Source organism: Lactuca sativa, chromosome 8 (genome assembly GCF_002870075.4).
Source record: "Lactuca sativa cultivar Salinas chromosome 8, Lsat_Salinas_v11, whole genome shotgun sequence".
NCBI lineage: Eukaryota > Viridiplantae > Streptophyta > Magnoliopsida > Asterales > Asteraceae > Lactuca > Lactuca sativa.
Window position 1 is genome coordinate 249,517,210 of NC_056630.2, and position 72,089 is coordinate 249,589,298.

Genomic DNA, 72,089 nt, shown 5'->3' on the forward strand with positions numbered 1-72,089 from the left:
ACCCACCGCACTCTTGACTAGTGGAGGGTCGTTAGCCGAACGGGTAGGATAGGACGAAACCTTCCATTATAAGTATAATGAAGTACAAAAGTAACTAAATGTTTTTCAAATTCCCAATCTTAGTTACTTAGGCAAAAGTGAATTGATGCAATTCCATGAAATTACACTTTGTGCCATTGCAAAGACGTTAGTGGAGCGTGTGTGGTTAACTGGCACACTAAATGGGTCTAAGCAAAGGTAGCAAAGGGTGACTCAATGTTTGTCATAGTTCGGTGGAGCGTGTGTGGTTTACCGGCACATCGAATAGGTGACTATAACATGTGAGGGCACCATGTAGTTTGCATTGTTATTCACACCCGCTTTGTGATCCTCGGCATCCCAGTCACAAACAAGAGGGGCATATCGAGATATAAACATGCCATTGAAAGTTCAATGTATCTCAAAGGATCTAGGAGTTTTCATAGATTTAAAACTTAAATTTCTTTTTCGTTTTTCATGGTGGAAATTAGTGAATCGTCATTCACTTACCTTCAAATATTCTGCAACTAGATTACGGCATCCCTTTTCTAGGTTGTAGCTTATTGTGTTGGGTCCTAGCCTTGGAATTTCATTTGGGTGATCTACCAAGGACTCAATCTATCAACTAACTTGAATTCGTTTTTCTCCCGTTTTGTAGATTTCAAAGTTCGACAACTATGGTCTTCTCAAATCCCGTGGAACAAGCATTCCACATGAAGATGATATTCCACGATTCGATCAAGGAACAAGAGATCATACTTCACTTCCTCCTCCTCCTCCAATTATTCTCCCTAACCCACAAGTACGAAGGCTTGAAAAGTTCAAGATCACTCAAGCCCTTTTGGCAAGTAAACACAAAGAAGGAAAGTCGGTGTGTGCACACGTCCTAGGGATGAAGTCACACATTGATAGATTAAGAATGTTGGGATCCGTTGTTTGTGAGGAAATGGTTGTTGGTTGGGTTCTTCAGTCACTTCCTAACTCATATAGTGAGTTCGAAAGAGAGTACTATATGATGAACTACGACGTGACCCTTATAGATCTCACCTATATGCTTATTGCTGTTGAATCAGAAATGATTTGGCGCAATAGAAAAGCAAAGTTGATTGGTGAATCTGCCTTCGAGACCTCTATGGATATAGACAATGGCAACGAAAGACATGCTATGATCAAAAAGTTTGATCACAAGAGAAAGGCAATGTCTGAAGTAGTTCCATGTCATGTTCCAAAAGAGTCAATTTGTTTTTATTGCCAAGAGAAAGGGCATTGGAGACGAAGCTGCCCTATTTACCTAAGAGATCTAAGAGATGGGAGAGTCGAAACGTATGGCTCTAATTTAGGTAAAATCCATTGACTAACTCTTTTAAGCTCCTATTCTAGATTCTCAATACATAATGTGATAAGATTACAATTAATGTTTTGTAGGATCGAAGAAAAGAAAGGAAGCTTAATGGAAGAAGTGAGCAGAATCTAACCGTGAAGGAATGGATTTCGATCGCAATTCTCGAAGATTAGATTCTTGAGCTACTACTTAGAGTTAGAATTAGATTGCTAAGAAAGATGTATTAGCATAAGTTTTTCAATGAGTTGCATTGTAAGGACAAATTTTTCCGCAATAAAATAAATTTTGACTTTAAATTTTATTTATTTATCCTTGCAATGGCGAGTATGAAAAATTGATGTTAAAATGTTTCTATTATTAGCAATAATGGATTTGGTTCTTATTATGTTATGGAAAGTCGAGAATTTACCAAATAGGGAGAGTTTCTCATCGCCTAAGTTTCAATTGGACAGAAACTTGGAATCATGCAACGTGGATGCACGATGAATGAGAAATTTCGTATTTGGAAATTAGACTAATTCATTGACAAAGTGTCAAGTGAAGGACTAGGAGATCGAATACACAAAATTGCGTGTTGATCAAAGTCCACCATAAGAGTAACAATGATATTCGTCATGATTTACTAAAGGTCTAGTAAATATGATTATACTTACAAGATTAAGTATAATTCTAAATTGATTAAAGGGTTTAGATCAATAGCAGAACGAATAAGAAGAATCAAGTAGGCAGAAAGATAAAAGTTACTCCATTCTAAGATGAAGGGAGAGTACCTTTTATGCTTTATGATAGGTCTTAACGATTAAGAACCATATCTCAATTGATCCTCTAAGTGAGTCTTAGTACAATTGTATGTCTAAGAAGAGGAATCAAAGAATTGAATAAATGGTTAAATCAATAAGTTAATCATACTTCGTTCCAATAACAAGTCTTAAAGTTAAGATTGTGACATTGAGTGAAAAGTCTTAAGAAGGTTTGAAACATTCATCAAATATGGAAAGTTGTGATGTCTTGGATAAGACAAAGACCAACTAGGACCAATTTATGAAGAGTTTTGATAAAAGCTACACTAACTCTTGAATATTTGTTTGTCAAGAAATGTTTTGACAAGAGAATCGTATATGTCAAGGAGTCAGTGGGAGTCTTAATGGTCTTGAAAGGTTTCAAGAACAAATCAAATAAACCTTATCGATCATCACTAGCACACGAATTGAGGTTTATACCTATCATGTTGACATTATTTTGATTCTGTGCCAATCCAATCGAGTTAATTATGCATGTGAGTTCTATGAGTTCTCATTTTGAACACATAAAAGGCAAAGCACCTTAATCAATGAAAGGTACATTGATAGGAAAGGGTGAGCTGCTTAACTACTTGGAAGACATGGTGGGCAGCTGCGCTACCATAAGGCAAGAAATCAAGATTAAGAAAGCTCGGTCCATATGAGTTTGAATTTGTCGTAAACTTTAGTTTTAACAAATTCACATGGATAAGAACACATAAACCGCTCAAATCTAAGTGTCACAAGATTTCCTCCTTCATGAAAATGATTGTGAAGAAATGCTTTCACTAAGAGAGATTTTAAGAAGATAGTGATTGTAAAATTACATTCTCAAATTCAATCATGGTTACGGCATCCCTTTCCATAATTTGAATTGTGAGGTTTGGCAATTAGTCTTAATTGTTTAGACACACATATGAACTATCGAAGGCAAAGGTGTATAAGTTCAAGAAGCATTGATAAAGGATTATCAAAGCACTAAGTATTAGAAACACGAACTTAAGAAACTCAATAAGTATTGTTTTCTGAAAGTTAAGATGTTTAAGAATACACGTCAAAGCTAGTGGGAGCATAAGTGTTATGTTTTTATAATAATCATCAAGATAGTGGGAGCATAAAAGTTATGATTTTATGATTATTAAAGAAAGTATTGCAAGGTTAGCAATATTAATTATAGAAAACAAGAGTCATACTTTGCAAAGTCGCAATAGTTGAAGAATTGTTTTGCTATAATTAAGGGAGAGAATATTATGCTTCATTTCAAATCTAAAGGCTTAGGTTATGGAATAATAATAAAATTTAGTCAAAGGTACATAGTGTGTTCTTAAAATTTCGATTATGATTACGGCATCCCTCTTCACAATTCGAATTTTGAGAACATAGCAAATAAAACATTATGCGTCGTGTCCCATACGCTTCGGGTATAGGATCGATTGCAAATGCTTTAATGTTTGACCATTCTAAAATTTTCCAAATGTCGAGCGCATTTAGAGGGAAAAGGGACTAGAATTGGTTTTGACTAAAACAATTAAACAACTATCAAAGGACAACCCAAAGTTCGACGAGGATTGGTCACTTGTGAGTAGTTGGAAGTATAGTATTGGAAAATATGGAAATGGTTCCATATTGGATGGACCATATCGACATCATTACGAATAGATAAGATTCTATTAAGAATGAGTTGTCATATGGAACATATGGAAGTGTGTCCATATTAGGAATTGAATATTGAGAAATCTATGACTAGATTAGAAACTTCTATGCAAAAGGATATTCAAAGAATGTACTTTAAGTGAGAGACATCACGTCTATGGAATTGTCTTGTAACAATCTCCGACAGAGGACTTTGTAATATCATTGGCAATAGTCTTTGTGACTTTGGTGCAGTGACATTACGAAAGGATAGTTGCATAGAATGTTAGAATCTAGCATATTCTATAAGTAGCAAGAATTTGATATTCTTTTACTTATGAAAAACGGATTTGGAGTTGTGAAATGAGAAGGATTGGAAATGTATTCAATGAGATCTATTTCACAAAGTAAGAACCATAGGTAAACATTGTGTTCATGCTAGGAGCATGGGACAAGTGTTGGAATTCAAGTAAAAAGTTGATTACCCGAAACGACAAATAATGAGTAATCAATATGGTGATAAATAAAAGGCGTTTTAATTATACTCAATGGTTTGAGGCCATATGGGATTAGTATTATTCTTGTGTTTCACTTTGCATGTTTTGACTTCCAGAATAATTGAGTTTATTAAGAATAATCGAATTATTCAAACGGGCCACAGTCATTCATATGTTGGAAGTAGATATGAATGAAGACTGTCGTGAATTGGTGTGTGGATTGTCTAAAAGAGTATTAGACATAAGTAAATGTTTGCTGCAACGTTCATGAGTGCTTATGAATGTGATTTGAGCATTGGATCAAACCCACGCTCACTTGGATCACTCCATGGATTGTATCACGAGTGATTGGTGAGACGATAACATCTTATATTCTTGAAACCGAGATGTTTGAGTTGTATCTTGCAAATCGGTTGCACATTGATATTATGTAAACGCACTAGTAACTTGGTGTTATAAAACATATTGTTGTGTGTGATTCGGTGCGTGAGTGCAAGCGAGCATTGTATCAAAGTTTATCCGTTCCTTTTATCCAAAGTAGGATAAAAGTGATATCTTTGGGCCCCTCGATGGTTTAGTGATGACAAACGTAAATGCTCGGCCGGGCTAGGGCTAATTTGATTTGTTCAATTAGTCAGTTGTCATAAATCGGAAATCGAGATATAGTACAAAGAGAATGATTTGAAATCATATCTCATATGATATCTAGAATGGAGGAATATATGATCCCTTATCTAAGGACACGCGTATTTGATATGATCAGAGTTGACAGCGGCTTTGGAAAGCTACGATTGCAGATTGGGATCTGAAGTCATACGCAGAATAGTTATTAGACTTATCCAAGTGGGAGACTGTTGGATTAATGTCTAAGTCCATAACTATTTTGGTATGTACTTGACCCGATGGTGCATGGTCCTTTTGGGTTGCCTTCACCAAAGCAACTTGATAGGATGAATTATGGAGAGAAAGGATTAAATATGATTTATTAATATATTATGGGAATAATATATTAAAGGAGAAATCATATTGTTTAATTAATATTAGTCAAGAATTAATTAGTAATTAGTTTTGTGACTAAAAGAGATTAATTAAACTTAAGGGACTGGAATTGTAATTATAAGATAATTGCAATTAGGGCCATGGATTGCCTTTTATTATAAGGTGGACGAATTCTAATGGGGAAGCCCATATGAAGTCGTCCAAGGCTTTAAGAAAAGGGCTCCATGGGTTGCTTAGGGCTTAAGCAACCAAATTAGGGTTTCCTTGTTAGATAACCCTAATAGCCTTACTATATAAAGACCCCTTAGGCCTCAAAAACGTGGACAAGCAACCTTCTAGGGTTTCACATGTTTTTGGGCAGCCTCTAACCTCTCTCCTCTTCATCCTCTTGCTTATGGTGTTTGTGAACCATTAGAGGAGTGACACTTGTGACTCTAAGCCTTCCAAAGTCAATTCAAGGAGGAATTGGGATTGTTATTGCTACATAACAATCAAGGTAACATTATAAACTTATTCTAATATCTAATATGATTACTTGTATGCTATAATTAGGGTTTATAGTCTTGGGTTCAAAGCATGTACAATAGAGAAACCTAGATCCAAGCATTAGGGTTTGTATGAGCACATAGGATGTCTTATGACCAAAACCCATCAGTTTGGCACCCGCAGACCTGCAGGTCCGGCTGTAGCTAGCAGCAAGGTGTAGGATAGTCAATCCAGTATAGATCTATACGCAAACTCACGATCTCTGGCTACAACTCGGGCCATGACATTTAAGGCATGCTCCGATACAGTGGATCACATTTATGTAAAGGTATTCATGTATGTGTAATGTATTGTTTCTGTTCTAGTATCATTGTATATGTTCTCTTTCTAGTATAGTGGAATATGTACTCCTTTTAGTATAGTTGTATATGTTCTCCATCTAGTATAGTTGTATATGTTCTCATAGTAATATCATGTATATGTTTTAGTAGTAATAAGTATTGACTTATGAATGAACTGACTCCTTGTATGCTTCTTGAAACTAAAAGTAATAAGTAGTATAACCCTAAACTATACCTATTATAGTTTATTAGTAATTTGAGGGATGAGTGAATGTACTGAACTATGATATAAATCTTTATGTCTATACATATCCATATAATATATAAATAAGGATTCAACGACACTCGGACAAATAACCGGGTACTTTAGGACCACAACCAAACAAGGAACAGGAAGTAAAGTGGGTTATTTCTCCTAAGTCCTTCAAGCTTTATTTATATGACTATATATGCATCAGGCATGGTTTTTAACAATATAAGAGTTTAAAAACATGTAAAATAGTTTAATAACAGTTTAAAGTCACTTGCTTGGTAAAACAGTTTGAAGTAATTAAACTTCCAATAATATACTAGTTATCAATCACATGTGATTGATCTAATAACTTATCATGATTCAACTTGTATTCTCCCCCATAAAAACATTTAAAACAATTCAAAGGTTGATTAATAGGGGTATGAACTCACCGGTAGTGAGTGGTTCTGATGACAATGTTGGATTAGTTGCTAGGTGTCAAGTGGTGACTTGAGTACACACGCGAATCCTATTTAGCATATATCGGCACATATATGAATATAATTAGTGTTATAAACAACTAATTAATGAATTTGGGACCACCTTAGGTACTAGTAAACACTTAAAATGAAGTGTTTCAATCATATATGATTGTATGAAGGGTTATAAGGCTATACAAGAAAGTGTATGGCCAAAATACACACTACATGTGTGTGTGCGGCCATGTGTGCGGCCTGGTGTGCGGCCATGTGTGCGGCCAGGTGTGCTGCCAGATGGTGTGTGCTGCCAGAAACATGATGTTCTTGGTGTTCTTGGTGAAAGTTGTTACCTTTTGGATGATACTTGAGAGGATTTTGAGTCCTTGCTTTGAAGAAATGTAAGAAATGATCAAGAGACCAAGGATTTCATATATAGAGGAGGTGAGTGTGGCTGGAGGTGTGTGTGGTTGGGTGTGTGCGGCTGGCTGGCCGCACACTCTAGTGTGCCGCTGCACACACCTAACTTGGTGTGTTTGGCCCGTTTTTCCAATGCTACACTCTATCTATCCCATCCTCCGACATGTATCTCAATTATACTAAGCTTTAAGCACTCATTTAGACTCAAAAACCTCATTATAGAATAGCAAAACGAAGCAAATCTTTAATAACAAGGAAGAATGAAAGCTAAAAATTTCGGGTTGTCACATCATCCCCCTGTTGAAGGGATTTTCGTCCCGAAATTAGAGTCTAAGCAAATAAGTTATTTACAGAAAACTAAGCGAATAGATGAGGATATATCAATTTCATTTGATCCTCGCGCTCCCATGTGAATTCCGGTCCCCGCTTGGCGTTCCAGCGAACCTTCACAATCGGGATGCGGCTTTGTTTCGTCTGTTTGACTTCACGGTCCATGACCTTTACAGGTTCTTCCACGAAGTTGAGGCTCTCGTGGTTCTCGATCTCGTCGAGTGGGATTACAAGATTCTCGTGGGACAAACACTTTTTCAAGTTCGAAACGTGGAAGGTAGGATGTACATTACTAAGTTCGCTCGGTAGGTTGAGTTTGTAAGCTACTGGGCCGATTCTTGCGAGTATCTCGAAAGGCCCAATGTACCTTGGATTTAGCTTTCCACGCTTTCCGAAGCGTATTAAGCCCTTCCCGGGTGAGAACTTCAATAAAACACGGTCGCCCACCTGGAATTCCAATGGTTTTCTACGTTTATCGGCGCAGCTTTTCTGTCGGTCTCTGGAGGCTTTCAATCGTTCACGGATCTGAACGATCTCCCCCGTCATTTCCCGAATGATTTTCGGGCCTATGCTTGTACTGTCAGAAACTTGCCCCTTTGCTAACTGGGTGTCACCCACTTCAGCCCAGCACAGAGGGGATCTGCACTTTCAGCCATAGAGGGCTTCAAATGGGGCAGCCTTGATGCTCGTGTGATAACTGTTATTGTAGGAAAATTCGACAAGAGGTAAATGAGTATCCCATGCCTTTCCAAAGTCAATCACACAGGCTCTCAGCATATCTTCTAGTGTTTGAATGGTTCTCTCACTTTGCCCGTCGGTCTGAGGATGGTAGGTTGTGCTCATGTCTAGCCTTGTTCCTAGGGAATGTTGCAACGATTGCCAGAATCTTGAGGTAAACCTACTATCTCTATCGGAGATAATGGATATAGGAACACCATGCAGTCGTACGATTTCCCTAATGTATGTTCTCGTAAGCTTCTCCATCTTATCAGTTTCCTTGATAGGAAGGAAGTGTGCAGACTTGGTCAATCTATCGACGATGACCCATATGGTATCAAGTCCACCCGTTGTCTTGGGCAACTTGGTTATGAAATCCATAGTGATCCGCTCCCACTTCCATTCTGGGATCTCTGGTTGTTGCAGTAAACCAGAGGGTTTCTGGTACTCGACCTTAACCTTTGCGTAAGTAAGGCATTTACTTACGAAGGTTGCAATCTCTGCTTTCATGTTAGGCCATCAGTATAACTTCTTAAGATCCAGATACATCTTATCTGAACCTGGGTGGACGGAATATCGAGTGTTGTGCGCTTCGGTCATGACCAAGTCTCGAAAACCACCGTGTTTCGGGGTCCAGATCCGGTCCATGAAATATAGGGCTCCGCCACCCTTGGTTTCTAAGTTCTTGTCCATTCCTCTAAGGGATTCACTCACCACATGTTCAAGTTTCAAGGCTTCAAGTTGAGCCTTCTGAATTTGTGTAGACAAGTGTGAATGGATCGTCATCGTCAATGATTTGACTCTTCAACCAGAATATTATTTCTAACTTAGGGCGTCTGCTACTACGTTGGCTTTACCCGGATGATAACGAATGTCGCATTCGTAGTCATTGAGTAGCTCGACCCATCGTCGTTGGCGCATATTGAGCTCCTTCTGATCGAATATGTGTTGTAAACTCTTGTGGTCAGTGAAAATGGTGCTTTTGGTGCCATACAGGTAGTGTCTCCAGATCTTCAGGGCAAACACAACTGCTCCTAGTTCAAGATCGTGTGTGGTGTAGTTGACTTCGTGTGTCTTCAGCTGTCTCGAGGCGTAGGCGATGACCTTACCCCGTTGCATCAGAACACAATTGAGCCCTTGATTTGATGCATCACAGTACACAATGAAATCTTCTATCCCCTTGGGGAGGGATAGTATTGGTGCAGTGCACAAGGCTCGCTTGAGAGTTTGGAACGCTCTCTCCTGTTTCTCTTCCCAGTCAAAGGCCACGCCTTTCTGGGTCAATGTTGTAAGGGGTTTCACAATGCGGGAGAAGTTCTGTATGAATCTGCGGTAGTAGCCAACGAGACCTAAAAATTGACGAAATTATTGTAGGCGTCTTCGGTGCTGACCAGTTCTCAATGGCCTTAATTTTGGATGGGTCCACATGGATTCCCTCTTCACTTACCACATGTCCTAAGAATTCGACTCTTCGGATCCAAAATTCACATTACGAGAACTTCACATAGAGCTTCTCCGTTCGTAAAGTTACTAGAACTTGTCGCAGGTGATCACCATGCTCTTCCTTACTTCGGGAGTAGATCAGGATGTCGTCAATAAAGACAATGACGAACTGATCCAAGTAAGGTCGGCATACTATATTCATCAAATCCATGAAGACTGCGGGCGCATTGGTCAATCCGAATGGCATCACTATGAACTCGTAGTGTCCGTAACGAGTTCGGAAGGCTGTCTTCGGAACATCCTCCTCTAATACTCGTAACTAGTGATATCCGGATCTCAGATCAATTTTGGAAAAATAATTCGCCCCTTGCAGTTGGTCAAATAAATCGTCGATGCGAGGCAGAGGGTAACGATTTTTGACCGTCAGTTTGTTGAGTTCCCTGTAGTCGATACACATACGGAATGATCTGTCTTTCTTCTTAACGAACAAGACCGGTGCTCCCCAAGGTGAGAAACTCGGTCTTATAAAGCCTTTGCTGAGAAGTTCGTTAAGTTGACCAGATAGTTCCTGCATCTCAGCTGGTGCTAATCGGTATGGCGACTTGGCTACTAGGGTAGCTCCTGGATTTAAGTCGATTCTGAACTCGAGCTGTCGTTGTAGAGGTAATCCTGGTAGCTCTTCTGGAAAGATGTTGGGAAATTCGCTCACTACTAGAATGCCTTTTATTTCTTTCGTTTCTAGGCTTGTATCGACAACGTGAGCAAGGAATGCACGATATTCCTTACGAAGATATTTTTGTGCTTGAATACTGGAGATAATACGAAGACTTGTACCGGGTTTGTCGCCGTAGATGACTAGAATTTCGTTAGACGGGAGGTTTAGACGGACTGCTTTCACATAGCACATGATGTCGGCGCGATGAAGACTCAACCAATCCATGCCGATGATAACGTCGAAGCTTTTTATTGAAACCGGCATGAGGTCGATTGGAAATGAATGGTTATCTAGAGTTAGGTTGCATCCGAAGTATATGCTCCTGGTGCTTTTAGTTTTCCCATTATCAATTTCTACCGTGAATTGTTCTTTAAGTGCGTGCGGTTGATGTTTAAGTATGTGAGCAAATTTATGGTTCACGAAGCTTCGCTCCGCTCCACTATCGAACAGAATGCATGCATAGGAGTTATCGAGAAGGAACGTACAAGTCACCACCGTCGTGTCAGCAACCGCTTCCCCATGGCCTATTGCGAGTACTCTCCCCGCTCCACCTGCATTCTTTGCTTTGGGGCAGTCCCTCTTATAGTGGCCCACATCGCCACAACCATAGCAAGCCTGGCTTACGCCCATACCGGGGACATGGTTAATCGGCCTCGCCGGAGATTTACAGAAACGGACAGTGTGTCCTTTCTTGTTGCAATTAGAGTACTGCATTTCACGGCAGGGGCCGTTGTGGTAGAAGTTGCATTTGTTGCACTGAGGTAAACTTCCAGCATACTGCTTCACCGGAGCAGTAGCAGCAATAGGGGTTATCGCGGCATGCACAGCCACAATTTGCTACTTTTTGGCAGCTCACTGTTTCTTCTTGTCATCCCAAAACTTCCGCTTAGTGTCAGCGGGTTTGGATGGTTCCGCGGTGGCTAGGGTTGTTGTTGCTGTTGGGGATTGGACTCCATGGTCAATGAGTCGATGTGCCAGTCGCTTGGCACTGTCGAAGGTAGTAGGGTTTGATGATAGGACATTTCCCTGATACGGAGGCACCAGCCCCCAGATGTACCTCTCGATCTTCTTCCCTTCAGTGGGAACCATATTGGGGCAGAGGGCCACCGGTTCGCTGAATCTGGCGGTATATGCGACTATGTTGGAGCCCTTCATGGTTAGGCCCCACAGCTCCTGGTCCAATTTCTGAATCTCGCCCCTCGGGCAGTACTCCTCAATCATGAGGTCTTTCATAGTTTACCAGCCCATGTCGTTGGCTCCGACGAGAGTTAGAGCTTTAACGTGGCCGCTCCACCACGTCAGAGCTTTCCCTTCAAAGGTGCATGCGGCATATTTAACCTTGCTCGCCGCAGGGCATGAACAAATTTCGAAGACCGATTCCGTCTTCTCGAACCATTGCGAGAGGGAAATGACTCCGCCGGTCCCATGAAAGGACTTCGGCTTGCAGTTTGTAAAATCCTTGTAGGAGCACTCTCTCGTGCGCACAGGGATTTCAGCGTGAGTAGATTCAATAGGGGTTCCACCTCGACTGTTGTCAGTTGAGTGATATTGAGCCATGCTACTGCAGCATTCAGAGCCGCAGTATCGATGACAGGAGGAGGAGGTGGTGGTGGGGTTGGAGGATTACGTCTTGTTGACTTGTGAGGAGGCATCTTTCAGCTATAAGTTTATAAAGACAAATACAATGGTAAGAATCAATTGTAAGCAGGGTGAGAGTTACACATGGACTAAACAGCCATAGTCCAACAGTTGAATGAACGTACAAATTGAGTTTACAATAGGGAATAATAGTAGGAAAAACACAAGTGCAAAGATTTTCCCACAGAATAGATAGTTGTCAATATTACTGGTATTATTGATGTAATAAGTTCGGGGAAAATCGACCTAGCAGTAGGTCTTACATCATACCATACGAAAAAGTTTGACAGTTTCTAGATTCCTAATTAGAGTACTGAAAGTTAGGAATATTTTACAGACAAGTGCTACCTAAGGCCCATATATTAAAGGCTATTCCTTAAACAAAAGACGAAGATGTGCTAGACATCTTCTACCGGCGACGAGAATTCCTAGGGCGAATCCTCATATCTTCCAGTTAACAAACCACTTCTCGGAGGTGTCGTTCGTGAGCTCTTTGGCAAACTCGAAGTTCTGCGACTTCGGTGGTCAATTGTTGTCATAGTGCGTCATTGGTTTTCCTCGTCCCTTCGAGTGCTTCTTCCAGATGTCGAATGCGGACGGTGTTAATGCCTGAGTTGGCATCAATTTCCATGACCCGGTCGAGGGCTGCTCGACCTTGTTCAACGTTACGTGAAATTCTACGGACCATGACGGGCAGAGGTCTATCCGCAGAACCACCTTCGCTAATGTTGTAAAAGCTTCGGTCCCCAAAGTAAGGTAAGGGTTGACCCTGTTCGTCGCTCCAGCGATTCAAGTTGTTTACCCACAAGGGTGTGGGACCTAGAAAAGCTGGTCGGGGATTGTTGTTTGGGGCTTGACCTACGGGAGGTAGATTATTGACTTCGGGCTCAGAGTCAGATCCATCCGAGAAACCTTCTGCTTGATGATCATCCAATGGGATTTGGTGCTCATCATCGGACTCTGCTTCGAGCCATCCTGCGTTGCCTTCGTTTGGAAAGTATGGGTCGCCATGATGAAATCCAGCCATGATATCTATGCGAGAAAGGGGATATAAGAATCTTATGAAATTAGACGTACTACTAAGATAATTATAAGATGATCCATATCAATCATGTCAATACTTGTGTAGTGCATACCAGTTATATGAAAGTAGAGTAGGATAAGGCCTTCGAATAAGTAGCCCTAACTCCAAAACCACAACCAAACAAGGAACAAGAGGTGAAGCAAAGGTTACAGAGTCTCAGACTATAACACCTAATTTCATACAACCTTGAAGTATCCACTTAACGACTATTGACCTATTTGATAATGACCCTTTTAGTTCTCAGATAATTGATTAAAGTAACACAAAATACTCCTATAGTATTTTAAACCTATGCTATGTTCTAATGATCCTATTGTAGTAGTGTTGGTAAGTTTTTAGACTTGTTACTATATCACAACCATTCTAGGGCATATCCTAATCACTCCTCGGACCAACATAGTTGATCAGGCTATGCCATTCCCAAGACTGGCCATACATCCCCGAGCTCACTTGTGATATCTAACAATCGCAATACTTTTGTTCTTGTCAATGTGACACTGATTTTATTATGAACGCAAACTTGTATACTTAGTTAAATATTTTTGTATTTAAAGTATAGACTCTTGGTCAGAGTGTTTTAATCCCAAATGGGTTTATAGTTAGTATATCTTTTATGGGTTGATATACTCAATTCACTATAAACAATGCTCTGATACCAATCTGTCACACCCCAAAACCAAGAACGGCGGAAACGTTCTGGGGCGGAGGACGTCATGTAAACTATCACAACATAGTAATAGTAAACAAGCAAACAACATCATCCATTGCATTAAATATATAATTTTAATACAAGCATGTTCTGTACAGTTATAGACACCAAAAATGTAAATCAAAACAAAGAGATGAGTCCTGAGTGCGCTCCATCTTCTGAAAAGCTGGTCTCGGTACCTGTCTACTAATGACCTGAGAATACAAGTTATTTTGAAAGAGTTTATCAACATTAAGCTGGTGAGTTCATAAGTATTTAGTGTCGGTGTTTGTATCAAAATGTTTGAACGTGATGTTGAAGTAAGAGTCTGTAATCATTTGTAATAAAAGTATATATATGTTTGTAAGGTTTGTAAAAGTTTGTGATCTCCTAGAAAATCCTATATTTTCTACTAAAAGTAGCCTTCTACCAAGGCATAACTGTTTTGTGTGTTTGCTTCTTGTAAACGTGTGTAATTTTCCCAAGTATAACTATCATTATCAAAATATAGTTTGTACATTATTGTTTAAGTGAAAAGATCACTAAATATATGTAAAGGGTAAATTAATGTAGTACTGTAGTGTTGTATTATAGGAACTACTGCCGTACTAACTACCTTAAACTTGATTTATATCAAGGTATCATGTGATTAATTGTACCATACTATCGACTGGGTAACAACGACAAATGTAGGTCGTAAAAAGGTATGACGTTTGGCACCCGCAGACCTGCAGGTCCGGTTGTAGCTAGCAACAAGGTGTAGGATAGTCAATCCAGTATAGATCTATACGCAAACTCACGATCTCCCTCCAAGAGACTCTGGCTACAACTCGGGCCATGACATTTAAGGCATGCTCCGATACAGTAGATCACATTTATGTAAATGTATTCAAGTATGTGTAATGTATTGTTTCTGTTCTAGTATCATTATATATGTTCTCTTTCTAGTATAGTTGAATATGTACTCCTTTTAGTATAGTTGTATATGTTCCCTTCTAGTATAGTTGTATATGTTCTCATAGTAATATCATGTATATGTTTTAGTAGTAATAAGTATTGACTTATGAATGAACTGACTCCTTGTATGCTTCTTGAAACTAAAAGTAGTAAGTAGTATAACCCTAAACTATACCTATTATAGTTCATTAGTAATTTGAGGGATGAGTGAATGTACTGAACTATGATATAAATCTTTATGTCTATACATACGACACTCGGACAAATAACCGGGTACTTTAGGACCACAACCAAACAAGGAACAGGAAGTAAAGTGGGTTATTTCTCCTAAGTCCTTCAAGCTTTATTTATATGACTATATATGCATCAGGCATGGTTTTTAACAATATAAGAGTTTAAAAACATGTAAAATAGTTTAATAACAGTTTAAAGTCACTTGCTTGGTAAAACAGTTTGAAGTAATTAAACTTCCAATAATATACTAGTTATTAATCACATGTGATTGATCTAGTAACTTATCATGATTCAACTTGTATTCTCCCCTATAAAAACATTTAAAACAATTCAAAGGTTGATTAATAGGGGTATGAACTGACCGGTAGTGAGTGGTTCTGATGACAATGTTGGATTAGTTGCTAGGTGTCAAGTGGTGACTTGAGTACACACACTGTCACACCCCCAAACCAAGGATGGCGGAAACGTCCAGGGGTGGAGGACTTCATGTACAGTATCACAACAACGTGTATAATAGTGCTCAAAGTAAATACAACCATCATAAATATAATTGAAAGAGTTACATCAAAGTGTATGTTTACATGTTTCAAAATCAATTACAATATGATGACAAAAATAAATTGTTGACGGTTTATCGTCCCATCCTCAAAGCGCTGAAACTTTTCCTGTTTCACTGATTTCCTGAGAATACAAGTAGTTTTGAAAAAGAGTGTCAACAATTAAGTTGGTGAGTTCATAAGAGTTTTGTTTGGAGTAGAAACCATTTTCCTTCTTAAAATCGATGAAGTTTGAATTCCAGAAAATCCAATATTTTCTTAATTAAGTGTAAACAGAGTAATCCTATACGATGCGATGATGAATTCTAGATTTACCCGTAGATTTCCCCTATAATTGTCCAGCCTATATAAGTTATATAAGATTTAGGTTAGATAAAACGTCGAATGTAATGGGTCCGCCCTAGGTCCACAACCAAACAAGGAACAGGAGATGAGGCGGGCACCACCAATTCCAAGCCAATCCAGACTAAATTCTTGTATGACTCAAGCATATACGCTCAACGATTATAGTTGAAGTCTAACCATACGAAAATCTATTGTGAATATAACCTATACATATCATAGTTCACCGGGGAGTAATAGAGATTAGTGAACCTGAACTATGCATATGAATAGCTTATCAAAGTGATGGTGATGGTGAGTGTAACCTATACATATCATAGTTCACCGGGGAGTAATAGAGATTAGTGAACCTGAACTATGCATATGAATAGCTTATCAAAGTGATGGTGATGGTGAGTGTAACCTATACATATCATAGTTCACCGGGGAGTAATAGAGATTAGTGAACCTGAACTATGCATATGAATAGCTTATCAAAGTGATGGTGATGGTGAGTGTAACCTATACATATCATAGTTCACCGGGGAGTAATAGAGATTAGTGAACCTGAACTATGCATATGAATAGCTTATCAAAGTGATGGTGATGGTGAGTGTAACCTATACATATCATAGTTCACCGGGGAGTAATAGAGATTAGTGAACCTGAACTATGCATATGAATAGCTTATCAAAGTGATGGTGAATTCCTTTCTTGTAATTAAGTTCCTAGAGTAGATGAAACATAAACTATACCTATTATAGCTTATTACTTTGTTTGTAATGTGTATTTACCATAACTATACCAATTATAACTGTCGAGTTCGTTTGTGGGGGTATAATGGCTTAACTATACTTATTATAGTTTATCTTAATCGTCCATAGCGGCAATAACTCTTTTGTAAGTGTAAGACCTTTAATATTGTGTTTGTTATATGAATGACCCTAAACTATACCTATTATAGTTTAACGATTGATTTCGTGGGAATGAGCATAGGCCTTGCTTGTCATAATTTATCAATGTTTATATTTTAATGAATATAGCCTCGTAATATCGTATTTATATATATATATATATATATATATATATATATATATATATATATATATATATATATATATATATATATATATATATTTGTCATACTTGTGAAGATGTAAATCCATGTGTTTTCTGATGTATGTCTATGTAGGAATACAAAATTTATCATATATTGCAACTACACAAAATCAACTAACGATGTATACCTTGCTCGACATGTTACAAGGTGAAATGAAATTTATTGTGTTTTTCTGTTAATAACCTTTTCTGTAACTGATATTGGAAAAATTGTAGAAAAATCATAAAATGTCCAAATCAGGTTCTGTAACTTCTGAGAGTTTGGAAAAGGAGTCTAGTTTGTTCATAATTTTTATTATAATTTTTAATGATCCCTAACTTGGGTGAAAAAGTCCATAATCACAGACTGGTCCGGATTGAAGTTTGAAATGATAGGCGGTTTTGTAAAAATCACCATAAATTGTAGAAAAATCGTATGGAGATGTGCAAGTAGTCATTTTAAAGCTAAGAAGTGGAACTACATGCGCCTAAAACAGTTTTGAAAACAAAAATATTTAAGATGTCCAAAACAGTCCGTGAATGGAGTGAAACTTTTCTGATAAAAGCTGTTAGAAAAATGTAGTTATGTTCTAAGCATTTTAACTTGTATTCCCCCCCTAAAAACTTGAGAAAACGTGAAAATGTAGGGGTATGAACTCACCTTGTGTGATTTTAGTAGATAAGTGTTGAAGAAGAGAAGTGTTCAACCCAAGAACACTAGAAGAACCGTTGAAGATTCGAAGCTCTAACACAAATATAATGGAGTTTGTGTAAGATATCCATGATTTGAGTGGAAATAATTGAGGTAATCATAAAGGAAATGGATTATGCTTACCAAAGGTGGAGGAAACTCTCAAGATCAGCCCTTGAATCTCGGGTTTCTAGAGAGAGAAAGTGAGAGAGAAAGGAGTTTGATCTTCTTGTGAAATGAGAACAAATGAAAGAAAATGAGGAGAGAGGATGATTATCCAGCTCTCAAAGGCATGGGGATGGCTTGTGAGGGAGGTAAAAAGTACAAGGTATGGTGGGGAGGAGTGTGGGTTGATCATGGAGTGGGTATGGGGTTGCTTGTGTCATAAAATAAGGTAAAGTCAACACTCTTCTTTTTGTACTTTACCAACTCCTTTTTAATAAGATTTTATCCTTAAAATGTGATTAAATCATTAATTTAGGGACCTTATATTTAAAAATAAAGTTTTGGGTGAAAATCCCATGTTAAAATAATTAAAAATGGGTTTAAAACGCAAAAATATGCAAAAACGGGCGAAAAATGCAATTTCCAGCAAGTTTCTTCGGATCCCGGCCGAGGCTCGGTCAGCTGGGCTCGGTTCGGACGCGGAGGCTGAATCCGGAAGCGAAGGCGCGAAGGTTGGCTCGGCTCGGACGCGGTAGGCTGAGGCGGGGAGGCGAAAGCGCGAGGCGACGGCTCGGTCCGAAGCGATGCAGTCCGAAGCGAAGGCGAGAAGCGGAAGGCGGGTTCGGTCCGAGCAGCTATCCGACGCGAAGGTAAGGTTCGGTCCGAAGGGTGGCTAGAACCGAAGGAACTGTAGTGAACAGTACCTTCGGTTCGGATCTCCCTTCTACCCGAGGTTCGGTTCGGACCTTTCTTCTTAGCAGCCTTCGGTTCGGATCTCCTTCATGGTCGGATTCGGTTCGGATGAACAGTAACTTCGGTCCAGCATATGAACAATACTTTCGGTTCGGACCCTCATGAATAGTGCTTTCGGTTCGGTTCATGAATAGTACTTTCGGTTCAGAGGGTTCGTTTCCTTAAGTCCGTTTTTCGCGTAGACTTCCGTTCTTGGGCTATTTTCGCCAAATTCGAGGGTCGGGATGCCCCGAGTGATTATAGAAAGTTGGGAGAGATTTTCGAGAGAGATTCCTCGTTCTCAGAGAGATTTGGGAGAGATTTGACGTACTTGGAGAGATTTCGCATACGAAGAGATACGTGAGGGAGATTTCACATACTTAGAGAGATTTGGGAGAGATTTGACACACTTGGAGAGATTTCACATACAAAGAGATATGTGGGAGAGATTTCACATTCTTAGAGAGATTTGGGAGAGATTTGACATACTTGGAGAGATTTCACATACAAAGAGATATGTGGGAGAGATTTCACATACTTAGAGAGATTTGGGAGAGATTTGACATACTTAGAGATATGTGGGAGAGGTTTCACATACTTAGAGATATGTGGGAGAGGTTTCACATACTTAGAGATATGTGGGAGAGGTTTCACATACTTAGAGATATGTGGGAGAGGTTTCACATACTTAGAGATATGTGGGAGAGGTTTCACATACTTAGAGATATGTGGGAGAGGTTTCACATACTTAGAGATATGTGGAAGAGGTTTCACATACTTAGAGATATGTGGGAGAGGTTTCACATACTTAGAGATATGTGGGAGAGGTTTCACATACTTAGAGATATGTGGGAGAGGTTTCACTGGTGACCTTTTTGAGTGTTCGGCTACGCACTGCAAGGTCCTTAAACCCCGCTAAGCCTTGATTAGGGATCTTGCATACTCCCGATGAGTATGTAACATTGTTGTATCGGTTTGGCTTTCTACGTACCACCGTTTCAGGTTAAGGAGATTTAGGTGAACGCACTTTTCGATTTATGATCTCTCATTAGAATAGAGAGTTGTTTAGAAGTTATATAACATAAACTCTAGTACTCACGGCAAATTGGGTTGACCGGTTTGACTTGTTGACTTTTAGTTGACTTTGACTTGACCGAAAGTTGACGGTTGTCACACACACGAATCCTATTTAGCATATATCGGCACATATATGAACATAATTAGTGTTATAAACAACTAATTAATGAATTTGGGACCACCTTAGGGACTAGTAAACACTTAAAATGAAGTGTTTCAATCATATATGATTGTATGAAGGGTTATAAGGCTATACAAGAAAGTGTATGGCCAAAATACACACTACATGTGTGTGTGCGGACATGTGTGTGGCCTGGTGTGCTACCAGCACGTGTGTGCGGCCAGGTGTGCTGCCAAAAACATGGTGTTCTTGGTGTTCTTGGTGAAAGTTGTTACCTTTTGGATGATACTTGAGAGGATTTTGAGTCCTTGCTTTGAAGAAATGTAAGAAATGATCAAGAGACCAAGGATTTCATATATATAGGAGGTGAGTGCGGCTGGAGGTGTGTGTGGTTGGGTGTGTGCGGCTGGCTGGCCGCACACTCTAGTGTGCGGCCGCACACACCTAACTTGATGTGTTTGGCCCGTTTTTCCAATGCTACACTCTATCTATCCCATCCTCCGACACGTATCTCAATTATACTAAGCTTTAAGCACTCATCTAGACTCAAAAACCTCATTATAGAATAGCAAAACGAAGCTAATCTTTAATAACAATGAAGAATGAAAGCTAGAAATTTCGGGTTGTCATAATAATAATACTCAACATTCTTTGGTTCATTACTGTGTGTTCTAACTTCAATATTTCTTTTACCATGTTCTCCGTTCTCTTGGCCTTCAACCCAAAGTGCTACAACATGTGCGGCATCTGGCTTGTTATACACTCGCTGATCTTGTGTAGGGACAGTCTTAAAAATAATCTTATATTCATCTAAACATGGTATGTCACTTTAATTTCGGAAAAGCGTGCATATGGATTATGATGTAGATAGGTTATGCATGTTGCAGTTAAGTCTTTAGATAATCGTGGGGAAGTTGTTAATCGATTTTCTATTTCTTTCTCTGTATCGTGAAAATATAATTGAAGGTTTTTAGCACTTTTCTCATCAGGATGTAAATCATTCACAAAATGATATACTTGGCCTTGGACTCTAAAAGTGTAAATACCCTTATTTCTTTTTGTCAGGTTCTTGTCTGCTTTAACACCAAATGAAGTGAAGGCAAAATGATTATTATATGTTCTAATATATGTTCTAAAAGATTTTGCTACTTCTGATATAGATGCATGATAACAAATTACGCATGACAAGTGAGAGTTCATTATTGGATAAAACAATCTGACCTTCTAAACAACAAAAGTTTGATGTTTCTGAATAAAACTTCAGAGCATTACAATAGGAACAACATACTACTTCTAGAAGAATATCTGCAGATAAAATAATTTGCTTTAACAATGCCTTTCCTTTTGTATTATTGAGCTAATTGCTGATGACATTTGACATTGCAACTGATTGACCACCAACTGTAAGTTTTCTTTTGTTAGTTGCTTCTTTTTCTCCAATTATAGTTTCATTTGCGTTGGTTGATTTTTCTACTGTGGTATCATTTATTTTCATTTTTTTGTAAATTAACTGGAGATTCAAATTGCAAGTTTTCTTTGTTTTCTTTCTCCATTTTTTAATTGCTTCTTTTCTATATTTTTTCTTATATTCACAAGCATTATGAATCATGTCTAACTTGTCTATTATGTCATTTTCTTCCAATTTATAATAGCTAATCTTCTATATTGTTTCTTATTTATAATGGAACAACCAACATGTAAAGTTTTTGTGTAATTATTAGATGCTTGTTGAAATGTTTTCATGATTTTCAAGTTTGCAATATGTAAATTGACAAATTTGTTTTTCCTTATTGGTTACACCTATTCAGTTGGAAATTTTATTTACCTATCTTGTTAAATTAATTAGGAAAGAACCTGGCTGATGCCATAGAATGGTGTTGCATACTATTCACATTCATTTCTTGTAAGCAAATTCAATACCAGTTTAATAAAAAATAGATAATTTAGCATCAATTATATAAATTCTCCACAAGGAAAGAAATAGGTGATACATGATCCAGCTACTTTGCTATATATTGAAAAAAATTAGATATCTAACTAACTCTAGAATATCATCAATGAAAATTCCAAACACATAAAAATATCTTTTAAAAAACCCTTAATTTAAAGTCTTGTTAAGAACAGCAAAACGCTAGAAATTGTATTCGTTGGAAACCCACAACTATGTTTTGTTGATTAGGCTTGGAATTGTTGTGTTCAAAAAAATCATGTAAAACAGTAAGTTGTTGCAAACGTGAAAAATTAAACAACATTTCTACAAAAGAATGATTAAACCAATATTATTCATTAACCAGGGTTGGTTATTGCATGTTATAACAAACCAATGGAACTGTATTGTTTTCACCAGTAGTAACAGACCACCAAGTGAATTGAGACATGCTTGTATGCTATTGGAGTATGTTAATTTCATTATTTATGAAACAATGAAACAATTAATTTCAATAATCTGAAGTGCACATTTAATCTTCAAAAAAATTAGGGATTAGTGAGAAGGATAATAATACAACACATTACACCAACCTTTTTCTTTCAAGTTGCCCCAATTCAGAAAACTACATATAAATATAAACATAAGAAGCGATCATGGCATGATGGAAAAAAGAGAGTGATATGGGTTTTTTCATAATAAACATGAAAAGAGAGAATTAGGCCTATGTTCTTGAACCTGGAACGTGTTAAGTGACTGTTGGTGTCCAATTTGAGTGTCAATGAACACAACTTATAGGAAACCAATCATGTTGGCGTAGAGATGCACCAACCTTTCCTTCGATCAACTTGCCCCCATTCAGAAAACTACATAAATATAAACACAAAATGCAATCATGCCAAAATACACTACAAAGAGAGATACAAGTTTATTATAATAAACAGGAAAAGAGAGATGGAGAAGAGTGAATTAGCCATGTGTTCTTGAACATGGAACGTTTTCAGTGGAAATTGGTGTCTAATTGTGAATGTGCGTCAACACAACTTATTGGAAATCAATAATACTGTCGTAGAGATGATGGCTTCGTTATAATTTGAAGTCATGTAAAATTATCATTATTTTAATACGCGATTTACTGAACATAAAGAGACACCGGTGATTTCCGGTGCGTATGGTGGGGATAATATTTGATGAAATCGCAATAAAACCCTATTTGACTGGTTCATGCGGAAGAAGAAGACGGAAAGGAAGCGTATGATGAGTCTGAGATTGAATGATGAAAGCAGAAAATAGAAGAAAGTCGTTACCTTTTTTGTATACATGGTCGAATTACACAATCTTCAGTGGTTGGGATTACGAAGAATAACAGGAACAGAAACCCGGTGCATATGGTGGGGATTATCTTTGATGAAATCGCAATAAAGCCTTATTTGTCTGGTTTATCCGGAAGAAGATGGAAAAGAAGCGTATCATGAATCCGAGATTGAATGATGAAAGCAGATTAACAGGATTAGAAGCGAACGAAACTGCTATTTCCGATAATTTTAAGTGCTTTTACCGGTAGGATGAGATAGTGTAAAGATTTGGGGATTTTTCGACAAGAAGAGGATCGGGAATCGTTAGAGGGGAAGGAAATTGATTTGTTGTTTCCTTTTGGATTGGGAAACGTTATGGATATTGGCAAACGTTGGGAGGATTGGAAAACAATAAGTTGTCATCAGTTGCGTCGTTTTGTACTTAGGTTACTAGTCTTTTAGTGGACCATGGAAATTGGAATTTAAAGGAAGGAGGAAAACAGGGTTTTCATATATAATAATAATAGTGATAATGATATCATATGTGAACGTATAAGTCGCTAATGCACGGATATTCATTAACAACTTGTACGTTCGCAGATGACTTGATGAAATCGTAGATGAGCTTAATTCATCTACGATTTTGATGACTATTTTTGTAATTTAGTTTTTATTTTTTTGCTATTTTCTATTAACAGTAACTTCAACCATTCTATTAAAAATATCATTAAATTGGTGTATTTTTAACATCAAAACTTATTTTTTTACTCCAATCACACCTTTCAAATTTACACTAAAAATATTTTTTCATATTATAATGTAGAATAGAATAATTATTAAAGTTGTAAAAGTTATATAACTAACCAAAATAATATTAAACAATTCAAAAAGTTGTTTTTGTGTGATGAATAGTATTAGACCAAATATAGATGCCATTATTCAATCCCATTATTTTTGTATTTTGTTTAGTGGTCCATTGGAACACATTTTCATACCAAAACAATATGAGTAAATTACTGAAATCATCCTTGTGGTTTGGTCAAAATTGCACGTTTGGTTCCTAACTTTTTTTTTGCACTCGGATCGTCCATATGGTTTGATTTTGTTGCGTTTTTCGTCCCTATGGTTTGGTAAAAAAATGCATGTTTGGTCCCTAACTTTATGTATGTAAGGGACGAAAAATGCAACAAAATCAAATCATAGGGACGAAAAACGCAACAAAATCAAACCACGGGGACGATCCAAATGCAAAAAAAAAATTAGGAACCAACATGCAATTTTAACCAAACTACAAAGACGATTTCAATAATTTACTCAAACACTATTTTTATATATCCATTGAATCGGTCTAACTAATAAACGGTTTTAGTTAGATTTGTAATTTTTTCAAAGAAAAATTAATGTGGCACTATGACCGATGCCAAAACACGCCCTAAATGATATCAGCTGACCTAAAATAAATAATTATTTATCTAAAATAAATAATTATTTTGTTGAAACTAATAAAAATAAAAACATAAATATGATTATGTTTATGATTTTCCTAAAATATTGCAAAAAAAGTCCACCATTCGTCGTCAATGGCTGTAGTGTAAATTAGGGTTAATTTCTACTTATTCACTACGAGAATACAGGCGCTACTAGGATTGCCTCCACGTCTCACGCTAATCTGGTTTTCGATAAGGTCGCATACATTCCTCAAAGAGTAATTCTGAATCTGCATCCTCTTTTAATTTTTCTTTTAGAATTATTATTTGATTTTTGGAAGCAATTGACGCTTGATTTTGTTATAATCTCATTTCAATTCAACAAAACTCATCATCGAATTCAAATAGTCCCCAAAATTACTCAAAATTTGTGTTTGCAACTAGTAAATCAGTGTATTTCACATCCAAGCTCACATCCACAAAACATTTTACTCTTCCCGATTTGCAGAAAAAAAAAAACATCATCGGCAACAATGGCGTATGAAAGAGGCGACAGGGTAGAAATTACGAACAAAGAAGAGGGTTTCGCGGGTTCATACTACATAGCAAACATCATCTCTTCGCTTTCCAAAAAAGAGTACATAATCCAGTACAGAACGCTTCTGAACGACGACGGTTTTGCGCCTTTGAGAGAGATCGTCACCGCCGATCAAATCCGGCCGCTTCCGCCGGAGGTTATGACGACTGAGTTTTCGTTGTTGGATCTAGTCGATGCTTACGACAAGGATGGGTGGTGGGTGGGTAAGGTTATAAGGAAGACGGGATCGAATTACTTGGTGTATTTTGAGGATTCAAGAGAAGAAATTGTTTATCCGTTGAGTATGCTAAGGATTCATCAAGAATGGGATGGCAGGGTTTGGGTTTCTTCCAAAAAATAAGGTATTTTTTGTTGTTTCTGTGTTTCATCTCCTCTGTAAATATGAGTTTTCTTGGTGTGTTTTGGAATGTTTGGTAATGTGGATAAAGGAATGGAGTGTTTGGTTGTTTGAATGAATGAAATAAGTATTAGATTAAATTTGATAAAATTAATACAAAAATGTTGTTTTATAAGGATAAAAACCAAGGTTGTCAAGATCGGGATCCTACCTAGGATCGTTTTTGGGTTTGCAAGATCGGGATCGTAAGATCGGGATCGAGATCCTAAGATCCCACAAAATATAATATAATTTTAATTTATAATATTTAATCATGAAAAATATTTCAAACATTTAATTTTTCGTTCAAAAATTATAAGAACTTCAAAATATTAGTCATAAGTCACAATAAAAAATGATAAATGATAGGTTGGTAAAGGGTAAAAGATATAAAGTGGTAACAAAAATTCATTTGCAAAAAAAAAGAAAAAAAAAATCAAAGGAAGGTAGGATCGGATCGGATCTCGATCCTACGATCCTACCTACGATCTTACGATCCTACCTGCGATCCTACCCCAAATACGATTCTTTTACGATCCGGATCGTTTTTCACACCTAGGATCGTAGGATCGTACGATCCTACGATCAAAATCGCGATTTTGACAACCATGATAAAAACTATATTGTGTGAAGAATAAATGTGTTTTGTTATTTTTTGGAAGAAAACGAGAACATAATTCAGTTAACGTTTTGAATTTTTTTCTAAAGAACTTGATTTTAATAAATTGGTAAATAATTTATAAGTTGGGATGAAATGTTGTTTAATGTTTATGGATATATAACAAAATTTAAAGGTTAATAAAAACATAATAAATAAATAAAATAAAAAAGTTGCATTAGTCAAAATCTACTCCAGACCTGCGAGTCTGTTACTGACTACTGACTGTAGCCTTTCAAATCTGGTTCGGCACAAACTTCTAACAAGTACGTTTTTATTTTAGAATTTCCATTTTATGTTTCATTTATTCAAAAATTTGTATTGACTAATTATTTAAATATTTAATTTGTTTCTGAAATAACAGTTGAGTATATGATTTTAGAGCATCTCTGATAGTCGATATATATATATATATATATATATATATATATATATATATATATATATATATATATATATATATATATATATATATATATCTTTGTCATCCGAATATTATATTTATTTTAATCTCTATAAAATGACATCTTGGGTTTTTAATAGCTTTTTTAATAAATTATACATATTAATCCTTAATTATATAAAGTGTTTTAAAAACCTCTTCGTTTAGTTAGTCGTTTTTTAAAAACAACACAAAATAAATATTATTATAGATCAATATATAGTTATTTAAAAACATAAAAAACTATGATTGAGATAATTAATTAGTTAACGAAATACAAAATATTTAAAATTAGACAAAACTATAAAAATGGATTCGTATTTGTATAAAATATAAAACATAAATCTGGAGATCGCAATTGAAAAAGGGATAAATCGACTATAGGTACCTTCTTATTAGGGGACAAGTTAATCAAGTTATTGGATTTAACACACATACACAAGGGATGCATTCCTTTTTTCTTCTCCAAAATCGCAACAAAACATCTGAGTTTTTTTGTTCATCCGGTGAAAGGATGAAGAAGTATGAAGAAAGGAAGTGAAACGGTTCAGATGAGCACCAGAACCCTAACATCGCCCTTGCAGTCGTCCTCTCTCCTTTTCTTCTTCATTTTATTCCTCTCCCTTTCACTTTCTCTTTCATTTTTGAAATAATCTTCATTTTGGGGATGAACACAAAACCTTTCATTGAGCGTTGCTGAAGATCGATTATCATTTATGAATCTAAAAGATGAAGAAGAAAGAAACTAAACCGAAAAATATTTTATTTCTATATACTGAAATATTTACATAGACATAACGGGTAAATGAGCAACAAGCTGTGCTACAATTCTTTTTGGATGACAAAACTAATTCTTTTAAAAACATCTATAGATTTTGGAGTCATAACATTACAATTCATGACTCGTTGGAATCTACTGAGTAGCCCCACAGCTTCTGGCGCAAGGAAACCGAAAGTATCAAATGCAAAAGGTATAAACGTGTGTTGATATGGAAAAAAGGGAGAAAAGAAATAACACGAAGCTAATGTATACTCAAGTTAAAGACTCTTGAAAGGATTCAATGACATGACTATGGAGGAAGATTGGTTGATCAGGTTATACATTCAATTTCGGATCTGGGGTTTTTTAGAGTGAGAGACAGCCCTCTTAATTTTTTGCTTATTAAAATGAATGAATAATTATTAAACTTTAGAAAAATGAATTTAAAAATAAAAAATAAATATCCAAGGGTATTAAAGTCATTTCAGTTTACAGAGGGACCAAATCCGCATTGAAATTAGTTCAAAAGGACCATGAATCCAAAAAAAAACAAGGTTTCGACTAAACCTTGGAAAAAATGCATACCATAACAAGGAACATTTTTGCAATTTTATCTTAAAACGAAAATATAATTAAAGGGTGAAACAAAAATATGTTTAAAGATTAAGGGTTAGATGCATAAATGATCATAGTATATTGACCACTCAATTAACACTGAGTGATCAATGTGAGGCTCTGGGGAGTGGTCAAGACCAAACCACCAGAAAAACACTCACAATTCAGCGCTACGTCAGCTCCACCATCAACTCACTAGACATTGGAAACGGTTACCATTCCATAATATTTCTTTTTATTTATTTTTTATTTTTTATGATTAAACTAAATAAAAAACATAATTTAAAACATAAATAAATATTTTAAAAACATAGAAAATAAAACCACATTTCATGAATTAAAAACATAGAAATTTAAAACCTAAATTACTAAAAAAAACATAAAACGTACCAAATAAAACCTTACATTACTTAAAAAACATAAAATTTTAAAACATAAAAAATCATAGAGAAATATTACTCGCCGTCGTTGTCATCAACGGCCTCATCCGTCTCGACGTCACCGTCCTTATCCGCCTTGCCGTCACCGCCCTCATCTTCCTCATCTTCATTGTCATTTTGCCCTTGGAATTGTATTCCTATATGTGCTCGGTCAAATCGTGACATAGATTGTGATATGTTTCACGGTTTTGTATTTCCAAAACCCTTAAGAAGTATGTCGGGCTTCCAACTTGTATTATTCTAGGTGGATTAAGTATATATCGTTCGCGGTATATGGACAAATAGCCCTACTGTAACGACCTGTTCCCGGTATGATGATTCCTTGGTATTTATTTTGAAGTTTTGTATAGGGACTCGACGAGTTCATAGCCTGACTCGCCGAGTAGGGATGGGATTTCGAGCACGTGTTAGTTGGCGACTCGGCGAGTCCATATTCTGGACTCGACGAGTCTGTCCGTCTGGGAGAAACCCAAAATCCCCGGGTTGCCCACTATTTAAGCCACCTTATAGCACCCAATCTCGCCTCTTTCACCCTCTAAAGCTGTGAGAAAACCCTAATTCGTTCTTGAGTGTTTTAAGTGATCTTGTGTGCATTTTGTGAAGGATTGAAGAAGGAGAAGAAGAAAGGAGCAAGGAGAAGAATTGTAGAGCGAAGATCCAAGGGAAAGCAAGAGTTCTTTGAGGTATTCTTCGGATTTCCTTCCCTTTTATGCTTTAAAATCCCCTTTAGATCTAGTTGATGCTTTTCTCAAGCCTTATGTTGATATGGAAGCCATTTTATGTCGAGATATCCTTAGATCTGTTCATTTAGGGGTTGTAGAGCCCAAATCTATTGTCTTTATGGAGCCATTGTGCATCATAACCCTAGATCTACCCTTTTAAGTGTCTTTTTAGCCTTTATTCCCTTGTTCATGTGTTTGTACACGTAAAGTTGGAAACTTTACGTGGTAAATCAGCTTATTGGACCCAGATCTATCATTTGTATGTATTGGATTCGAGCAGAATCGAGTGTAGAATAGCTGCATGGCGGTGACTCGGCGAGTCGGAAGAACGACTCGGCGAGTCGAGTCGCGAGTCCCCGATTTCTTCCTTTTGAGCGATGTCGAGTAGGCCCAGTGAGTTGTGGAGTGGACTCAGCGAGTTGAGGGTAGACTCAGTAATGGAGGGACTCGGCGAGTTGTTCATACAACTCGACGAGTCCAAGGCAATCTTCTTATGCTCAAGAACAACTCGTCGAGTTGTTCATATGACTCGGCGAGCCGGATGAAGATTGTCTGAATTCTTGGATCGAATGAGTACTCGTCGAGTCGATGCCATACTCGACGAGTAGCAGCGAGTAGGGTCGAGGAGTGAGGATAGGGACTCGGCGAGTTGGCGGCCCAACTCGGCGAGTCAGGTCAACCGTGGGTTGACTTTGACCGAGAGTGGACTTTGACCAAGGGTAAAAGAGTCATTTTACCCAGTGCAGTGTTTAGTATTTGATTGAGTGTGTTTATGGACTTGTAGCCGGGGAGATACCGGAGCAGCAGCAGTTAGCCCTCAGAGCTATTCACTCAGCAGCCAATTCACGAGGTGAGTTCCTTTTCAGTAGGAGCGGGTCTAAGGCCACAATGCCGACCCGTTTAGCTAGCAGTAGTATTCAAATTTTTATCTGACGCAGTAGTTAGCATGTTTGAAGCCTTCGTGGCTCAGACCGGATTATGATTGTTCATGCTAAGTGATACGTTATGTTATGATCAGTTAGCTTCGGACTTCGGTCCGATGTCAGCTTCGGACTTTGGTTCGATGTAAGGGACAAGGTCCCGGTCGGCTTCGGACTTCGGTCCGATGTCAGCTTCGGACTTCGGTTCGATGTAGGGGACAAGGTCCCGGTCAGCTTTGGACTTCGTTCGATGTCAGCTCGGACTCAGGTTCGATGTAGGGGACAAGGTCCCAGTCAGCATCGGACTCAGTCTGATGTGAGCTTCGGATTGCGGTCTGATGTAGGGGACAAGGTCCCAGTCAGTCAGCTTCGGACTTCGGTCCGATGGAGGGGGCAAGGTCCCAGTATGTGCTTGATATATATATTATTGTATGGTATGTGGTAATTTGGGGGAGCTCACTAAGCTTCGTGCTTACAGTTTCAGTTTTGGTTTCAGGTACTTCCGCTAGCAGAGGGAAGAGCTCGGGTTGATGGCATCGCACACACCACAGCTTCAGCTTTCATCCTGGGAGTTGATTTAGTTCCTGATTTTTATATGTCATGGATATGATACAGTTTTCCGCACCGTGTTTTATTATTATTTTGAGATGCATTATGTATGGTTTCATGATATGACACTCAGATTATGGTTTTTGGTTATGTTGAAAAACGAAATTTTTGGGTCGTATTTTTGGGTGTTACAAGTTGGTATCAGAGCCCTGGTTTGAGGGATTCGGATACACTTCCGGGTGTATCTGAACTCAAACTAAGGGGAAATAAAAAGATTTTTAAAAGGAAATGTTTTCTAAAAGAATTTTGAAAGCACTTAGAAAGAAAGAAATTTTTAAAGATAAGGGTGTGGTGCATGCGATCAGCCGAGCTCAAGTAAGTACTCCCAAATTACCCATACAAGTTAATTGTTCAGTTTCAGTTTCAGTAGAACAGCATGCTAGTATAGGACTAAGGATCTAGGAGGATGCCTTATGTGCCTGCTTTACGTGTTACAGCTTTATGAGTATTGCATGCTAGTATTGAGTGGACAGCAGTAGGATAGCCTGTTTAGGTTATGCCTGATAGTATGAGCTTAGCACTGTATGCTAGATCAGTTTTTCGTTTTGAGAATAGTTTTGCCTGAGTATGTTTCCTTTATCCGAATGCTGCTTGCTTCGTGCTTTGTGGGAGTTCTGAGTGATGGAAGTTAGCCATTAGGTGAACACGTTACACCACATGTGATCAGGGTTGAATAATCCCAGAGTGCTGGAACTGGCCCTATTGCGCAGCTCTTGTTTGAGTCCAACCGTTATAGGGACGGGTCTTTTACTTGAAGGATTATCTGATCTTCGTCACATGTGATGGTGTTCAGGTGGTGGTTAATTAGCATTATAAGGAGACCTGCAGCAGCTGAGGACTAGTTGAGTTGAGTCTGAGGTTTCCCTGGGGCAAGCCTAGGATGAGAGTAGCAGAGATCAGTAGTAGTAGAAGTGACTTGGTGGAGTCAGGGCAGTTCTTGAAGAAAGTACGGATAGATGTGGAAGGTAGTATGGGCCCGTACTACTGGAAGCAGAGGATCCGTACTCGAATCAAGAAAGGCTGAGACAAGACCAGAAAGCTAGTTGTAGTATCAATGATCCGTCGAGATATTTCTGTTTTCTGATGTAGTTGTGATGTGTTTCAGAATGGTGGTTTTGCGTTCGAGACCAGCAGCCGGCAATAGAGGTGCCGGGGAGGGATCAGGTTCAGGTTCGGGGGATGAGCGCATGGATGAGCAGACCCGAGAGTTTCTTTCTTCGGAGATTACGCGCATCATTATAGAGCAGACTCCTGTGATCTTCGGTTCGATCAAGGAGGGGATTCTAGAGCTGATGGATGAGAGATTGGGCACCTTCCGTGCCGAGGTGGCGGCCATGATGGGGTCGCGCACCCTTACTTTCAGGGAGTTCAGGGCATGTGGAGCTCCGGACTATCATGGGGCGCGAGACCCCATAGCGAGCACCAGATGGTTGGCGGATGTGGCCAACGCTTTCCGAACTAGCAGATGTCCCGAGGGGGACAAGGTCAGATTGGCGTCCTGTCTTCTGAAGGACAGGGCACGAGATTGGTGGGAGGAGGTCGGGCATGCCATTGGGGATGATGCAGCATTGGACGCCATGACCTGGGCTGATTTCTCTACCAGGTTCAGGGCGGAGTTTGCACTGGTCATTGAGGTGCAACAGCTAGCTAGGGAGTTTCAGGACCTCAACTAGACTACAGAGACAGTGGCGGAGATCACCGCCAAGTTCAGGGAGAGGGCTCTTCTCGTTCCTCAATATGTGCTGATGAGGAAATGAAGAAGGCCCGTTATCATGAGATGTTGCGGAGCGATATCCGCCAGTTTGTGAGCCGGTCCAGCTGTAAAACGCTGGAAGATATGATTGCTAGAGCTCGGGAGAGGGAGATTGATCTTGAGATGGAGAAGAAGAGGAAACCGGAGGCGGTTTCGGGTTCAGGCGGTTCGGGCAAAAAGCCCAGGGTTTCAGATCACAGGTCCAGGGGACAGCCGAGCCACGGTCGATGTGGTAGGTGTGGGAAGATACACGAAGGAGCGTGCAAGGCAGGGAGTTCCGGCTGCTTCAAGTGCGGTCGGATTGGACATTTGAGTAGGGATTGTACGGCTCCTGCTACTGCCGTTGCAGCATCAGATCTGATTTGCTTTCAGTGTAATCAGAGGGGACATAAAAAGTCCCAGTGTCCGGGTTTAGCTGCAGCAGGGAAGGTGGCTGCACCTGCCCCTGCTACTTTGAGGATTACAGATGGCCGGCAGGGCCAAGCTGATGCGCCAGTGGCGAAGAGTAGGGCGTTTCAGATGACAGCAGAGGAGGCGCGAGCGACTCCTGATGTGGTGACGGGTATGTATCTTCCCTTTATCTCTTTATTATTATTGATTGAATATTGCTTATGATTGTATGTTTTATTCAGGGTCGTTCTCTGTGAACGGCATTTCTGCTATGGTATTATTCGATTCGGGGGCTACCCGATCATTCGTATCACTTGCGCTTAGCAAAAGATTCAGTAGAGCTCCAGGGGAGCTGGATTGTCCATTAGAGGTTGAGATAGCGGATGATAGGACCGTGAGGGTCGGAAGAGTGCATAGAGGGTGTTCTCTTCAGTTATTTGATGAGCAGTTTTCAGTGGATCTGGTACCTATTCCCCTGCGAGGGAATAAGGTTATTGTGGGTATGGATTGGCTAAGCCCCAATGGGGAGGTGATTGATTGTGAGCTTCAGCTAGTGAGGGTTCGCACTCCCAGTGGGGGAGAGTTGGTGATTCAGGGCGAGAGGCCACAGCAAGGACCAACCTTTTGTTCCGCCGCAAGGGCGAGGCGCTATGTTCAGCAGGGTTGCGCCGGTTTTGTAGCTTACGTTTTGGATGCCCGGGAGAAGGGCAAACAGTTGATGATGTTCCTATTGTTCGAGACTACCCGGACGTGTTTCCCGAGGATTTGTCGGGGATACCTCCTGAGAGACAAGTTGAGTTCAGGATCGACCTCATTCCTGGTGCGGCTCTGATAGCCAAGGCACCGTATCGACTAGCTCCCCCTGAGATGCAGGAGTTGTCTACACAGCTGCAGGAGCTGTTAGACAAGGGTTTCATTCGGCCGAGCAGTTCGCCTTGGGGAGCGCCGATCCTGTTTGTGAGGAAGAAGGATGGGTCGCATCGTATGTGTATAGATTACCGGGAGTTGAATAAGGTAACGGTGAAGAACCGTTACCCACTCCCGAGGATAGATGATTTGTTTGATCAGCTTCAGGGAGCGTCTTGGTTCTCCAAGATCGATCTACGCTCCGGATATCATCAGATGCGGGTTAGAGATGAGGATGTACAGAAGACTGCTTTCAGGACCAGGTATGGTCATTACGAGTTTGTGGTGATGCCATTTGGGCTCACCAATGCTCCAGCCGCGTTCATGGATCTCATGAACCGCGTGTGTAGGCCGATGCTGGATCGGTCAGTGATAGTGTTCATAGATGACATCTTGGTATATTCCAAGACGCAGGAGCAGCACGAGGAGCACCTGCGGGAGGTGCTGGAGGTTTTGAGGAGGGAGAGACTTTTCGCAAAGTTCTCCAAATGTGAGTTCTGGTTGCGCGAGGTGCAGTTCCTTGGTCACCTCGTCAACTAGAAGGGTATTCTGGTAGATCCGGCCAAGATAGAGGCCGTGATGCAGTGGGAGGTCCCGAAGTCTCCATCTGAGATTCGGAGCTTCCTAGGGTTGGCAGGGTATTATCGGAGATTTATTCAGGATTTCTCCAAGATAGCAGTGCCGCTCACCCGACTGACCAAGAAGTCAGTGGTATTTCGTTGGGGTCCGGAGCAGCAGACAGCATTCGAGACCCTCAGGCAGAGATTGTGCGAGGCTCCGATCCTTACCTTGCCAGAGGGAGTAGAGGACTTTGTAGTCTATTGTGATGCCTCGATCACAGGTTTGGGAGCAGTTCTGATGCAGCGAGGCCATGTGATAGCTTATGCCTCGAGACAGTTGAAGCCTCACGAGGCTAATTATCCTACCCATGATTTGGAGCTGGGGGCAGTTGTGTTTGCCCTCAAGATTTGGAGGCATTACCTATATGGGGTCCGTTGTACTATTTACACGGATCACAAGAGTTTGAGGTACCTTATGGATCAGCCGAGTCTGAACATGAGGCAGAGAAGGTGGTTGGATGTGCTAAAGGATTACGACTGTGAGATCCTTTACCATCCAGGGAAGGCCAACGTGGTGGCCGATGCCCTGAGCCGCAAAGTGTCGGCGGCCCCTATCAGAGATCTATGTTTGAGGATGACAGTGATCACTCCGTTGTTGGAGCGGATCAAGGAGGCTCAGGTGGAGGGTCTCAAGGAGGAAAGACAGAAGTGTGAGAGGATTGTGGGCCGAGTAGCCTCGTTTGATTATGATAGTCGTGGTTTGCTGACGCTTCAAGGGAGAGTGTGGGTACCGTACTGGGGTGGAGTACGGCAAGTGTTAATGGATGAGGCTCATAAGTCTCGGTTTTCTATCCACCCAGGGGCGACGAAGATGTATCGAGATCTTCGACCTGATTATTGGTGGCCCTGTATGAAGCGAGACGTCGCCTGGTACGTCGAGAGATGCCTGACCTGCCGAAAGGTCAAGGCGGAGCACCAGAGACCTCACGGTAGGATGCAGCCGTTAGACATTCCTGTGTGGAAATGGGAGGACATCACCATGGATTTTGTCACCAAGCTCCCCAGGACCGCACGAGGAGTGGATTCGATATGGGTAGTAGTGGATCGGTTGACGAAGAGTGCCCATTTTATCCCGATCCAAGAGAGTATATCAGCGGAGAAGTTAGCCGATATCTATGTGCGAGAGATTGTGGCACGTCATGGAGTGCCGGTATCGGTGGTGTCTGACCGAGATGTCCGTTTCACATCCAGGTTCTGGAAGCGGTTCCACGACGAGATGGGTACTCGCCTCCATTTCAGCACCGCTTTCCACCCTCAGACAGACGGGCAGAGCGAGAGGACGATTCAGACTCTCGAGGATATGCTTAGGGCATGTGTCCTAGATTTCGATGGCAGTTGGGATACGTATCTTCCGTTAGCGGAATTCTCGTATAACAACAGTTATCATGCAAGCATTGACCGACCTCCCTTTGAGATGCTGTATGGGAGGAAGTGTAGGACCCCGATTTGTTGGGGCGAGGTCGGTCAGCAGGTCATCGGGAGCACGGAGGTGGTGCTCAAGATGACTAAGTTGATCCAGCAGGTCCGTAGTAGACTGCAGACTGCCCAGAGTCGGCAGAAGAGCTACGCCGATAGGAGGCATTCGGACTTGGAGTTCCAGGTGGGGGATATGGTCCTTCTGAAAGTCTCACCTTAGAAGGGTGTCATCAGGTTCCGGAAGAGGGGCAAGTTGGGCCCCAGATTTATTGGTCCTTTCAGGGTTTTGGCCCGGGTGGGTCGGGTTGCTTATCAGTTAGATCTTCCTGAGGAGCTTAGTCAGATCCACAACACTTTCCATGTGTCTCAGTTGAGGAAGTGTTTGGTGGATGAATCAGCAGTCGTTCCCCTAGAGGATATTCAGGTTGATAGTAGCCTGAATTATATTGAGAGGCCGGTCGCGATTTTGGACCGGAAGACCAAGACCTTGAGGAACAAGGTAATTCAGTTAGTGAAGGTGCAGTGGCAGCACCGGAAGGGGTCTGAGTGGACGTGGGAGGCTGAGGAGGAGATGAGAGAGCACTACCCAGAGATATTTGCAAATTCAGCCGAAGCAGACTTCGAGGACGAAGTCTGAGATAAGTGGGGGAGAATTGTAACGACCCGTTCCCGGTATGATGATTCCTTGGTATTTATTTTGAAGTTTTGTAAAGGGACTCGGCGAGTTCATAGCCTGACTCGCCGAGTAGGGACGAGATTTCGAGCACGTGTTAGTTGGCGACTCGGCGAGTCCATATTCTGGACTCGGCGAGTCTGTCCGTCTGGGAGAAACCCTAAATCCCCGGGTTGCCCACTATTTAAGCCACCTTATAGCACCCAATCTCGCCTCTTTCACCCTCTAAAGCTGTGAGAAAACCCTAATTCGTTCTTGAGTGTTTTAAGTGATCTTGTGTGCATTTTGTGAAGGATTGAAGAAGGAGAAGAAGAAAGGAGCAAGGAGAAGAATTGTAGAGCGAAGATCCAAGGGAAAGCAAGAGTTCTTTGAGGTATTCTTCGGATTTCCTTCCCTTTTATGCTTTAAAATCCCCTTTAGATCTAGTTGATGCTTTTCTCAAGCCTTATGTTGATATGGAAGCCATTTTATGTCGAGATATCCTTAGATCTGTTCATTTAGGGGTTGTAGAGCCCAAATCTATTGTCTTTATGGAGCCATTGTGCATCATAACCCTAGATCTACCCTTTTAAGTGCCTTTTTAGCCTTTATTCCCTTGTTCATGTGTTTGTACACGTAAAGTTGGAAACTTTACATGGTAAATCAGCTTATTGGACCCAGATCTATCATTTGTATGTATTGGATTCGAGCAGAATCCAGTGTAGAATAGCTGCATGGCGGTGACTCGGCGAGTCGAGTCGCGAGTCCCCGATTTCTTCCTTTTGAGCGATGTCGAGTAGGCCCAGTGAGTTGTGGAGTGGACTCAGCGAGTTGAGGGTAGACTCAGTAATGGAGGGACTCGGCGAGTTGTTCATACAACTCGACGAGTCCAAGGCAATCTTCTTATGCTCAAGAACAACTCGTCGAGTTGTTCATATGACTCGGCGAGCCGGATGAAGATTGTCTGAATTCTTGGATCGAATGAGTACTCGTCGAGTCGATGCCATACTCGACGAGTAGCAGCGAGTAGGGTCGAGGAGTGAGGATAGGGACTCGGCGAGTTGGCGGCCCAACTCGGCGAGTCAGGTCAACCGTGGGTTGACTTTGACCGAGAGTGGACTTTGACCAAGGGTAAAAGAGTCATTTTACCCAGTGCAGTGTTTAGTATTTGATTGAGTGTGTTTATGGACTTGTAGCCGGGGAGATACCGGAGCAGCAGCAGTTAGCCCTCAGAGCTATTCACTCAGCAGCCAATTCACGAGGTGAGTTCCTTTTCAGTAGGAGCGGGTCTAAGGCCACAATGCCGACCCGTTTAGCTAGCAGTAGTATTCAAATTTTTATCCGACGCAGTAGTTAGCATGTTTGAAGCCTTCGTGGCTCAGACCGGATTATGATTGTTCATGCTAAGTGATACGTTATGTTATGATCAGTTAGCTTCGGACTTCGGTCCGATGTCAGCTTCGGACTTTGGTTCGATGTAAGGGACAAGGTCCCGGTCGGCTTCGGACTTCGGTCCGATGTCAGCTTCGGACTTCGGTTCGATGTAGGGGACAAGGTCCCGGTCAGCTTCGGACTTCGGTTCGATGTCAGCTCGGACTCAGGTTCGATGTAGGGGACAAGGTCCCAGTCAGCTTCGGACTCGGTCTGATGTGAGCTTCGGATTGCGGTCTGATGTAGGGGACAAGGTCGCAGTCAGTCAGCTTCGGACTTCGGTCCGATGGAGGGGGCAAGGTCCCAGTATGTGCTTGATATATATATATTATTGTATGGTATGTGGTAATTTGGGGGAGCTCACTAAGCTTCGTGCTTACAGTTTCAGTTTTGGTTTCAGGTACTTCCGCTAGCAGAGGGAAGAGCTCGGGTTGATGGCATCGCACACACCACAGTTTCAGCTTTCATCCTGGGAGTTGATTTAGTTCCTGATTTTTATATGTCATGGATATGATACAGTTTTCCGCAACGTGTTTTATTATTATTTTGAGATGCATTATGTATGGTTTCATGATATGACACTCAGATTATGGTTTTTGGTTATGTTGAAAAACGAAATTTTTGGGTCGTATTTTTGGGTGTTACACCTACCCTCATCCTATTATCATGTTATGTAAAATAACACAAGTAGTCAACATCGTCGCCACTTTTTTCATATCCTATGTTCATTTTGGATGTTTGATTATGTGTCACTTTTGTTTTAGGACTCCAGACGTTCGTTCCATATCCTTCCTTGCAGATTTATGTGCTAACTAGAACAATTTTCATTTTTCATCGGCCGAAAATGAATATGACTTGACAATTGTAGCGTTCTGGATATATCCCATCACCTTAGTAATACCCATACTTATCTTCATTTCCATTAACAACGTATGACATGTTTTGTACTTTATCCTGCAAAATATTTTTAAATAACGGAGACATTTTTGGAGCACATTTAGGTCATTGTTTGACCTCGCGATACAAAAGAATACATGTCAAAACCATAGGTCCTATGAAGCAACCACTTCTAATATAATAGTTGGGACCCCATAATCACTTCTCGTGAATTGACCACACTGTACATTGGGACAGTTTACCCACACCTAATGCATATAATCAATGCTACCAAGCATCCCTAGAAAACCTTGTTTAGCTTGATGCACGATATACAACTGTTCGACGTCACTTTTAGTCGGATGTCGCAAGTATATGTCTCGCTAAAGCTCTATAACATACTCACAAAAAAGATATGTATAGTGTCGATCCGTCCTCTCATACATTTTCAAATACTCATTTGATGAGTCTGTGGCTATGCCATATCCCAATTGTCTAAGAGTAGTCGTACATTTTTGTATTGTAGTAAAACCACGTCTACCTCTAGCATCCCATCTTAATTGGAAAAACACGTAATTACGTTCCAAATATCTAACTACACGTAAGAATAAATTTCTACTAATACGAAAACGTTCTTCGAATTTCGATAGATCATATAAACACTACCACTTGATCTTGGTTGATCCATTTTCTATGCTTCTTCTCGATGTTTTCAACTTTTTCCCCTCTCATGTACCATGTCTTGTGTCGCAGACAATAGTGCGTGCAAAACCAAGTTATCCTCAGAATCATCATCGGATGAAGAAGAAATTGTATCGAAAAAGTTATCCATTTTTTTTATTGAATATGTATTTGGTTTGAAAGAATATGTATTTTGTTTTGAAAAATATGTGTAAAATGAATGTATATATAGGGAGTAATTAAATTAATAATGAATAGATTTTTTTTATTAAATGCTTTCAAAGGGTAAAAAAGATGCCAACGTTCAAATTTAAGCACATCCATCAAAACGCACGTCTTTGTCCGTCCTACCAACCATGTCACACCCAACCCACTCACCCTAGGGGCAGTGTTCACGCGTCTCCAAAGTGCCAAGTCAACACCTCACGCGTGCAAATCCCATACACTCAGGATAGCCTAAATACACAAAAAACTAGCAACTCCAATGATATTAAATGGTTATGAGTGGTCAATGGAATAGTAAAAAGCTATGAAATAAGTTTCCATTGGAGATGCTCTTATGTTATGCGTATTTTGTTTAAATTAAAAGTTTTAATTATTTTAAAGAGCGGGCATCTTGTATGCCGATGCCATTGCATTGAAGTCATAGTTGTCTCAGTCTTCCTCTCCATCTAGGTTTCCTAATCTTATTCAAGATAATACTTTAGTATATAATCTGATTAGATGTGAAATTCGTGTACTACACGGATTGATTAAAGAAAGTTATATATGAAGACGTAAATGTTAAGTATTTTTTAAAAAGAAAATATTAAATATTAAGGTGCAAATATTAAGTATTTTTTAAAATAAAATATCAAAATAAATACAAAAAATGATAAATAAATAAATAATTCACAAACTATGGACAATAATTATAGTTTTGCCATATTTGTTGGTTAACCACATTTTTTAGTTTTATCAATGAAAACAACAATGTTTGATTACTTTTTCTATGTAAACCATTTGGCTTAAAATGATAATGAATTTTGAAAGAAACATGACAATTTTGAATTCATATTGAAATTTGAAAAATATAAGAAAACAAATTAATAGCACATTAATTACTTTCTATAACAAAAAATTTAGAATAGTCAATTAATAAAATTGAAAATTATCACAAAATGACAATTAAAATTTAATTCTAAGAATTAACCACAAAACAACGTATGTTAAAATGCATTAGGCTTGAGGGAGTGGCCTCGCTACCCCTCTTGCCAAAACACTCGCTAAAGATGCTACACCACTTCCATTAAAATGTTATAAGGTTTGCTAAGCTTGGTCTCGCTAGTATGGTAATAAGAAGAAAGAGGAGGAAATGTGGGCTTTCCTTGGTTGGCTTAATTTGTTTTTTCATTTTTCTATTTTTTTTTCAAACTCAATTATGATTAAATTGTTTTACCATCACTCCCTATCTTTTACAATGGCTAAGGTTCGATAACAAATACTTACGTGGCTTAACAAAATCTGACGTGGCAGAGTGTTAAGGGTGTTACCATTATTCCCTTTAACCTTATAAAGTGACAAATGTCAGAAATCTTTTTATTTATTATAGTAAATTATTTTACAAAAAATATTAAAATAACGCATGTAGTAAATAAAATAAAATTAATGCCATAAATGAAATAAAAAATTATGTTCTTTTTCTGTTTTGTAGAACATTTTTATTTAAAAAAAATCATAGTTAGGTTTATAAAATACCATTAAAAATTTAAAACCATAAAAACAAGTATATTTTTTGATAAAAAGCTTTAATCAGATACCTTTTGATGGTAATTCATTATATCAAATTATCAATGGTGCTTTATAAAAAAAACAAAAAGATTGTTTGTTACGTATTTATAGCATCAACCTTTAAATAAATATATTAGGGAGAATTTCATATAAATGACCCTCGTTGTTGTTCTCACATGTATGTCATGGCATCATTCAAAGAACACAAGCTTGATAAAAAAAATGATTAAATGATTAAATATTCAAGAACAAAATTCCATGCCATATCATCTTCCATCAACACCGTATGAGTTCGTTGAGTGGACTAAGTAGAATGGTTGTTTCCATAGGATGGATCAGACAAAGATGACCCCTACATAAATTATTTGATATATAAATAATAGTTGAAAATATTAATATAGTAATTTCTACTTTTACCATTTTACTTACATTTTTTCTAAAGTTGTAACGTACATAAGAAAGGATTTTAGATGATTCACACTTCAAACTAGTAATAAATGACAAATAATGTGGAGTAGAACACTCGGCATCAAAGGCAATCATCTTTTTTTTTTTTTTGGTTGATGCGCCTCATCCTTGTCAACATTGTAAACATCGCAAACTTTCTCCTAAGTCAATCTCCTAATATGAAACCACCGCAAGATACGAGGATAAAAACTATTTCGTTGTATCGCAGAATTTCCCCAAATTATTGGGAACATCTCCCATATCCATATCTTGTAAGAAATATACAATAAGTGATAAGTGTTAGCACTAACTAACTTTATCAAAAAATAAAGACAGAAAAATTTAGAAATGTATATTTTTACCTTCAAAGGTATAACAAATTAAATCCCGATAGTATATACACATACGACTTTGTTGGATGATTGCACATATGATTCTTCAATTTTTTAAACATACCCGGCAATCTAGGGTATATATTAGACCATAGATAGCCCCCCCCCCCCCCCCCCCCAAGAAAACCTATATTATATACAAAAGCAATAGTTAAATGTATAAAATAGTATTTTTATTAAAAATATTAAATTGACAAATACCTATTCCATTGATCCAAGTTCTCCATCACCCACAACCATCCCTTGGTCACTTTATCATTGAGCTCTTTTCCCAAAAAACATTGATTGAGAATATATAGAAAAATTGTTTGCACACCATCGCGAGCCGATATAGCATTCAACCGTTGATTCATGATAAGGTCCTCTAAATCTCCTATAAGTGAACTAGTGTCCATGTGATGTGAGAAAACTCTTGACCGAAATGTATTATCATCATATCCGTGTTTATACATAGCAACAAATTCGGTCCTTGATCTGGGACACCAGCCCATGTGAAGTTCGGACATAAGACAAAACTCCTCGGGTCCAAATGACAATGTACGTCTAGAAAACTTAAAATGTAGATGCTCAGCCGCATCTGTTTTAGCAGTAAGGTGCAACATATGCAGTAACAACCCATGAATAAGAAGTCCGTCCCCAGACTGAGTTGGTAGGTCCAACAAGTAACCGAAGATAGTTGTTGAAAAAATCTCTTGCACTGATCCGTTTAAACCACTCAAAACCTCAAGTAACTTATGATATGAAGCTTTGACAAATATGTTACCCATCACCCTTTTGTTTGGAAGCTATAAAATTAAATAAACATTAAGGTTAAATAAAGTTTTATAAAAGAAAAAAATTGATAAACAAATAGAGAAAGCACACAATATAAGACTTAATTATTTCATATATTCTATTTAGTTTGTATAAAAAACCAAAGAAAATTAATTGACAACATATTTCGTATTTTCTAAATTAATAGTATACTAAATATAACATTGTACTTTGAAAATGGTGTGACAATAACATACTTTATCACAAAATGGAAACATGGAATCATAACATATATACAATTGTTAAGATTTCGTAGAACCATTTTTTTAAGAAAAAAAGAAAAAATATTAAAAAAACCATACGTTTAAGGAAACCTACAGTGTAAAACCATTTAATGCACAAACTGTGCATTAAGTGATTGTACACCGCAGGTTTCGAAAAAACCTACGGTTTTATTATTTTTTTCGAAAATAAATCACAGAATCAACAATATATACAATTGTTTATAGGCTATAACCTTTAAAAAAAAATGAAAAAAAAAAAACAAATAAACCGTAGGTTTAAGGAAACCTACGGTGTACAGCCTTTTAATGCACAAACTATGCATTAATCGATTGTACACCATAGGTTATCAAAAAATCTACGGTTTCGGTAATTAAAAAAAAATCACAGAGTTATAGCATTTATACAATTTGTTACATGTTACAACCATTATTTAAAAAAAAAACAAAACAAAATTCGTAGTGTTCATACGAAACCTATGATGTACAAGTCCACAATGCGTAGGTTTCGTATGAAGCATACGATTTTTTTTCGGATTTTTTTTAAAAGTTATCCATGTATACCAAAAGTACTCCTAATTAAGAATATGGTAAAATTTTGAAAAAAAAAGTAGACGTACCTTGTTGTTCTTCGGATGATCCATTGAGATAAATAGTAAACAATGGAAGAAAAAATGATCAAAAAGTAATCTAAGCTGAAAAATAATGCATTATATACTATGGGTCAATGAGCCAAAAAATAGTAGACTGACCACGAAAGAGAAGTCCATTACCCTAAAACAGTATTCAACAAACGTTGACCGTAATCAACTATGGCCAGACTACTCTTTCGTGGGCTATTTTTGGTTAAAATCTTTTTTTTTTGGCTATTTGGGATATGCAATTAGGGAAAATGACTACATTAATAATTCTCTCCTTTCTATAACCTAAAATTCAAAATACTTAATTAATAAAATTGAAAATTATCACAAAATGACAAGTGAAATTTAATTTCTAAGAATTAACGACAAAACTACATATGTTAAAATGCATTAGGCTTGAGGGAGTGGCCTCGTCACCCCTCTTGCCAAAACACTAGCTAAAGATACTACATCACTCCCATTAAAATGTTAGAAGGTTTGCTAAGCTTGGTCTCGCTAGTCAGGTAACGAGAGGAGAGAGAAGGAGGGAGGGTGGGCTTTAATTGGTTGGCTTAATTTGTTTTTCATTTTTCCTTTTTTTTTTTTTTTTTTTCCAAACTCAATTCTAATTAAATTGTTTTACAAACCACTCCCTATCTTTTACAAGGAGCTAAGGTTTGATAACAAATGCTTATGGGGTTTAACAAAATCTAAGGTGGTATAATACTAAAAGTGTTACCATTCCCTTTAGCCTTAAAAAGTGACAAATATACGAAATCTTTTTATTTATTATAGTAGATTATCTTACAAAAAAATATTATAATACGCATGTGGTAGATAAAATAGAATTAATGCCATAAATGAAGTAACAAATTATGTTCTTTTTTCTTTTTTGTAGCAGAATATTATTTAAAAAAAATATCATAGATAGGTGTATAAAATACCATTAAAACCATAAAAAAAAAGTATATTTTGTGATAAAAAGCTTTAATTGGGTACCTTTTGATGCTAATTCGTTATATCAAATTATAAATGGTGCTTTATGAAAAAAAAAAAAAAAACAAAAAGATTGTTTGTTATGTATGTATAACATTAACCTTTAAATCGTTTCTAATAAATGAAAGTTTTTTTTTTTTTTTGCAATTTGTCATACTCTCAATTTGCCAAGTGTCATATATTGTGGTAATTTTGAATTAATTTTTTTCCACATGTCATTTTATGCGTTTTCTATTTTACTAAATTCCACTTAATATTGTAATGTAACAATAACAATAAATGTAGTAATAAATGGATATCAGTTCCATTAATAAATTTACTTTTTAATTTCAAAAATCCTAAAATTAAAGCTAATTAGTTTCTTTTTTTATTTGAATTATTTCTTTAAATTTAAAAGATAAAAAACATCTCAATTATAATAATTTCATTATTTTTCTTATTTTTTTATAAATCCAAAGATCTCAAATATTTTGACTTTTATATTTATTTATTTTTTTAAAAATTAACTCATGTAATACAGGCTCACAACTAGTAAATATTATGACAGACAATTGTTGGGGATTTTTTTCACATCCCTCGAAAAGGTAAAAACGACCCTAAATCTCGTTCTTACATGTATGTCATGTCATCATTCAAAGAAAACAAGCTCGATAAAAAAAATTAAATGATTAAATATTCAAGAACCAGAGAAAATCCCATTCGATATCTATATAAAACGATCAAGTAACAAAGGCGAATCACAAGATGAAAGAAAATAATGATCAAAAAATCAAGAAGAAAAATGAGAAAAAAGAGAAGGGGTTGGCTAAATAGACACCTTATATGGCTAAATAGACAACCTATAATAATTATATAATGATTATCTACTTTTGACTTTTTAACAATGATTATTATTTGTTATTTCTAAATAATTATTTTTATTAACTTTTATTTTAAATAATATTTTATAACAAAATATTAACTAACATATTTTTTTTTAACTTATGTATCGTATGCTTTACTTTTATTTTTTTTATACTAAAACAATAATAATATTTTATAACAAAATATTAACTATCATATTTTTTTTAACTTACGTACGTATGCTTTACTTTTTGTTTTTTTATACTAAAACAATAATAAACACTAATAACTATTTTTATTAACTTTTATTTTAAATAATATTTTATAACAAAATATTAACGAACATATTCTTTTTAACTTATGTACGTATGCCTTATTTTTTTTTATACTAAAACAATAATTAATAATAAACACTATGAGACAAACTTTAATCATTCAATAATCAGCTAATTTAAAAATTCTTCAAATACAAGACATAAATAATATTCTTTAACAATCCTCTATAGTTATAAAATCACGATTACAAGGTTTCAGTTGTCTATAAATTTGCAGACGTGACATAAACATATTTTCCCATCCAGCTGCACACGGGGCTCTGTGACGGATCCATAAAGCCGAAATGGTAGGCATCGGACAATCTTCTTTTAATTGTACCATAACATAATGAGGACCACGTATAAGTGAAATTGTAATAATCCGATGGGCCAAAAATTCTTCCGGGCCTTTCCAAAGAGGAAAGAAAGTTAAGGAACCACGATTGGTTAAGAAAGTAAGGATCACACCAAACCTGTTAGCAATCAGGATACCTGTTTCAGGCATAAGCATCCAATGTTCTGTTGGTGCACTCGGTCCAAAGAAATACAATGAATTCCACAATTCATGGATTCCATCTGTGAAAACCGTAGCATATACATCGAATGCACTCTCTAACTCGTGTACTAGTTGTTTTCGAACATAGAGCCATTGATCTTCGCCATACCCGAGACAAACATATATTGCTCGAAATCCATAATGTCCATCACCCTCAACATTTTGTATATGTGAGACGTATGGATGAAACACGGGTGGAATGTCATCCATTAATGGATGAATGTAGCATGACTCAGGCTCTTGGTTCAAATCCATAAATTCATTTAAGTCTAGAATTGCTTCATTCAAGTCTGGAATTGCTTCATTCATGTCTGGAATTGCTTCATCAAATTCTGGAATTGCTTCATTCATGTCTGGAATTGCTTCATCAAATTCTGGAATTGCTTCATTCATGTTTGGAATTGCGGTTACATATGAACTATGTCTTGCCGGTTCCTTGTTCATCCATGTTGAATTCAATCCATCATATTTTGATGTGGTTGAATAACTACGTCTTCTGGGAGCTTGATTTGTAGAATCAACTCGTTTTTGTTGTTGTTTCTTCAAGTTTGGTCGTCCACGAGTATTTTTTTGAATTGCGGGTTCCTTAATGCGTGTTTTACTTGGTAGGAAAAGATCTCTTAGCCTCCTTATCATACTTTTTTTCCTGCTTTTGACTGTTGATAGAAGTTTTTTTTAATCATTTCTAAATCATCCTCACAACAAATATCCTCATTAGCTACAGAAATTGACTCTGATAAATCAAGCTTTCTCCAGAATATATCTATGGATTCTAATGGAATATACTCACCTGGATTGAAATACCATTAATATATAAAAATTCAATATATTAATTAAATTAAAAAAAACACTTGTTGAATATACTCACCCGAGTTCAAGTAAACTAATAACATGCAAGCACATGGTAAGCCACAACTATGTTGTAGTTTACAACCACAGTTTGATGAGTCAATTTGATTTTCATTCAACCGATAAAGTTCCCCAACTAGTTTATCGAGAGCTTCATGTGACACTGAACCCCACAATAATGTAAAACATGGCAAGTTGTGCTCCCGTTTACGAACAATTCTACTCTTTTCAAGACTATCGTGTATCGATGAAAGTTGAGACCTCACAAATTGATCAAGACAACCGATAAATTTATCAAGAGAAGAATTTGTACCATCCAAGTATTTCTTTAGATTTGAATGTGCGCTCTCAACTCTATTTGTAGTTCGTTGTCCAAAGTTGAGATGTTGATCGATCCAGACTGAGACAAACATTTCCTTATATTTGTTTAACCAAACTTCATCCAGATAATTTAAAACATCTGCAATTATATAAATGTTATTTATCTATAAAAATAATCTAAAATCATAAATAACTAGTTAGAAAATAAGAAGATTTGTACCTTGATAATTTCTTAACATCGATTGGAGTGTTTTGTAGTTTTCATTGTACACTATCCATGTTGAAGAGTCAACAAGTACAGTCCACATTATACGAAAGGCTTTCCACTCATCGTCTATCTTGAATGTTCTCCTCCAACGATTTCTAATATTTTCAGTAATGTGCCATCTACAAAGTAACCGAGTGGCACCGGGGAAAACTTGTTGACATGCGTTCATCAGTGCCAATTCCCTGTCTGTGACTATAACACATGGGTGCATGCACTTCTCTAGTGTTGACTTTAGACACGTTAACACCCAATTATAGTTCTCCTCCTTTTCATTAACGATAAAGGCAAAAGCTATGCTAAATGTCTTGTTGGTTGAAGTTGTGCCAACAATCTGAACAAAAGGCATACCATATTTGTTGGTCTTGTATGTTGCATCTATAATCAAAACATGTGGAAATGCCTTCCATATATTCAACGACCGTGGATGAATGAAGAAAAGATTCTCCAATTCATTTGATATACTGTTTACCGAGAAATCCGTAACAAAATGTTTCTCGTTCAAAATTTCCATTAGAACCTACATTTATATACTGTTAATTAATAAAAAATTTAATATATAAATTAAATTTAAAATACTACTTGTTGGATATACTAACCTGCATTGGAGTTTTTCCGTAATTCCGAGACGAGCGAAGCTTGAGACGCTCATTGTATATGGTTTTTAGTGTAGAAACATTATTCTCGTCGCGCTCCTTTATTATCGAGAGTATGTCATGTGGTGTAACATTCAGATTTGTCAAGTCAACTACCAATTGTTTCTCGTGTTCTTTTAACCGCCTAGCAAAAGCATGTCCCTCCATATATTGTGCAGGTGAATGGTTATGTTGATCACATATCACCCTGAGGGTCCAACCGCCATATTGTTTGATATACGAACCTACCAATTGAAAGTTACAATTGATTTTTTTGGTTCCGGAATTTTTAATTGTTGCTTTGATTTCGTATTCCCGACCACGGTCACAAATAAGGGTTATATAAGACACCACGCCATTTTTTGCCTTTGATCTTCTCATCACGATGACATAACCAAAAGAGAATGCAATGTTTTGCACCCATTCCATCAACTCATCACGAGATGTAAACACCTATTAAAAAAAATGTTAACAAATTGTAACGCAATGATAAAAAAAAAAGTTAATATGATAAATATTATACCCTATCGGTAGAAAACGGCGATGTCGACGTAGTGTTCATGCCTTCATTTAAATTATTTCCGTTGGGGTTCGACATTATTTATTAAACACTACAAAAAAAAGATTATAAAAAATAAAACTATGTATAAAAAATAATTTAAAAAAAATATATTTTCTATAAAGTTGTAGTATAGATTCTGCCATCACCTAATTTTTAAAAAAATATATTTTCTATAAAGTTGTTGTATACTCTAACCCATTTGGTTTAAAACAAAAATATATTTAGCCCATGTTAGCCCAATTTTAAAACTCAAACCAATCTTCATATATAATTGAAAAAACCCTAATCATCTTTTTGTTTCCCGTTCTTTCATTATCAAATAGATTCTGCCATCGCCTCCAAAAATCAATCGTTTTTTTTTTCTCGCAACTATCACTCTCATTGCTGGAAATCTCAACTCCTTCACTCTCATCGTTGCCACTCTCTCGAATTCAACCTCTGGCTCACTGCTGCTCGTTGCATCTATGATCCCGTCGATCACAGCCGCCGTCTCTCTCCCTCGGTGATTGTAGTCTTGATGAACGATGTTCTTTAATGGTTTCTTTACTCCTCCAGTTCTTTCTTCACACAACATACTTCAACGATGCCCAAAGACCGGACAAAATGACGCGAGTGTGATTGCAGGTTTGAACATTGCTACAATCATCAACGAACCCACATACGGTCTTGACAAGAAAGGAGGAGAAAAGAAGAATCTGGTATTCGACCTCGGTGGTACAACATTTTAACAATGGACAATGGCTTTTTTGAGGTTATTTCAAAAAATCGATATGGTATTAATCTGCAAAATGGTGATGTAAAACTTAGATTAGAGATTTTACGTGAAAGTTGGTTTGATTAGTATTAATCTGAATTAAGATTATATATAAAAGAATAGAAGTCATTAATCCATTTTAGTTAGTGGTTGTATCAAGTTTCAATGTAAATACTTTTAATGTCGTTAAAAATTGATTACAGTTTAAGTTACCAAAAAGCTAAAACCTATAAAAAGTATAAAATACACAAATCTCAAAGTTTGACTTTTGAATGAGGGTGTCCAAAAGGGTGTCTTATTAGCAGCCTCCAAAACAGAAACACTCAAAGGTTCCGACTTTTCATGCACCCACAAATCTAGAAAATGTTATTCGTTGCCTACCTGATTCTTACTTAAAAGGCTGTAGATGAAAAGTGTCAGATGGCAGGGTATTTCAGTCTTTTAAAAGGGTGAGGGATTATTGGAATTGAATTCCATCTGGAAAGTTGAAATCCTGTCAGCCATGGATTATGTGAATTCCAAGGGAAGTGATTCAGTTATAAATTTACTCCAAAGTTGGAGTAGAACGGAATTGGATTCCAATTTCTGCAGAATTCAATTCCATAGTAATCGTATTCTGTTAATGGGACTCTAAAGAAATGGCTAAAGTGGACCACATTAATCAAACTATAACATTCAAGTTCACAGGCTAAACTGTCACACTATCAATCCACATCTTCATTTTATTCTTTTCAAATTTTGCAACTGTAAATAAATATATATCATGGACTATGAAGGTTATATGAATGCCCAAAATTAGAACAAAGAATATTGAGCTTGAATTTTGTGCAATTTATAATACATAGAAATTGAATGAAGTTTCTTGTATATGACTAAACAAAAGGCTTGTGGTTACTTTTCTTTGGAAGACGATCAACTTTTTTCCAAGAACAAAATTTAGAAAGAAAAAAAAAACACTGAAAATCCATGCTTCTATATTCGAATTTGAAATGACTAAGTGAGTATATAGAAGCTAAAAGAATTCACATGTAGCTTAAATGGGTGGTTGTGAAATTCATCAAAACGGGTTTGGGTCAAAATAGTAATATTTACATCACAACTTCATAACAAAGCAATTTAGGAGGTTGTTATACGCTTCCTCATTCATCACATTAAAGACTAAAAAATGAGTAATGAAGAAATAGATAATGAGTCGATTACCAGCTTCTTACTTTTCAATATTGGCACATTTAAACATCCATATTACAAATACAATACACATATAAAATCCATATAAGACACAAATGTCATACACATATAAAATCCAAACAGTCTTATGAATAAGCACAACATCAGTATTAAATAAGCAAAATAGTCATTGATAACATATATTAAAGAATTATTTGCATTCAAGAGAATCTATATTGTTTCTCTTCCTCTCTTCATTTTGGCAACTCTTACCACAACTACAACGTAAATCTTGTCCATGGTTTCCTCAACAAACATGAAAAGCTTCCGTCTCCATTTCTTCTTGAAAAACAAAACTCCAATAACACCCAAAAACCCTGTTGCAAAACCACTCATTATGTCCACATAGAACAACCATACCTTCGTAGGCTCCTTCTTATAAACTATTGTTGGGTCTTCCTCATGATTGGAGCAATTCTTTATCACTGGAAACCCACAAAGATCTTTGTTCCCAGCATATATTGATGGATCAGTAAGTGTCTGCAACTGATTTCCTGTTGGAATTCGTCCCGACAAATTGTTGTTCGACAAATTCAAATGGCTCAAAAAGTTCAAAGCAACCATGCTTGGAGGGATCATCCCACTCAACTGATTATTTGAGAAATCTAGAGATTCTAAAATCGTCATTTTTCCAATATTGTCCGGAATACCCCCACTGAGAAGATTATTAGACAAATTGAGACTCATCAACATAGAAAGTGCAGTTATCTCTACAGGTATTTCTCCAAAAAAATTATTGCTTGAAAGGTCCATGTTGTAAACCAATTGCAAAGTTGTTGTATATTCAAGATCAACACCTTTCGTGCTCTGAATCACATTTTGATCATCATCGATATCATCAATGGTATCCACCAGTACCACACTTCCCTTAACCATTCCATTTAACTCTCCAAGACAATGTGGGATTGTTCCCGTTAAGTTGTTGTATGCAACATCGAAAATATGAAGTTTTGAAATTTTGCATAGTGACTGAGGAATACTTCCGGTTAGGTTATTTTTGTGCAATCTCAAAACTAACAAAGATGTAAGATTTTCTCCTATCGATTCGGGTATATTTCCAGAGAATTGATTATCACCCAAATCTAAGACCACTAATGATTGTAAATTCCCCAAAGCTCTAGGAAGTTTACCAGTAAATTTATTGTCATTCAAATTTAACCGAATTAATACTGAACACTTAAGAGCTATTGAACTTGGAAACACACCGGATAACTGATTTGAGCTAAATATCATGGTACCCAACCATTCAAGATTCGCAAGACACATGGGGATTTTCCCACTTAACCTATTTCTTGAAAGATCAAGTAATTCCAAATATGTCCTTCTACATAATGACATTGGAATCGAGTCATTGAAAAGGTTATTTTGAAGAAATATTCCCGAGGTAAATCTTCTCGTAGACACATCAGAATATCCTGCATTAGGAAGATTTGTAAGAGGTCCATTGAGTTTATTGTGAGAGAGATCTATGAGAGGAACGATGGGCATCTTCCGCAACCATGTGGGCAAGGTTCCCGAAATTGTAGCATTTGACAACATTAATGCCTCAAGATTCCTTTGATTTTGAAGCCATTGAGGAAACCCATTTAAGATATTGCAAGAACTGAGATGGAGAGATAGTAATTGGAGGTATCCACTCCCGTGAAACATTGAATGTCAACTTAGAGTTATAAGAAGTATCCAAGTTCCTCAACATCGAAAGGTTAGCAAAATGAGCTTCGGAAACTACTCCTTCAAAAGAATTGTAAGAGAGATCTAGAGAATGGAGTTTGGAAAGTTGACCAAAAGAAACCGGAATAGTCCCATTTAACAAATTGGAAGACATCAAAAGTTCTTGTAATGAAACAAGACTCCCTAGAGATGTTGGGATAGGACCATTTAATTGATTCAAAGAAAGGTCAAGTTTTACAAGGCTTCCAACAAATGTTGGAATGGGGCCTGTTAACATGTTGTCAGATACATCTAACACTAGTAAAGATCTTAATCTTTTCACAGATTCAGGAATCGGACCTATCAATCTGTTGTGTGATAGATCAAGCTCTAGAAGATTAGGCATGTTAGAAACCAATGAAGTCAGCGAATTTCCTGAAAGGTCAAGGACTCTTAGGGAACTCATGTTTGTTAAATAAGATGGAAATATGCCTTCAATTGATTTTCCGCTAAAATCCAGGTGTTGGATGTTAGAAAGGGTACTTAAATTAAGATGAGGGGGAGATAAATACATCTTGTCGAGCCCACAATATGTCAAATGCAACTCTGATACAGAAGGAATCATGTTTAGCAAGTTTGTAAAACTCCCTGTAAAACTTTAGATTAAAGGTTGAAAGATCAAGAAATGTGAGGGAGGTCATGTTTTGAAAAAATCCAGGGAGTGGACCTTGGTAATAATTGAAGCTAAGATCTAGATGTTTGATGTTTGGAATTATTCTACTCGAATTAAGAGAATGAGAATGAACAATCTTGGAAAGTTTACATGATGACAAACTTAACTCTTTTAACGAAGGAATCATGTAAAGCATCATATCCCAATTTTGTGCTCCGCTAAGATCCAAATAATTAAAGTTGAGATGCTGGCGTGACAAAAGGCCAAAAGTCCATGTCATATCATCTTCCATCAACACTTCATTCCAACTGAGATCAAGAACGTTTAAATTAGTGAGATTTCCAACATGAGGAGGAATGATACCATTAAAACCAGCATACGAGAGATTGAGGTAGGCCAACTGTTTGAAGGATCGAATGAAGTTAGGGATCCGGCTTCCTCCAAAATCATTCCCACTCAAGTCCAAGTATTTGAGATGCCTCAACTCAGCCAAAGAAGGATTCACCTCATCACCAAGTAAGAACGAGTTGCCATAAAAAAAAAGAGTGGTCTCCTTCAAGATGGACACTTTCTACATTTCCAGTGATATGATCACAACCGATTCTTTCCCACGTGCAACAGTTATTGCCAACCCATGATGACAACATTCCGGAAGGATCTTTGACGCTTTGTTTGAAGTTGAGAAGAGCAATTCGCTCTTGCTCAGAGCAAATGAAACTAATATTTTCAACACCCAAACAAGTATTTGTGGTTGCAACCAAAGAAATAGTTATGAAAATGAGATGGAACCCCAAACCCTTATGATTCTCCATTATCAACCCTTAGTTTTTAGAAATATTGAATTGGAAAAATGGATTGTTAGGTCCAACAACTAGTTCACTTAGAGGAACATAATTAAAGAACAACTTATTGACATGGAAGTCAATGGAGAGAATACAAAACAATGGGCGCTAAACACGCCATTTTCAAGGAATTAAAAGATTGTTTATGAATAATTGAATATCTTAAATATATAATAGTGTTATAAATTAGAAACTTGATTGTGATGTTTAATGCTTTACGAAACTAACTACAATAAAATAAGTTTTTTTTTTTTTTTTTTTTTTTTTTTTGACTTGGCAAGTTTGATATTTCACCTACAAAAGATAATTATAATTTGAATTTCAAAATTTCATCTTATCTTTTAGAAAATAATTTACTCTTGGAAAAGAAATTAAGATATTATTAGAAGTAACGATTGAAGTATTAAATCCATATCCATTGACTTGAAAATGGGTTGGATTTATTCCAACAGGTCTAACTAGTAAAATAAAAATAAAAATAAAAACTTACAAAAGATGAAACGGTCAGATTTGTTGAACAGATCAAACTTGGCCCAAGGTATGCTCCAATGCTTACAATTCCTTTTCCACATAAAATATATATAAAAAAAAGTATATTATTATTTTAATATATGAAGTAGAATGAAAAATATCTTGTTCTAGATTACTAGTCACCGTCTTTACAGTGGATTTGGATTTAGAAGTCACCGTCTTTACAGTGGATTTAGATTTATAATGAGTTTTTTTAAATTATAAAGTTTTAAGTTCTTCCATTAGACCCATCACATACCACATATATGGTGAGTGCCACATCAACATCACATTCTCCTATCACTAACATGGAATACCTACCACTAATACACCACTCTACATCATTATTTTTATTTTTATTTAATTCAAAAATACAATAAAATTACATTTTTTATAATTAAAAAACATTCATTTTTTTAAACTAGTTTTTCATTTATTATAAAAATAAAATTACAACTTCAAACTACATTACTTACTTAAAAAAACATTAGATTAATAAAAAAAACAAACAAACATACATATAAAAAACCTAATCGTCGTTCATGCTACGTTTGTACAAATGTTCCGCGATATCTTCTCGAAGATTGAAACACGTTTCAATGTTATGAATTTCAACAATTCGCTCTAAAAACACATTCGTTCCGGGTATGAACTCCTCAATTGGAATGACAACGTCGTTCGGATCATACGTGTAGATCGTTCGACCTTCATCTTCAATAATCATATTATGCATTATAATACATGGTAGGACCATTTGTTTAATTCTTTCTTTATCGTAGAGTCGTGTAGCATATTTCACTACATGTTATGTCTGCTTAAGGACTCCAAATGCCCTCTCGATACCCTTTCTCGCCGATTCCTTTTTTTTTTTTTTTTTTTTTTTTTTTTTTTTTTTTTTGTAAAGAACTTTGCCTTTTCACTTCGAGGAACCGAGTATGCCTTCATCAATGTAGAATAATCCAGGTATATCCCATCACCAATGTAGTAACCGTATTTTTACGCGTGCCCGTTCACCGTGAACGTCATATCAGGTGCTTTGTCGGTCCAAATATTGTTGAAATGTGGAGGCTGGCCAAGAACATTAAGGTCGTTGTTAGACCATGCTACTCCAAAAAAGGCATGTCATATCCACAAATTTTGAGATGCAACAACTTCTAGGATGATAGTTGATCCACCTATATCTCCTCGAGTGAAATGACTACGCCATGCATTTGGACATTTTTCCCAAGCCACATGCGTACAATCTAGATTGCCAAACATACCCAAAAATCCATACCTCTCTTCATGAGCCAAATATAATCTCTCAATTGTTGGATTAGTGTCTAAGTCCATAACTATTTTGGTATGTACTTGACCCGATTGTGCATGGTGCTTTTGGGTTGCCTTCACCAAAGCAAGTTGATAGGATGAATTATGGAGAGAAAGGATTAAATATGATTTATTAAAATATTATGGGAATAATATATTAAAGGAGAAATCATATTGTTTAATTAATATTAGTCAAGAATTAATTGATAATTAATTTTGTGGCTAAAAGAGATTAATTAAACTTAAGGGACTGGAATTGTAATTATAAGATAATTGCAATTGGGCTATGGATCACCTTATATTATAAGGTTAGACGAATTCCATGGGGAAACCCATTGGAAATCGTTCAAGGCCTTTAAGAAAGGAATCCATGGGCTGCTTAGGGCTTAAGCAGTCAGATTAGGGTTTCCTAGTTTAAATCCCTAATAGCCTACATGTATATATAGCACCCTTAAGCCCCAAAAATGTGGACAAGCTTTCTTCTAGGGTTTTGGACGATTTTGGGCAGCCTCCTTCCCTTTTCCTCTTCATCCTCTTGCTCTTGGTGTTTGTGAACCATTAGAGGAGTGACATTTGTGACTCTAAGCTTTCTAAAGTCATTACAATAAGGAACTGTGATTGTTACTGCTACATAACAATCAAGGTAATATATTAAACCCATTATTATGTTAATATTGATTATCATATGCTAGAATTAGGGTTTATAGTCTTGGATAAATTGCATGTACAATAGAGAAACGTAGATCCAAGCATTAGGGTTTGTATGAGCACATATGATGTTCTTATGATCAAAACTCATCAGTGGTATCAGAGCCTAGATTGGTTTCTATTGTATTGATGCATTATGTAGCTGAAAATCATTTTCTGGCCTACTGTTCGACCTGACTCGGCGAGTCACTACATGGACTCGGCGAGTCAGCCCTACTCGGCGAGTTCCAGAGTGTGACTCGGCGAGTCGGAGCGTCAGACAGAGGGATTTTCGGATTTTGTTGCTGTTTTGCTTAAGGATAATTACCATATTCGTTTTAAACCTATAAAATACGAATTTTATTGTTTCTTAAAGAATATCCTTGCCAAAACACAAGATAATTACCAATTGATTAGATAATAACTTCCTTATATGATAAAGATTGGATTATTTGTATTAATTGGGTAACTTATTTTGCAAGAAATTGAAATTAGGTCAAATATAGATAATGATAAAATTAATTGTTTAATTTATATTATTTGTTATTTGATCCTTGTGTTATGAAAAGTTTCAATTTTCCCCTTTAGGTTTTATAATTTCAATTTGAACTTAAAAGTTTTGTTTTTGAAATTTAAATAGTTAAAACCCAAATGTTTTGAATAGTTTCAAAACTTGCCCTCAAGTTTTGGAATTTAAATTTTGATTAAAAGTTTAATTTTGATGTATATTTAAATTCTAAACCCTAATGTTTTGAAATGTTTCAAAACTTGTCCTCAAGTTTTTGGAATTTAAAAGTTGATTAAAAGTTTAATCTAGGAATGTTAAATTCTAAAACCCTAGTATTATTTTGAAAAATTCAAATCACACCCTTATGGTTTTATTAATTAATTAAGGCGCATAATTAAAAGAGGTTTAATAAATCCATAAAAGTTTTGGTTTACATTTAATTGAATTAAAAGTATAATCGTTAAATTTGACCACCTAGTATTTTAAAAGTGTAAAATACACCCTATACTATATATAACATTAAAAGTCTAACATTATATATATGTATGATTAAAAGTCAGTCTTACCGTTAGTAGGCCTCATTCACGAAGCTGGTCTATAAGGGGTGTTTAAGGAAATTGCCTATAAAATGGCGATTGAATGGGTATCCACTCTTACCCACTGCACTTTTGACTAATGGAGGGTCGTTAGCCGAACGGGTTGGATAGGACAAAACCTTCCATTATAAGTATAATGAAGTACAAAAGTAACTAAATGTTTTACAAATTCCCAATCTTAGTTAATTTAGGCAAAAGTGAATTGATGCAATTCCATGAAATTACACTTTGTGCCCTTGCGAAGACGTTAGTGGAGCGTGTGTGGTTTACCGACACACTAAATGGTTCTAAGCAAAGGTAGCAAAGGGTGACTCAATGTTTTTCATAGTTCGGTGGAGCGTGTGTGGTTTACCGGCACATCAAATAGGTGATCATAACATGTGAGGGCACCATGTAAGTTTGCATGGTTATTCACACCCACTTTGTGATCCTCGGCATCCCAGTCACAAACTAGAGGAGCATATCGAGATTCAAACATGCCATTGAAAAAGTTCAATGAATCTCAAAGGATCTAGGAGTTTTCATATATTTAAAAATTAAATTTCTTTTTTGTTTTTCATGGTGGAAATTAGTGAATCGTCTTTCACTTACCTTCAAATACTCTGCAACTAGATTACGTCATCCCTTTTCTAGGTTGTAGCGTATTGTGTTGGGTCCTAGCCTTAATATTTCATTTGGGTGATTTATTAAGGACTTAATTTATCAACTAAATTGAATTTATGTTTTCTCCCGTTTTGTAGATGTCAAAGTTCGACAACTATGGTCTTCCCAATTCCCGTGGAACAAGCATTCCACATGAAGATGATATTCCATGATTCGATCGAGGAACAAGAAATCTTGCTTCACTTCCTCCTCCTTCTCCCGTTGTTCTCCCTAACCCACAAGATCGAAGAACTGAAAGGTTCAATGTCACTAAAGCCCTATTGGAAATGAAACATGAAGATGGTAAATCCATGTGTGCTCACGTTCTAGGAATGAAATCACACATTGATAGGTTGAAAATGTTGGGTGTGTCATTCCCGGATAAGTTGGCTGTGAATTGGGTTCTGCAGTCACTTCCCAAATCATATAATGAGTTCAAAAGAAAGTATTATATGATGGATCATGACGAAAGCCTCATTGACCTAACTTACATGCTCATTGTTGCTGAATCAGAAATGATTTGGCAACGCAATGGAGTGTATTTGTTGGGAAAGTCAACCAACCATGCTTCCGAGGACGTTCTAGGAGAACCGACCTGCGTTTGCTGCCAAGAGAAAGGGCGTTGGATACAAGTCTGCCCTAAGAGTCTGAAGAGTCCAGAAGATGGGGGAGTCAAAGAGTATGACTGTGCTTCAGGTAAAATCCGCTATCTAACTCAATTAAGTTCATATTCGTTGATTCTTAATGTGATAAGATTGCATTTGAATGTTTTGCAGGATCGATGAAAAGTGAGGAAGCTTGATGGAATAGCAAGATGAATCTAATCACGAAGACATGGATTCGAAGATTAGATTTTGAGCTTAGATAGAGTTGATAGGAATATTTATATTACATAGTTTTTTCAGTTGATTTTGCATTGTAAGGACAAATGTTTTCCGCTGCTTTTATAAATAAAATAAATTTTGTTTGACATGTTTATTTATTTCCTTGCAATGAAATCGTTATGAAAAATTGATGTTCGTATATTTACAACAAATGGATGTGATTCTTAATTATGTTGTTTATGTCAAGAATTTACCAAATAAGGAAAGTTTCTCATCGCCAAGTTTCTATTGGATAGAAATTTGGAATCGTACAACAACAATTGTATGATGAATGAATAATCTTTCACATTTGGAAATTAGACTAATTCGTTGACAAAGTGTCAAGTGAAGGACTAGGAGATCGAGTACACAAGGTTATGTGTTGATCAAGTCCACCACAAGAGTAACAAAGATATTCGTCATGATTAACTAAAAGTTTAGCAAATATGATTACACTTATAAGATTAAGTGTAATTCTAAATTGATTGTAAAAGTTTAAATCAATAAGTAGAACGAATAAGAAGAATCAAGTAGGCAGAAAGATAAAAGTTTCTCTATTCTAAGAAGGGAGAGTACCTTTTACTATGTTTTATGATAGGTTTTAATGATTAAGAACCATATCTCAATTGATCCTCTAAGTGAGTCTTAGTACAATTGTATGTATGAGAAGAGGAATCAAGAATTGAAGAAATGGTTAAATCAGGAAGTCAATCATACTTCGTTCCAAAACAAGTCTTAGAGTTAAGATTGTGACATTGAGTGACAAGTCTTAAGAAGGTTTAAAACATTCATCAAATGTGGAAAGTTGTGATGTCTTGGATAAGACAAAGACCAACTAGGACCTATTTATGAAGTGTTTTGATAAAAACTATACTAACTCTTGAATATTTGTCAAGAAATGTTTATAGACAAGAGAATCTTATATGTCGAAGAGTCAGTGGGAGTCTTAATTGTCTTGAAAGGTTTCAAGAACTAATCAAAAATAAACCTTATTGATCATCACTAGCACACGAGTTGAGGTTTACAACCTATCGTGTTGGCACTATTTTGTTTCTGTGTTGTTCCAATCGAGTTAATTATGCATATGAGTCCTATGAGTTCTCATTTGAATGCATAAAAGGCAAGGACATTAATCAATGTAAAGTACATTGATAGGAAAGGGTGAGCTGCTTAACTACTTGGAAGACATGGTGGGCAGTCGTGTTACCATAAGGCAAGAAATCAAGATTAAGAAAGTTCGGTCCATATGAGTTTGAATTTATCGCAAACCTTAGTTTTGACAAATTAACATGGATAGGAACACATACACCATTAAATCTAAGTGTCATAAGATTCCCTCCTTCATGAAAATGACTGTGAGGAAATGTTTTCACTAAGAGAGATTTTAAGAAGATAGCAATTGCAAAATTGTATTCTCGAATCCGATTATGGTTACGATATCCCTTTCCATGATTCGAATTGTGAGATTTGACAATTAGTCTGAATTGTTTAGACACACATATAAGCTATCTAAGGGAAATGTGTATAAGCTTAGATAAAGGATTATCAAAGAATTAGGTATTACAAACATGAACTTAAGAAATTCAATAAGTATTGTTTTTCTGGAAGTTAAGCTGGTTTCTGAATACATGTCAAAGCTAGTGGGAGCATAAGTGTTATGTTTATAATAATCATCATGATAGTGGGAGCATAAATGTTATGATTGTATGATTATTAAGGCATGTATTGCAAGTTAGCAATATTAATTATAGAAAACAAGAGTCATGCTTTGCAAAGTTGTAAGGGTAGAATAGTTGTTTTTCTATAATTAAGGGAGAGAATATTATGCTTCGTTTCAAAATCTAAAGCTTAGATTGAGAAATTTTAATAAATTTAGTCAAAGGATACATAGTGCGTTCTTAAATTTCGATTATGATTACGACATTCATCTTCATAGTTCGAATTTTGAGAGCGTAGCACATAAAAAATTATGGCAGAAGATTGATAAAGTATCAAATCTTTATGTAAGATGTTATGTATCGTATTCCATACGCTTCGGGTATAGGATTGAATGCAAATGCTATAGTATTTGACCATTCTAAAATTTTCCAAATGTCTAGCGCATTTAGAGGGAAAAAGGACAAGAATCGGTTTTGACTAGGATAATTAAACAACTATCAAAGGACAATCCAAAGTTCGCCGAGGATTGGTCGCTTGTGAGTAGTTGGAAGTATAGTATTGGATGGAGTATATCGACATTATTATGAATAGATAAGATTCTATTAAGAATAAGTTGTCATATGGTAAGTATGGAAAGGTTTCCATATTGGGAGTTAGATATTGAGAATCTATGTCTAGATTAGAAACTTTATGCAAATGGATGTTCAAAGAAATGTACTTTGAGTGAGAGACATCACATCTATGGAATTGTCTTGTAACAAACTCCGATAGAGGACTTTGTAATTTCATTGGCAATAGTCATTGTGACTTTAGTGCAGTGACATTACGAAAGGATCATTGCATAAAATGTTAGAATCTAACATATTCTATAAGTGGCAAGAATTTGATATTCTTACACTTGTGATAAGGATTGGGACTTGTGGAATGAGTATTGGAAATGTGTTCATTTGATCTATTTCACAAAATAAGAACCATAGGTAAACATTGTGTGCATGCTGAGAGCATGGGACAAGTGTTATAATTCAAGTAAGAAGTTGATTACCCGAAACAACAAATAATGAGTAATCGATATGGTGATAAATAAAAGGTGTTTTATTTATACTCAAAGGTTTGAGGCCATATGGGATTAATATTATTCTTGTGTTTCACTTTGCATGTATTGACTTCCTGAATAATTTAATTGGTTAAGAACAGTCAAATTATTCAAACGGTCCACAGTCGTTCATATGTTGGAAGTAGGTATGAATGAAGATTGTCGTGAATTGGTGTGTGGATTGTCTAAAGAGCATTAGAAATAAGCAAGTGGTTGTTGCAACGTTCATGAGTGCTTATGAATATGATTTGAGCATTGGATTAAACCCACGCTCACTTGGATCACTTCATGGATTTTATCACGAGTGATTGGTAAGACGATAACATCTTATATTCTTGAAACTGAGATGTGTGAGTTGTATCTTACGAGTCGGTTGCATATTGATGATATGTAAATGCCCCAATAACTTGGTGTTATAAAACATATTGTTGTGTGTGATTCGGTGAGTGAGTGCAAGCAAGCATTGAATCAAAGTTTATCCGTTCCTTTTATCCAAAGTAGAATAAAAGTGATATCTTTGGGCCCCTTGATGATTTAGTGATGACAAACTTAAATGCTCGGCCGGGCTAGGGCTAATTTGATTTGTTCAAATAGTCAGTCATCATAAATCGGAAATCGAGAAATAGTACAGAAAGAATGACTTGAAATCATGTCTTATACGATATCTAGAATGGAGGAATATATGATCCCTTATCTAAAGGACACGCGTATCTGATAGGATCAGAGTTGACAACGGCTTTGGAAAGCTACGATTGCAGATCAGGATCTGAAGTCATACGTCGAATAGTTATTAGACTTATCCAAGTGGGAGACTGTTGGATTAGTGTCTAAGTCCATAACTATTTTGGTATGTACTTGACCCGATGGTGCATGGTCCTTTTGGGTTGCCTTCACCAAAGCAAGTTGATAGGATGAATTATGGAGAGAAAGGATTAAATATGATTTATTAATATATTATGAGAATAATATATTAAAGGAGAAATCATATTGTTTAATTAATATTAGTCAAGAATTAATTGATAATTAATTTTGTGGCTAAAAGAGATTAATTAAACTTAAGGGACTGGAATTGTAATTATAAGATAATTGCAATTGGGCTATGGATTACTTTATATTATAAGGTTGGACGAATTCCATGGGGAAACCCATTGGAAATCGTCCAAGGCCTTTAAGAAAGGAATCCATGGGCTGCTTAGGGCTTAAGCAGTCAGATTAGGGTTTCCTAGTTTAAATCCCTAATAGCCTACATGTATATATAGCACCCTTAAGCCCCAAAAATGTGGACAAGCTTTCTTCTAGGGTTTTGGATGATTTTGGGCAGCCTCCTTCCCTTTTCCTCTTCATCCTCTTGCTCTTGGTGTTTGTGAACCATTAGATGAGTGACATTTGTGACTCTAAGCTTTCTAAAGTCATTACAATAAGGAACTGTGATTGTTACTGCTACATAACAATCAAGGTAATATATTAAACCCATTATTATGTTAATATTGATTATCATATGCTAGAATTAGGGTTTATAGTCTTGGATAAATTGCATGTACAATAGAGAAACGTAGATCCAAGCATTAGGGTTTGTATGAGCACATAGGATGTTCTTATGATCAAAACCCATCATCAATATCACGTTGAGTAGGTTTGCATAAATATTCTTCGTGAAAAATCTCGTACACACTTGCAAAAAACCAATCTACACATTCAACTGCGGTCCTCTCGGATACTTTCAAGTATTCGTCAGATGCATCAAATGCTATACCGTATCCTAAATACCTAAGAGCAGCCGCACATTTTTGTATACTACTAAAACTCATTCTTCCTCTAGCGTCGGGTTTTTGTTTGAAAAAATCATAACAAGATTCTAAAGCATTACTAATACGTAAAAATATAGCCTTATTCAGACGGCAACGACATTCGAATGATTCGTCATTATAAAGACAATTATCGGCAAAGTAATCACGTACCAATAAGTCGTGTGCGGCTTGGCGATTACGATTAACGACCGCCCTTGTACGACCAGCATTCAAACTTTCTTCGTCGTGAATGTGTTGCATAACATTGAAGAATGTTTCGATGAATTCTACGTCGTCATCCTAGTCAAAAGTTTTTTAAAATTCCATATGGTTTGTGGAATCCATGTATATGTGTTTTGTGGTTTTAGAGAATGAATGTGTTGTGAGAGAATGAAGGTGTGTTTTGGTGAAAATAGAATGGTTTATTTATTTGTGTATTGAATTGAGTTTGAAAAAAAAGGCCAAATGGCCGTTTAACGGTCAACAAATAAATAGCCAATCGTCGATTCCGTTTACATTGGTCGTCGGGAACACGAAAGACAACGACCACGCTCGACCACGGAATGTCGGGGTGGTGTGCACAAACTTTTTTCGTGGTCAACTGGACCACGAATCGTGTCGTGATATGTATACAACAAGGCCTAAGCGTCCTATCCATGAATCACAAAGAATTAGAGATAACAGACCTGTAACAACATGGTTGGGAGGTTAGGGAGCAAGGTTAGTCATAAAATATAGACAAAATTGCAAAAATGGTCCCTGTGATATATATATATATATATATATATATATATATATATATATATATATATATTTGGGGTTTTAGTCCAAACCTCGATTTTTTTGGATTTGTGGTCCTTTTGAGCTGGTTTACATGCAGTTTTGGTCCCTGTCCAAACTAAAAAGACTATTATACCCTTAATGAATTTAGTTTTCATTTTTCTTTTATTTTTTAAAACTATTATTATTATTAAATATAAAATAGGCCCACCTCTCTCTCTCTCTCTCTCTCTCTCTCCTAGACGCGAGATAGTAATTCCAATCGATAACATAAGAAAGATTAATTTCAGATTCACATGTTACAACCAAATTCTGGAAAACGAAGGATACCATAGCAGTAGTCGACATTGATCGATGTGTATTGCTCACCTGTTGGCAGTTCCTCCTAAGGCCACTATATCATTGAGAAGGCTAATCATGAACGAGGCAGTGATAGGGAATGCTCGAGGCGGTAACGAAAGCAGCAAGTGCTGCTTAAGAAACTCCTTCGCTTCTTCTATCTCAGAAGGAAGGTGCGATGGTGGGGAATCAAAAGGGGGTTACTGCCTTCGATGTTTGCTCCGGGGAAACACACACTTCGGTGGTGGGTTTAGGCCAGGGAACAAAGAAGAAATGAAGGATGAAAGGGGGAAAGGAAGCAACGATCGCAACAGTCTTCATGGGCGAGTTCAGTGACTATAATCGACGCGTAAAAGGGTGGAGCAACAAGGGGCTGTTGCCTCAAAGTCTCGCCGGAATTGGCCATCACCCCTGACAGTTGATGACAGGAAACGAAGGAGAAGACTGGTGAAGTAGAAGAGGCAACTGCCTCCTGTTCACTCACTCGAAAACAACCTCTCACTGGGGTTGTTCTTCGTCTTGATTGCAACAACAAAATTGAACAAAAAGAAGGGTGTTTGGAGCTGGTTTATCTCATCAAAGCTTTGAGTGTGAAGAAGGCGAAATGGGTTCGAGATTTGGGTGATTGATTTGGGTTCTTATTTTGGTTTGCAATTTCGATTTTCATCAGAACAATGGTGGTTTCAAGGTTTGATTTGGGGGGGGGGGGGGGGAAACGATCGTCAAAGGTGGGTGTTGGAGAGAGAGAGAGAGAGAGAGAGAGAGAGAGAGAGAGAGAGAGAGAGAGAGAGAGAGAGCCCTATTTTATTATTAATAAAACATTAAATTAAATAGAAAAAAATATAAAAAATATATCAAGAGGGCAATTTAGTCATTTCAATTTTCGGAGGGATCATTTTCACATACAAAATAGTCCAAAAGAACCACCAATCCAAAAAAGTCGAGGTTTTGACTAAAACCCCAACAATAAGCATACCACAGGGACCATTTTTGCAATTTTGTCTAAAATATAATACCAAAACCTTGATACATAATTAAAAAGGTAATGGGTTAAAAAAAAACTAAATTGCCATGAAATTGAGAAACCCCATATACAATTATAAAAATTCCTAAAACTTAACAAAGATTCATTCATAAACTACGTTTAATACAGAAACGCTACCCAACATAAAGTTATTCTATTAAAAGAATAAATTCAGTAAGAATACTATAACAGGTAGGTTTACTGACAGTTTAAGTACTTACATAGATCCAAGTAGAAGAATGCATACTATTGATTCTAGCAACAGATTCAACGTTTGAATCTGTTGATTGAATCTACGAAATCTGATGATCATAGTCTTTGGTCTCGCAATGTTTGATTTTGCAGGAACTAGGCAAATAGATATAGGAATAAATTTCATGGAAATTACAGATCACGAAATGCTTGATTTCGCAGGAAGTAGGGATAGACAGAGAATCCTTACTTTCAATTGCCCAAGGAGAAACTCTTGGTTTGCTGTAGGCTTCGATCCATTGAGAGCCAGTGGAGTTTAAGGTTTCGCTGTCTGTAAGTTTTTATTTCCCATTTTACTCTCCCCTAATAAACTTTAATATTTTATTCGAAACATGTTTATAACCTATGAAAACAAGGTTACAAAATTAATTTATTAAACTTTTATAGTATAAAGTCAGAATTATTAATCAATTATAGTATTTTAAATAAATTATTAAATAGAAGATGTTTTTTAGTTATATAAAATTATAATTGTTGGTTTAAATAATTACGTGAAATTATATCACCTTATAATTTGGATTAATTTTATTTAAGTTTTATTATAATGTTATCAATTTAATGTAATTAGAATAAAAATTTGAAATTTAAAATTTGAAATGAAAAATTATATCCAATGATCCATGATGTAATCCTGGATGTGAAGAATAAAATAAAATTTTCATTTTTCTTGCTTGATTTACAATTTTCTTAAGATTATATTTTATATATTTATATTCCATACATTTAACTAGTAAAAAAATCAAAAGAGGTTTGGGTCATGAAGTGGAAAAGAAAGAAGTAGCATGGAAAGGAGGTGTGGTGGAAGTGGAAAGATTTTTTATTTCAAAATTTTGGTATTAAGATGGATTTGATTTTAAGCCTTCTCTTTTCTTTGCTTTATAGAATTTATCTTTATATCTATTAGTGGAGTCTGAATTTAGGATTTGACAATTATTGATGGAATTCTTTTCTTTTTTCTTGATGTGACAGAATTCTTTATTTATTTCAATAATTTCTTTCAAATATGAGGAAATTGACTATATTTTACTTTGATGTGGAAACGTAACAAAACCTTTATTATCTTTATAATATTGTACTTTATCCTGATCATATTTTATTATCATATTTTATTTATAAATTATAAAAATTTCTAAAGAAAATCAGAAAAATAATCGAAAATTATTACGAATAGTGTCCTTTAATGATTAACAAGTATGGAAACATTCGCTCATATAAAATGGGTTAACCTCCCCATTGCGTATTTGACAAGTGGCATGAAATTAATTAGGAAACATAATAAGATGACACATTACAAAAAAAAAAGAATAAAACTATTTTTTTATTAGAATATGGATTTTTTATTTTACCGAGTTTTATTATTATTATTATTATTATTATTATTATTATTATTATTATTATTATTATTATTTTAGTCAAAACTGTGTTTTTGAAAGAAATATTTACTTGACATATATAGTTCTAAAAATGTTTATTAAGTGTAGTTTCAAATTTTTAATAATTTTTAAAGGGAAAATGATTTATAAGGATAAATATGTTTCAAAATCGTTAAAAAAAATCATTTAAGTTTGGTTTGTTCAAAAGACACCATCCAAGTAAGACCTTTGTATAAAAACACCAAAACATTACATATTTTGTTCAAATCTCACCTTAAGGTAACCGACTCTTTCACATGAGCAAATGAGTTATGCATATTTAGGTGGTAAGTTGACAAATCTACTCAACAAATAAAAAATCCATTTACGGCACAATCTCACAACTAATGCATATGGCTTATGTTGATCGAAATCTTCAACTTTCATGGCTTCTCTATGTAAACCACTAAACTCCAACTCAAGCTTATTCATTTCCAACACAAAGAGTAAAATTGATCATGCAAATCTTTGTTACTATGGGTACCCTTCTCAAGTGTGGACTTGATGGTGCCTTCTATTTCTCTAGCAAGGTTTTGTTATGGTGCCTTCTATTTTGCCCACGATGGGGCATTGTTATTATTGGCTTCCTTTGTGTCTACATTAGTGGAGCCCAATGACAATGTAGGTGATTTTAGTTTCATCAGACATTTTATGTAATTGGAACTGACATGTGCACTAAGGGGCTTATCATTTGTACTCTATATTATATGTTTGGAGAATGCAGAGTGCGTGCATATATAAGATCGAATTATAATCTGATATGTCAGAAAGGTGGGGGTCAAGGGGGTCGCACCCCCTTGCAGGGTTCTAGGGGCAGCACCCTAGTGGGTTCTAAGGGGCAGAGCCCCTGACAACAGTCCCTAATTTGATAAATCTTATCAATTTTGGTAACCATTGATTATGTCATTAAATTTGTGATTCTCCTATCTAATTTAGATCTAATTTAGAAGACGGAAACCCTAATCTATCTAGGATAAATACGACTCCTTAATTGAGCCGTAAGATACCCTTATGAGTTCTCCTTCTATACAAACTCAGAACTCTCTGGCGATTTGGCTTGTGTTTCAGTACCTAGATACGCAAGTATCCTTTTGGATTATCCTAGACTAGATTTCCTGTAACCCAGACATAAGGTGAAAATATCAGTTCGAAAAGTGAAGTTACATGATCCAAGAGAAATCCGATTATCCACCATCACCCTACTGAAATGCCCTCTAACATTTTCCACCCGCCATAATGGTTCGACTGATTGAAGAAGACATGTCAAGTGTCCATACAAATATGTATTATCCAGATAATGTAGCAACATCCATTATGGTTAATTTGTAAAAATGCATATATCTGAAGGAGGACATAAAAGAATGCATGAAAGGTAATATATCTCATATAAAAAATGGTTAATGCCATAAAAATCCTTAAGTTTTGAGGTTTTTGTTAGTTTTGCACAAAGTTAGATTTTATGTCCGTTTTTACCCTCATATTTTCCAAAAAAATGTTCGTTTTTACCCTTTTACAAGTGGTAATTATAGGTTTTCAGGTTACCATAATATTAACTTCGCAAAAAAAAAAACCCTTAAATTTGTAGTATTTTTCTAAATGTTTTTACCCTTAAGTTTATAACTTTTTTTATGCTTTTAACCCAAGTTTTTTTTTTTTTTTTTTTTTTTTTTTTTTTCATATTATACCTATTTATATAGAAAAATCGTATTTTTATACAAAAAAGGTTTAATTAAATATTATATTTATATTATTTTTTAAATATTATACCATTTAAAATAAAAAAAATAATAATATGTTTTTAGAACTATAAATATGTATTTTTATGTATTTAAAAATACATATATCGTAACGTCTTGATATATAGGTATTTCCTTTTATACCCTTGGTATGTAAAATTGATTGCAAATTGATCCCTTGTAGTATATTAAAGGAAACATGTTTCATCACGTATGCTGGGCGTACTTCTCATATGTTGGGTGTACGTGGCCTGGACCAAAAACTTAATATTTAGGGTTTGTACACTATTTAAACAACTTTATAGCCTCAATACCCTTTCATTCATCAACCTCCATCCCTCATATCAACCCTTTCAAACCCTAATCCATTTTGAGAGCATTCTTAAGCCATTAATGTGTATTTTGGTGTTCTTAGAGGAAGAAGAAGGAAAGGAAAGCATTTTGGATCATGAAACACGTCATCATTTTGCACCAATTGGTGGTAAAAAGCTTTAGTCTTGATGAAGTTTTGATTAGATACTTCCCACTTAGAAAACGTTTAATGTTTTCGTCTTCAGGCAACAAGTGCTCCTTTTGTAACAATGTGTTGAGATGCACAAGTTGCATTTTCATTAGCTCTCTATCAGTGATTGTTTGTTCCCTTTGTTGATCTACGTCGAGTTTTTTTCATGACTTCAACTTTAGTATCTCTACTAAGTCTCATTACACGGAGTTCTTCAACAATTTCATTAAAAACCTTACATTTTCCTTTTCTTTTAGCCGCATCTCTACCCGTTGGATGTTGAGTTGTTGTATCACCACTAATTGGCGTCTCGGAGTTGGAAACCTTACCTTTTCCTTTTCGTTTTCAATATCTTTCTTGCTCATTCCACTTCTTTTCTGATAATATGCTTCCTGATAGGCACCAACCCACTTTTGGACATTTTCGCTAAGCCTTTTACATCGACCTCTGATTTGATCTTCATTTTTGTTACCAATCTTTCCTGGATTTTTAGCTTGAGCTTCGGCATATAGTTCAATTAATCGTGCCCACAATGATACTTTTTTTTTTTTTTTTTTTTTTTGGTTTTTGCCACGAGTCTTGTTTTGACTAGCAATACACCAAGATGGCATTGAAGCGATATCTTCATCAACATCCCATTTATTGCCTCGTGGTTGTTTTTCAATGTTTTGTGAGGTTTAAAAATTGTCAGAGGCTTGATTGGCATTTGAAAAGAATTGAGAGTTTTCATAATATTGAGTATTTGAATGTTCTTAAGAGCAACTAAAATTCAAATTAAATGTATTTGGAAATGAAGGATCCATGGCAGAAAATACTAAATTGAAAGAGATAAAAAAAATAGGGAATCAAAATTGGATATGAAAATATGTCATTATTATAGTCTGTTTTTAGGGAAAAAATAAAATTTTTGATTATTTTTATGATTATTGTTTTTGTAGTACACATACCTAGAAGATAAGAATTATTATCTAGTTAGAAATAATTTTGTTTGGTTTTTAAAATTAAATTTTATTAAATATCATATATCTAATTTATTCATCGACATATTAGAAAAAGTAATAATAAAAAAATGGGCGAATGAACTCCACAATAAAGACATATTCGGTGGAATTGGAATGTAAATTCCGAATCCCATTGATCTTTGACTTGTAATGAAATCAAATAAGATGCGACTAAAAAAAATCAAAAACCAATCTTGAGACCAAACAATTAAAGTAGAGAGGTAAAAAACGGTCGTATAAATATACGCAACGAAATGTAGAAATAAACTATAAAAATAAAAAAGTATTTCTGTCGAGATGCAAAAATTAATACCCTCTGGTACGCCCAGCGTACTAGGTGACTCCACTTAAAGATCACGCACATGAGTACGCTAAGCCAGGGCCGACCAAGAGCCGGGCGAACTGAGCCACTGCCCAGGGCAACAATATTGGACAGGGCATCATATTTTTTCCAACTCTTAAAGATATATGTCACTCAGCCCATAATATCATCCATAAAAGTAGTCCAACAGGAAGGGTATGCGATCCGAAAAGTGAAACTAGAAAGAAGCGGCAGTATTCCTCGACTAGCTAAAATACTCACGCCTCTTTGAAGAAGACGAGGAGACTAACCGACTGGGAGAACTATCGAGGAGTTGTTGAAGTTTTCTGAATCTATCTTTTATATACCGAGGAGTCAGGGATCCAACATTTTCTTCCAAGCAAAAGACACACATGCTAATTTCATGTTATTTCTTTCATAAAGAGGGGAGGTATTTTGATGCTTTCTTTCATAAGAGGGGAGGTATTCTGATTCTTTCTTTGGGTTTTCAAACTATGGGTCAAGGATTAGGTTTGTTTTTTACACTTTTTTTTTTTGCAAACAACACCGAAAGTCGCCTCTTTTTTGTTTCTTTGCTTAATTTTCTGGCTGATATATGTGTTTCAGTTTTCAGTTATCAGAAATAAGTTTACTTCGGTCAAGCTTTGTCCTCGAATCTCGTTATTCTTTCAGACTTTTGCCCATCTTTCTAGAGTTTTATTGTTTTAGCATAAATGATTACTCAAAAATTGTTAAATTGCATTCTAAATTTTATGGCGAGAGCCAAAGAAAGGGAGAATTTTCCTTTTTTTTTTCTTGAAAATTAAAGGTCGAACCTCCTAAGTTCTTCAAGTTGGATTTTTTTCCTTTGCTTGTATGTCGAATTTACCCAATGAGAATATTAGCAAGCTTGCCCTTTGGTTGGAAGAACGAAGCTGCCCTTTTGTGTTAATCCAACTTTTTTTTTTTTGGCTTTCACTTTGTATCTCACTTTAATGATGTGGTGGTGCTGATTAATTTATTGATATTCCTTAT

The 72,089-nt window shown here is 36.5% G+C and overlaps 4 protein-coding genes and 1 long non-coding RNA gene across 6 annotated transcripts; 1 reads left to right on the forward strand and 4 right to left on the reverse strand.

Annotated features, from left to right (window-relative positions):
* Nucleotides 1–22,222: 22,222 nt before the first annotated feature.
* On the reverse strand, nucleotides 22,223–23,475 carry LOC111893275 (uncharacterized). Its single transcript, XR_002850844.3, has 2 exons — nucleotides 23,025–23,475; nucleotides 22,223–22,583 (listed from the first exon to the last, which is right to left on the reverse strand). It is a non-coding gene; the product is annotated as an uncharacterized LOC111893275 (long non-coding RNA).
* A 1,071-nt stretch (nucleotides 23,476–24,546) lies between these two features.
* On the forward strand, nucleotides 24,547–25,514 carry LOC111893274 (protein AGENET DOMAIN (AGD)-CONTAINING P1). Of its 2 annotated transcripts, none has more exons than XM_023889337.3 (2): nucleotides 24,547–24,696; nucleotides 24,948–25,514. In XM_023889337.3, the coding sequence occupies exon 2, from the start codon at nucleotides 24,973–24,975 to the stop codon at nucleotides 25,375–25,377; it is 405 nt and encodes a 134-aa protein (XP_023745105.1). In that variant the 5' UTR covers nucleotides 24,547–24,696; nucleotides 24,948–24,972; the 3' UTR covers nucleotides 25,378–25,514. The 2 variants fall into 2 exon arrangements, with proteins under 2 accessions (XP_023745105.1, XP_042753644.1); XM_042897710.2 differs by having other exon boundaries at nucleotides 24,569–24,717.
* Nucleotides 25,515–45,895: 20,381 nt separating this feature from the next.
* LOC128127949 (PKS-NRPS hybrid synthetase cheA-like) lies at nucleotides 45,896–48,944 on the reverse strand. The gene is made up of 6 exons (XM_052766699.1): nucleotides 48,870–48,944; nucleotides 48,311–48,799; nucleotides 47,667–48,231; nucleotides 47,208–47,585; nucleotides 46,977–47,066; nucleotides 45,896–46,932 (listed from the first exon to the last, which is right to left on the reverse strand). Exons 1-6 carry the CDS (start codon nucleotides 48,942–48,944, stop codon nucleotides 45,896–45,898), a joined length of 2,634 nt encoding a protein of 877 aa, XP_052622659.1.
* Nucleotides 48,945–50,906: 1,962 nt separating this feature from the next.
* On the reverse strand, nucleotides 50,907–54,473 carry LOC111893257 (receptor-like protein 19). Its single transcript, XM_052766130.1, has 2 exons — nucleotides 53,593–54,473; nucleotides 50,907–53,520 (listed from the first exon to the last, which is right to left on the reverse strand). The coding sequence occupies exon 2, from the start codon at nucleotides 52,537–52,539 to the stop codon at nucleotides 51,061–51,063; it is 1,479 nt and encodes a 492-aa protein (XP_052622090.1). The 5' UTR covers nucleotides 52,540–53,520; nucleotides 53,593–54,473; the 3' UTR covers nucleotides 50,907–51,060.
* A 9,048-nt stretch (nucleotides 54,474–63,521) lies between these two features.
* LOC128127950 (uncharacterized) lies at nucleotides 63,522–64,835 on the reverse strand. The gene is made up of 2 exons (XM_052766700.1): nucleotides 64,818–64,835; nucleotides 63,522–64,007 (listed from the first exon to the last, which is right to left on the reverse strand). Exons 1-2 carry the CDS (start codon nucleotides 64,833–64,835, stop codon nucleotides 63,522–63,524), a joined length of 504 nt encoding a protein of 167 aa, XP_052622660.1.
* Between the last annotated feature and the right edge of the window lie 7,254 nt (nucleotides 64,836–72,089).

Excerpts from the sequence above, each read along its gene's own strand:
- LOC111893274 (XM_023889337.3), top strand. The coding sequence starts at position 24,973 with ATGGCGTATGAAAGAGGCGACAGGGTAGAAATTACGAACAAAGAAGAG.
- LOC128127949 (XM_052766699.1), bottom strand. The coding sequence starts at position 48,944 with ATGTCGAACCCCAACGGAAATAATTTAAATGAAGGCATGAACACTACG. Across the intron at positions 48,232-48,310 it reads ACGGAAAAACTCCAATGCAG|GTTCTAATGGAAATTTTGAA; the intron begins GTTAGTATATCC and ends ATATAAATGTAG. Across the intron at positions 47,586-47,666 it reads GATGTTAAGAAATTATCAAG|ATGTTTTAAATTATCTGGAT; the intron begins GTACAAATCTTC and ends ATATAATTGCAG.
- LOC111893257 (XM_052766130.1), bottom strand. The coding sequence starts at position 52,539 with ATGTTTCACGGGAGTGGATACCTCCAATTACTATCTCTCCATCTCAGT.